Source organism: Benincasa hispida, chromosome 1, assembly GCF_027475165.1.
Source record: "Benincasa hispida cultivar pf3 chromosome 1, pf3_genome.v1.1, whole genome shotgun sequence".
NCBI lineage: Eukaryota > Viridiplantae > Streptophyta > Magnoliopsida > Cucurbitales > Cucurbitaceae > Benincasa > Benincasa hispida.
The window spans coordinates 91,937,783-92,007,112 of NC_143478.1; the positions used below are offsets into that span (position 1 = coordinate 91,937,783).

General features: G+C 35.0%; 1 protein-coding gene and 1 non-coding gene across 2 annotated transcripts; both read left to right on the forward strand.

The window, feature by feature from the left end:
* The first annotated feature begins 28,889 nt into the window (after positions 1-28,889).
* Positions 28,890-28,996, forward strand: LOC120070367 (small nucleolar RNA R71). The gene has a single exon (XR_005479863.1). It is a non-coding gene; the product is annotated as a small nucleolar RNA R71 (small nucleolar RNA).
* A 19,968-nt stretch (positions 28,997-48,964) lies between these two features.
* LOC120073940 (protein JINGUBANG-like) lies at positions 48,965-52,529 on the forward strand. The gene is made up of 3 exons (XM_039026865.1): positions 48,965-49,550; positions 49,838-50,183; positions 52,121-52,529. The coding sequence occupies exons 1-3, from the start codon at positions 48,965-48,967 to the stop codon at positions 52,527-52,529; spliced, it is 1,341 nt and encodes a 446-aa protein (XP_038882793.1).
* The last annotated feature ends 16,801 nt before the right edge of the window (positions 52,530-69,330 follow it).

Genomic DNA, 69,330 nt, shown 5'->3' on the forward strand with positions numbered 1-69,330 from the left:
CTGATCCATCTGTAGCATCTTTTCAAATCTCTTCCAATGCCAGTTTACTGCGTGGTTTATGATCTCGTATATGATCTTCCTCTAGGAATGTGGAGTTTTTCGATACAATTACCTTATCATTACGAGGATCATAAAACTAACCACCTTTTATTCCTTTAGGGTAACCCATAAACAAGGATAATTTTGAACGATGTTCTAATTTCTTAGGATTTTGCGCCAACATGTGTGTCGGGCAACCCCAGATCCGAAAATGATGTATTATACCCTGTCCATAACTCATAAGGTGTTTCTAAAACACACTTAAAGGGAATGTTATTCAAAATGTAAGCTATAGTCTCTATTGCATACACCAAGAATGAGTTAGATAACCGAGTATAACAAATCATGGATCGAACCATGTCTAACAAGGTTCTATTTCTTTATTCAGATACATCGTTCTATTGAGGCATTCCTGGTGCAGAGAGTTATGACTGAATTTCGTGTTCTATCATATAGTCTTGAAATTTCAAGTCCAAATACTCCCGACCTCAATCCGATCGAAGTGTCTTAATAGATTTACCTAATTGGTTCTTAACCTTAGTCGTACTTGAACTTTTCAAGAGCTTTAAACTTATAATGAATTAGGTAAATGTAACCGTACCTTGAATAATCATCAATAAAGCTAATGAAATATTCATAACCTCCCCTTGCTTTAACATTCATCGGTCCATAGAGGTCCAAATGCACGAGGTCTAAGGTTTCTTTGGTTCGAAGACCTTTTCCAGAAAAATATCTTTTTGCCATTTTTCCTTCGAGACATGACTCACACGATGGCAAAGAGTTATCTTCTAACTGAAGGAACTCTTAAACAAGAGAATCCATGAGCGGAAGGCATTGTAACACTGATTATAGGCATGCTTTAACAAATAAAGTACAAAAGACCGAATAAACGTACCAATTGAAGACAATCTTTGCTCGAACTCAGTCTAATGGATGCAGACTTCTCTACGCTTTTTATTGCCCAATAAACAGTCGCCTAACAGCACCACGATCGTCTACACGATCGGCAGCGCACAAATCAACAACAATCTGAGATGACATCACCACTCGAAGCCTTCGATATTCTCGGAATGAGAATCTAAAGGGTAGACTTTGATGGAATTGGTAGAGGGAGGAGGAAAAGCCGATCATGTAGTATGAACAAGCAAGTGGGAGATAGTAGAAGACTATCATGTCGGGTGTTTGTCATTTAGAAAAAGATACACGATCGTGTAGGTTTTGCTAAGCAATCGTCTAGTAAATGGTAAGCGATCTTTTAGGTCTGTTCGGCACGCTAAGCGATTGTTTAGAAATCATGGGCAATCGTTTAGTGCGTGGGTGTACAATCGTTTAGGATGATGGGTGCTATCGCATAGGTTCTCAACGCTAAGTGATCGTAAACTTTTCGCACAATGAGCAAATTTTCGAATATCTTACAAAATGAAAACAATTTTCATTTTATTCTTCAGTTACAAGAACTGAATTCGATCTTTCTACTTTCGCACGATTCTGGAGAAATTCTCGGCCAATTATCTCATAACCGCCTAATTAATTAAATAATAAATATAATCATATTATATTCTTAACCTATAGTTTGATATCATATATCTACTATAGTATTTTCTCCTCTGCATGATATAAATCATATTTATATCTAATTTCCTCCAAAATATTGTATCTCATACATTTAGTCAATCATATCCTATATAATTAACCAGTTCAATTATATCATAGATAATGGAAACCCCTCTTGTCAATTTGAACATTTCAAACTGACCCAAAAACTGATTCTTAACTTTATCCAAGCTACCAAAGGGACCTTATGGACCTATGGCTCGAAGCTCCAACAGTATGTGAATAGCTGACTAAACTCTTTAGCCACGAGATCCACCATCTGTTAACTGCCAAACATTCCACTAAAGGCCAACAACTGAACTCTTTTTACCACATATATATTTCTGTGTCCATTGAATATAACCAATCATGAGTACGATGACCCTTCACAGATGCTCGTAAGTATAGTTGGGCCAATTTACCGTTTTGCTCCTATAGTTACATCTCACTCCTTAAGTACCACTGATCCCTTTAATGAAAAATTCAACATAGTCCAACTATGTGTGAACACTACTCGGGCCAAGAGAAGGTGTGTGATGCCACATCATTCAAGCCCTGGAATCAGCCTTTAAGGGAGCTATCTATCTACTTGCCCTCGGGTAAGAAGTGCATTTCATCTTATGTAGCTGAGTTCCCAGCTCTCGAATCAGACGAATCCCCAAAGTGGTAGGTTTGAGTCAGCGACCTGGCCACTCGCACCCATGCAAATCAAAGGACCGCCCTCAATGGCAGGAGTTCCCAACTCACTCAGGATTGAAGTCTTGTTACCTATGGTCATCCTAGTAAAGTGTCATGAACGGTGTTATATAACGAGACATTAACACTTCGTGGTCAGGTCTTACACAAACTCTTTGTATAGGACGCCCCCGTTCACATGTCCCCTACACGAATGATCCAGCTCAGACCATCTGTGACAAGTCACAACACTTGTGACCATTCCACAAAGCGAGCCGCATCCGTAGCGTTACCAGGATAAGGTTTCCCTCCTATATCTATATACTACAGACCATTTTGGTTATCATTTAAAACATGATTCACTTGTATGTCACCACATACATGCTTAAATTACATACAAATAACCAGGGATTTTAGGTAAATTTATTGGTTTGTGGTAAAGCAAATAAAACATTCAACTGAGCAAAATCAAGAAGTAAAGTAAAATATCATATATTAAACATCACAAGCGTTCGTACAAACAGTTTATAAACTACAGAACACGAGACTTTAGGGCATCAACCCCAACACTAACTTATTTAGAAGTCCACTTTTAACCAATCTCTCAATCCTATTGAGAGTAATGTGGCTAAGTCTCAAGTGCCAAAGATAGGTACTTTGAGAAATGTATTGCCTTTTTCTTTGAGTTTCAGTTGTTTTAAACATTTCTATGTTATATACAACTTCAAATTTAGATGGTTTTAACTTGTATAAGTTACTTTCTAAGTTTGCGAAACATATTTGTACACCTATTTTTGTAATGAACGATTCGTTATGACCAAAATTTACATTGTACAAACGTTCCAAAAAATGGAAATAGATATCAAATTTATGTTACAAGAAGATACATAAAGAACATTTTTCTAAATACAGATATCTATTTCCAAAAGTTAACTTAACTATTCCCATTGCTTTCACTGAATTACGTTCCCCTGATCTAACCTGGAGAGTAATCTCATCTTTTTCAAGCTACCTCTAGGAACTAGTTTCCTGAGAAGAAAAATAAACATGATTAGTGGCCCCTGAATCCAATATCCAGGTAAAATCTTCATTCTCCATTATACATGTCTCAATAACTAGTAAATCTAATTTACCTTGTTTTTCTTTTTCAGCTTTTTGTGCAGTTGGAGTCTTCCCCTTCCCAGTTTTCTTCTTTTTCTTTTGAATACCTTTATTCTTGGAGCTTTACTCCCAGAAGATGATTCTTTCTGGGGTTTTCTCTTTGAGGTGGAAGCAACATTTTTTTCTGCCTCTAAACCTTTATTTTTCAATAAAGATTCGTAAATCTAAAGTTCGTTAACAGATGACGGTTGTCTAAATAGGCCCTGCAAAGTGTCCATGATCTCTCTTGCAGTAGCTAACTTCTCGTGTTTGTTAGACAGTACATCAGATATACTAGCTAAAAAATAAACCCAAGTCTTCTCATTAGCTTTGACCCATCTGTCATACGCATCCTGAACTGTTTAGTTTGTGTTGGGACTAGGGGTTGGAGGACATTCCTCCATTAAAACAAATCGGAGATCATCTATTACTAGTATCGTGTTGATATTAAATTTCCAAGCTTTGTAATTATTACCATTAAGTTTTTCTGAAGCTAGCAGATGTATAAATGTCATTGCTGAAAAGTAAACAATTTATTAGTAAAAAGATTAACTCTAATTTTTAAACCAATTTACTAAGCAAATAATAATGTACCCATACTCATTATTCTTTTGCTATGATACTTTAGTGAGTCAGAATAGCCCCCACCGAAAGGCAGTCAACTACTCCTTCACTGAATCAAGACATTCTTGACTAAGACTAATACCAGAATAACTCATATCCTTATAGTACTTAGTTACCGTTTATTTGGTCAAGAACTTTAGTAACACTTAATAAGCCTGGTAAGTGTATACCCGCCTTTTTCGAATTATAGAGATTGGAATCAAGCAAGCCTTCGAAGGAGAAACAATTTTTTTTTGAAAATGGACCTAAGTAACTCTATCCATGAGTTCACGGTGTTCCGAATCCTATGCTACAAACCTCCAAAGGAATTGTCGCGGTTAACGATTAGCTAGTGTCGCCTCTGAACGACAGCAGACGCAATATAGAAATCTCACGGTGTGACCTAATAAAAGAGACTGTAGGATGTGTTGACACGCACCCTTCACCCACTTACTATGAACAACTTCCCTATTTACCTTGTTATTGACCCATGCAAATACTTTCCAAAGAGAGGTTGCCACAAATAGCAACTCGAAGCCGAGCATGGATCTCACGGTGTGAATTCTTAGAGATATGAGAGCCAGAAATAATATATCTCATATATTATTAATCTCCCACCGAAGTATTCTATTTTATAAAATTGAGTACTAACTTGGTTATTAACCAACTAATTTTATACAACCTAAGTCTAGGTAATTTTTCCTAGTATAACTCTTATACCAGGAATTAACCTATGATGTCTAGGTGATAAACCAATTTTATTACCTTGCACCACATGCTCATAAACTAGTGTTAATGACTTAGATGCCAGTTTGATCTCGAGGTAGGAGGTGTATGGTGACGGAAAATTAGAAATCAAATTATTCAACAACTAAAATCCCTTGGATGCAATATGCGATGCATGTTCTTAAGATATGCGTTGATAGTCATGCGTCGATGGTCATGCGTTGGAATGATTATGCGTTAACAAATGTATGTGATTACCATGCATCCTATCACAAGTTTTCTTGCGTTCACGCCAAGTATAACGCGAACGCAAGTTTCTTAGGTGATCCGAGGTCGAACAAAGGGACTTGTAGCAAAGTGAATGCGGTAATGTGCATGCGGCGGTTTAAATAAAGAATGTTGGAGGGGTTGCTAAACTAATCCTACTCCTACTTCTAACTAACAGACAACGCAATGAGAATATGCATGAGAGGTAGAGACACGACAACTCTTGACATGAAACAAATGAATGGGAAAGATAGATAAAATGCGGAGATGTTTTCATTGCAATACTTAAGAGTGACCGCAAGGGCAACCTTAGTCAACGCAAGCCATGCAATCATGCTACACACATGTGAACCTAACTCTAGGACGTATGCGGTGGATTTGCGATAATGTTGAGAAGCCTATGCCTGCCTAGACCTCTATAACCCACTCACTAGCTCTCGCCGCATGAGCGTGCTAGCCGCATACCATCTTATCCTACTTCTTGGACACATGCAATATCCTATATGTAGGGCGCATACGCTGTGTGATAGCAAACAAAGCTTATCTTTAAGTTCCCCGTTCTTGCCTATGTGTTCCAATCCACTCTCTCGAGTCTTAGATTTGGGTTTTAGACTACTCTCTCAAGTATGCCTAAATGATGAATGATGTGCTCATAAGACAAGGTAACTGCATGAACTTGGCTGACCTAAGATTATTCCTATCTCTAGTGAAAAATGCATACATTGCTTAATGCGACCAACCACTTACCCTTCCGGGTAGTTGATTGTTGCTGACTTTACTCCTAAACAAGCATTGCATTAGCCTGTAGACAGACGTTGCTGCAGCTTCACACTAATCAAATAAGGTTACTCTCACACTCACACAATGCACACCTCTCGGTGGGTTGCTACATGCTTCATATCCCTAATCCACATGACTAAGTATGCGATACCCAAGCAATCTCACTAAGTGTTGCAATGAAAGTAAAGATGCTAAGCAAAGAAGATAGGCATGGAATCGAAGGAAACATAGAAATGTATTGAACACAAAATGTATTAATTCCTTAATCACAAAATTTATACAATGCATTATAAGAAAAGAAAGGAAAATGAAATGACTTGGAATGGATGGGTGGTGGAGCTGACTCTCTCGAGATCTAGCTCCGGTCGTCACTTGGAATGGATGAAGGAGGTGAAGAAATCTTAAACGTCTTTTCACGCATTTTGTCTAGATCGTAGGGAAAACCCTGGGTTGCAGGGATAATCCCCGGACAAGTTGGAATTTTGCTCAGCGGCTTCTATTTATAGAGCTTGGATCACCGAGAGCATTAATGGACTATTCTGATTCTGAAATTCGGCGCGTTAGTCCTTTTCTGAACCTCTGCCGCTAACGGCGTGGTAGGTGAAATGTCAGCATCAGCTTATGATTTTCTCGAGGTAGATGTGTTGATGCGTTCATTCCACCAACCTTGCGTTGATCCTATTATAGCCGCAATCACTCGGTGTCCACATTCACTTAATACCGCAACTTTACATGATGATTGCAATTGCTTGACGAGCACAACTCCCATGCGATGGATGCATGCGACTGATTACCGCAACTTCCATATGTTGATCGAATGCGTTCAGCTTTGCGATGGAGTGTTTCTTCACATGCAGTCGTCTATGTGGTGGTCCGGTTTTCGCATTTGCGTTCACTTCCTGTATTAGTTACAAAAATAGAACTTTAATGCATAATAACGGGTTAGCCGAGATTCATCATACTGATCGACGCAAGCTCACTTTCTCATGAATTCCTAGCATAATTTTCGCATATTCTGTTTAACAACCTTCCTAATTCTAAGTAAAAGGCTTAAGATGACATGCATTTCTGCATGTCATTAGTGTACTGTAAATCGTCAACTTAAGTACCCCCAACCTTAGACAAGATCTCCCTGGGTAAGTAAACAACTCTTGTTTTACAAGTAATTGACCTATTTTAACTCTTAAAAAACGATTGAATTGCATTGGTTAACCCTAGATGAGCATGCAATTTATCTTTGTTATAGATTTTAAAAGTCTTGGTTACTTTACAATAATTATAAAACAATTATAACAATTATAACCCTAGAACATTCTTCTATAACATGCTTCCTTAAAGAAAATCATGCTTTAATATAATACTTATATTAAATTATGAAAATCTATGTATGCATACTATATACATTATAACACTTATAACATATAACAAATGCATGCCATATATATATCCTACGTTGAGATTTTTAAAAACTATATGACATACTTTATGCACACATATTAAAAACAATATCATACATCACATGCATAATACCTAAACAACACTAAAGTGGACCGGTTTTGGCATTAAAACAAACAAACAAACTAGATTATTACATAATTCAACAAGCAGCTCTCCGAACCAGCCTCAAACTAAAAAAAAAATAGGTTGAACCGGTCAAACCAACTCAACCAAGTCGAACTGGACCGGCCAACCCTTACAGGTCAGGTAAACCGCGTGCGGGTTGGAGAATCGAGTTGCATAACGGGTCGGACGAACAAAGACTAACGTGCGCACGCCAAACCAGATAGGATCCTTCGCTATAGGTCGGGTTGAAAATGGGTTAGAGTTGGGTCTGGATGGGGCGCGCGCATGAGAACTCAACAAACTAGGTCGGATATGGACAGCGGGTCCAATTTCTGGGTCTAGGAGGCTATTTCCGGGTCTGTGAGCCATTTCTTCTCAAAATCTCTCGGCCAACTTGAGTAATACCATTTCTTTTAAACAATTGAAGGCCTAATTGGACTCTACTGACTCCATAAAAATTACAGACCCTTTGCAACACATAAAAGCTCATATACATGTGAGCAATTACAATTTCGTCGACAAATTAACGAGAAAACAAATGTTAAAACTGTAATGTATCCACTTTAGTCCAGAAAGCATTCATCACATGAATAACACCCATCAAATGTAATAAAATGCTATAAGCATGCTCTGATACCAATTGATGGAAATAAAAGAAGCATGCACAACGAAAGCAATAGATTATAACACTCTAATTACAAATAACTAACTAGGGATTAAGCATGCAAAGAGAGTTATAGATACAACCTTTGTAGTTTCACGATAAACTTTGTCTCCGTGAGTAATCGACACCACCAACGATAAATCCTTGCTATTCTCTGATTGAAGAACACGATTGTGGGACCAAATTATTGATGAAAGACAGGGAATCGCACTAATTAATTTGGAGAGTCAAAGAGAATTTGTGGAAAAAAAGGTTTAAAAAACAAGGAAGCATTAGTTTTTTTTCATTTGGAAATCAAAACCTATTTATAAACAAAACATATGCAAAAACCCTTCTTGCATGGCTTCCACCTCAAACTCCATTAGCATGAAAAAGATAGGTGTCATGCTTAGCATGAAACACTTCATGATCCACTTAGTTAGTGGAAAAATCCTGTTGCGGTTGATGCCCTAAATCTCGTAGGGTCCTATAGTTTGTAAATGTATTGAACAAACTCATTGTTTGTTTAATAAAATATATGATATTTTATTCAAACTCATTGTCTATTTAATAAAATATATGATATTTTAGTTGCATTAACCACAAACCAATAAACTAACATCCAAGGTTATCTTGTAACTTAAACATGTATGTAAAGACATACGGGTGGATCATGTTTAAGTGATAACCTAAATGGTCTGTAGTAGATCGATAAGGTTGAGTACCTTATCCTAGTGACACTACAAGTATGGCCCGCTTTGTAGGTGTTACAATTATTGTAAAGTTCTGTAAATGATCTAATCCTGACCATTCATGCATAGACATGTGAGCGGGGATATTCTATACAAAGGAGTTTGTATAAGACTGAATTACAAAATGTTTAGTCTTATTATATAATACTGTTTATAACAGAGAGTTACATTTCACAAGGATGACCATAGGTAACATGACCTGAATCCTAAGTGAGTTGTGAACTCCTACCTATGACGGTGGTCCTTTAATTTGTATGGGTGAGAGTGGCTAGATCGCCGACTCAACAAGCCTACCATTTTGGGGATTCGTCTAATTGGGGAGCTGGGTGTTGGGTTTTATGTCTTAAAACTCGTGGTTTGTAAACAATAGAACTTATTTTGAAAATTCAATAAGTTGTTATTGAATATTTGTTTTTATAGAAATCTAATAAACTTAAAGTCCCTTGACTATTACATGAGTACTTGAACTTTATGTGGAGACATACAAGTGGATCAGGTTTGAGTAAATAGTAAAATGATCTATAGTATATGAATAAGGTTGGGTGCCTTATTCTGGTAACACTATTGGATGCGGCCTACTATGTAGTTGTTACAAAGAGTTGTAAAGTGCTACATACGAAGTGATCCTAATTCGTGCATGTTATGATATGAGGAGTGGGGGTGTCCTGTATAAATGAGTTTTGTGCAAGATCGGACCACAAAACCAGTCACCCTTATAACATTGTTTGCTGTTTAAGACTGACTATTTCAAAGCGATGACCTAGGTAACTTGATCTTAATCCCGATCTAACTATGAACTCATGTTTGTTCAGGAATATCCTTTGATCTACAAACGGTGAGAGCAGACCAAATGTCTCTGCTCAATAAGCCTCCCATTTTAGGGATAAGATCGGATGAATAGCTGGAGACATAAGGTGCAAGACAGAATTCACTCCTGCCCGATTAAGGTTAGTAGAGAGGTTGTTCCCTTCAAGTGTTGATTTTGGGTCTTAAACAAGAGGCCTCACCCTCTCATTGGGCCAAGAGGGATTCAATTTGTTGATTGGATCACAAATCAATTGTTCATTAGGGGATCAGTGGGACTTAAGGAACAAGAGATAATTTCGGGGGTAAAATAGATAGTCGACCCAGCCGTTATTACGAACAACCTGTGAAGGGTTAACTTACTAATCATGGTTATATCGAGTGAACATAATATATCTATAGTGAGGGGAGTTCAGCTATGGCCTTTAGTGGAATCACCCATGTCATCTTAGGCTTTTTACTTAGAATTATGAAGGTTGCTAGAAAGAATATATGTCAATCATGATAGAATTCACGAGAAAGTGAGCTTGCGTCGATCAGCATGTCGAATCTCAGCTAACCTGTTATTTTGTGTTAATTATGCGTTTGATGTTCTATTTTTGTAGCTAATGCAGGAAATGAACGCAAATGCGGAAACCAGACCACCGCATAGACGATCGCATATGGAGAAACTCTCCATCGCAAAGGCAAACACATCGATCAACGCATGGTTGTTGCGTAATAAGTTGTATGCGTCCATCGTATGGGAGTTGCGCTCGTAAAGCGATTGTGGTCATCAAGTAGAGATGCGGTATTAAGCGAATGCACTCATTGAATGATTGCGGCTATGCGAGAACGCAGACTAAGGGGATCAACGCAAGGTAGGTGGAATGAACGCATCAACGCATCTACCTCGAGAAAATCCAATGCTGATGCTGGCATTTCACCTACCACGCCGTTAGTGGTAGAGGTTCAGAAAGGACTAACGCACCGAACGTCAGAATCAGAGCAGTCCAATTAATGCTGTCAGAGACTCAAACTCTATAAATAGAAGCCGATGAGCTGAAATTCAAGTTATCTAGGGATGATCCTTGTGATCCGGGGATTTTTCCTGCGATCCGGACAAAATGCGTGAGAAGATGCTTGAGAGTTCTTCACCTCCTTCATCCATTTCGAGTGACAACTGGAGCCTTCGACCGGAGCTAGATCTCGAGAGAGTTAGTTCCTTCGCCCATCCATGGCACCACCAATAGCCTTGACGCACATCCGCTGGGAGCAAGTCTTTGCTTCCAGCCGGTCATTTCCTTTTTCTTTTTTTCTTATATTGTATTGTATGAAATTTTTTGATTAAGGAATTAATACAATTTTTTTTCAATGCATTTCTCTATCTCCTTAGACGCCATCTCCATCTTCTTTGCTTAGCATTTTTACTTTCATTGCAACACTTAGTGGGATTGCTTAGGTATCGCATACTTAGTCATGTGGATTAGGGATATGAAGCATGTAGCAACCCACCGAGAGGTGTGCGTTATTTGAGTGTGTGAGGAATCTTATTTGCTTAGTGTGAAGCTATTGTAACGCCTGTCTATAGGCTAACGCATTGCTTGTCTATAAGTAAAGTCAGCAACAATCAACTGCCCGGGAGGGTAAGAGATTGGTCGCATTAAGCAATGTATACATTGTTCAATAGAGTTAGGAATAATCTTGCATCAACCAAGTTCATGCGTTTGTCTTGTTTTATGTTGTGCCCAACACCCCTTTAGAGCTACTCAAGAGAGAGTCTAAAGAAAGAACCTAATGACTCGAGAGAGCTAGGATAGAATCTAGACTCGAGAGAGCGAGATTAGATCGACATAAGCTTGAGATAGAGACTTAGAGATAAGCTCTCTTGTCAACACTGCATCGCATGCACCCTAGGAATAGGTATGATATTATATGGTCGCCTTATTTGTGTGTGTGTGTCACTTTGTCATCACATAAATGAGAATAGAGGCTTATGTGTAGGTTCTATAGACTTATCACATATATCGCATGCGTTCTACATTAGAAGTCGTAGCATTCACACCGAGAGGTGGTTTACTATTGTATGTGTGTTGCATGATCGCATGACTTGCATTGACTAAGGTTTCCCTTGCGGTCACTCTTAAGGGTTGCAATGAAATCATCTCTGCATTTTATCTATTTTCCCATACATTTATTTCATGCCAAGGTTTGTCGTATCTCTACCTTTCATGCATATTCTTATTGCGTTGTCTGTTAGATAGGAGTAGGATTAGGATTAACTTAACAACCTCCCTTCCATTCTTTTATTTAAACCGCTGCATGCACATCACCATATACATATAGCTACAAGTCCCTGTGTTCGACCTCAGATTACCCGAGAAACTTGTGTTCGCGTTATACTTGGCGTGAACACAAGAAAACTTGTGGCAAGACGCATGGTCATCGCATACATTCGTTAACGCATTATCATTCCAATGCATGACCATCGACGAATGACTATCAATGCATATCTTAGAAACATGCATCGCATACCGCATCCAAGGGATTTTAGTTGTCGAGTAAAGTTGACTTCTAATTTCCCGTCATCAAGTTTTTGGCACCATTGCCAGGGAAATCTATTTCTTCAGGAACTAGGAGACTACTGCCGCATCACTTACGACGCATGCTATTGCCTCTACCCACTTGGGGACATAATCGACGGCTAATAAAATGTAATGTTTACCATTCGAAGAAAGGAATGGTCCCATCAAATCAATCCCCCATATGTCAAACAATTCAAGCTCTAAAATTGCGTTGTGCACTCAAGTTTCCTCAGCGGAATCCAAGCGTAAATTCCACTAAGTTTCTTGGTAAGTCCAGGGTCGAACACAGGGACTTGTGAAAATAAACTGCGTTGGTAATTTTTATGAAAGCCTTGTGGTAACCAAATAAATAAATTGTTGGTTTGTTGTTGATTGTGTTAATGAAGAAAAATAACAATTGCGGCGGAGTTTGAAAAGAGTTGCTAAATGGGAGATGCGATGAATATGTGATGAACGGGTTGAGAAGGGTTTCGGCTAACACTTCCTAGAATGCGTCCATGCTTTGCGACCATGTAACATGCATACAATAGTAAACCATCTCTCGATGCGAATGTTATGGCTTCTAATGCTAGAACGCATGCAATATATGTGATAAGTCTATAGGACCTACACATAAGCCTCTATTCTTATTTATGTGATGACAGGATAACACACACACAAATAAGGTGACCATATAATATCATTCCTGTTTCTAGGATGCCTGCGATGCAGGTTGACAAACAGAGCTTATCTCTAAGTCCCTATCTCTTGTTTATGCAGTTCTAATCTTGCTCTTTCGAGTCTAGATTCTAACCTAGCTCTCTCGAGTCTTAGGTTCTTTCTTTAGACTCTCTCTCGAGTAGCTTCAAAAGGGTGTTTTGCACAGCATAAAACAAGACAATCGCAAGCAATGAATTTCCTAGGTCATGTTAGCTTAGTTCTTCTCAACCCATTTGACTAGTTTAGCTACTCATGCGTATTAAGAGAGTGAACAAAGGTAGAAATAGAACTTCTATTGTATAAATATGAAGATGAAGTACAAAATAACAATGTAAGTATAGAATAAAGAGCCTGGTAGCAATCTCTTGCTGCCCAGGCATTTACACTGTTTTTCTACTTGTGCTCAAAAGATAATCTCACTCTCGCAAGAGTCAGTCCGCACTCTGCTTCTATGCCCCAAGGTTCTCTCTCGAGTTGCCTTGAACGATCTTCGGTGTCACCACTCTTCCCTTGCTCTGCCTTAAAACGAAAGAAAACTATGAACAAGAGCGTGCGAACTTGTGGAACAAAGAATAGCTGTACTCGAGAACCCCTTTTCTGAAGAATGCCCTTGGTATTTATAGAGCATCCATGGTGAAAGGCGGTTTCTCTCTCATGATTGTACAGATGGGATGACTTTAATTCCTGACTGATGCGTCGAATAATGGTCACCGAAAAGCTGAATGTACTTGTGATCGTTATCAGTTGTCAACTTAATTCGGATTCGACTGTCATCAGCTTTCTGTCCCATCGCGAATAATTAGCCTTTCACCCAGATGCGCCCACCATGTTGTGCTTGCCAAGTTGCGGCCATCCTTCTTGGGCGAATATTTGCAAACACGATCACCGCAAAGCCTTGCGGTAATGCTGCGCTCGACCAATGATTTCCTATGATCGCAATTCTTGTGTTGCGTCAATGCATATTCTGCATAAAAACACAAAAATCAACTGTTCCTATGTGATGAACGCATGCGACCGCAATATTATGAAATTGATGCTTGATGGATGCAATTTTAAAATGTTTTATCAACGCAATCCAACATTGTTTAATAACTTAGCACTATGATAACGTACATTTCTGCCCGTTATCACACCCCCAAATTTAAACAATGCTTGTCCTCAAGCATAAGCTAAAGATTTCTTTAGCAAGTCAACCGCAAAGTTTTTTTTCCTAGATTTCTCAAGGATACTTCGTTCAAATCCTATATACCAAAATTTCCTTAAATCTTATTCAAGTCTCTTCTTAAAATATTTCTAAGACCTAGGGACTGCAAGCTTAACCTTCAAAAGGACTTTACTAATTTCCATAACATCACATGATTTATTTCAAAAAGAAAATTTTCCACTAGGGTATCAAATGATTTTATCCTTGCATATTTCTTGTCATTGTTATTATTATTATTTTTTTCTTCTGACCTTGCGCTGATCCAAGTGCTTTGCCTTCATTTTGGCTTGCACCCACGGGTGTCATGCTGACATCCAACTACGAGCAATGCACTCTTTCTCAGACTAAACTCATACCTATTTGGCAGTGGAGTTGCAGTCATTTATTTTTGCGTTGATCTTGGTGACTTACTTTTATTTTGGCTTGACCCCACGTGTGTCATGCAGACATCCAACTACGGGTAAGTGCCTTTCACAACTTAACTCTTATCAACATGGGTTTCCCATTGTGTTGGCAGTGGAGTTGTTATTCTCAATTTTTTTTTTTCAAAATAGCAAGGTCGAAAATAAATACCTCACCCCCAAATTTAAAATGCGACAATGTCCCCATTCCCAAAAGATTGAAATGAATCATGCGATGTTCTTAGAATGCGTTGTAAAGAGAGTTTGAAAGAAAGCTAGCAAACCCCTAACTTTTAGAAGTATTTTATGAGGTGACTATCTTAAAGTTAAGTTGACTCTAGTATATATGAAAGACATAGAAGCATATTTTTCATCATTGAAATCATACTTGGCAAAGAACAGCATGCGGTAACTTATTAAATTTATCTATGTCAAATGATTGTGGTAATCAAAGAGGATGTGGTGATAAACTTTTAAAACTGACATGCAATGAAATAGTGCAAAATTTGAAATAAAGATAAGGAAGAATACACCCCCAAATTTGTGTTGTCGCCCGCATTTTGTATTGACGCATCCATCTTTGCGACGATCTATCTTCTTTAGTTTGCAGTGATGGAGTGAGATAAGTTGCTTCTTCGCGTAACATCTCCGCAATCCAGTGCCTCAATCATTGTAAACAAACAGAGAGAGGGTCAAATAATTTTTAAACAAAACAAAACTCGTTATCACATATTTTTTTCAGAAATAGTAAAATAAGGATAGATAAAGACTAAAAAGATATAGTGAAAATTCCGAATAGTAGAGAAGAATTAAAGAATTGATGTTTCCCAAAACTTGCGTCCCTGATGAATTGCGATCGTTTGATAATGCAGGGACTACCTATTTCCTTTTTTATTCAAATTTCTTTAGTTCCACGGATTCGACTTGGTGATGCCATCCTTCTCCATGATATGCCTTTACTCGCTACCCATTAACTTTGAATATGTTGGTTCCATCATCATTTAATAATTCCACCGTGCCATGTGGGAATACTTGTCTAACTATGGATGGTCTGAACCAACGTAACTTTAGTTTTCCCGGGAAGAGCCGCAGACGTGAGTTGAAGAGTAAGACCCTTTGCTCGACTTGGAGGTTCTTACCGCATATGTGTTTGCCATGCCAGCACTTGGTGCGCTCTTTATAAATCTTCGTATTTTCATATGCGTTAATCCTCCATTCTTCTAGCTCGACCAATTGCATTTTTCGTGCTTCTCTTGCCTTCTTCAATCAAAGTTCAGCTTCTTTACTGCCCACAATGCCTTATATTCCAGCTCCAAAGGCAAATGACACGCCTTACCAAATACCAATGCATATGGGGACATACCTATTGGTGTTTTAAATGCAGTCCGATATGCCCACAACGCATCGTCAAGCTTCGTTGCTTAATCTTTCCGTGAAGGCCTTACTATCTTCTCAAGTATTAGCTTAATTTCTCGATTGGACACTTCGACCTAACCATTCGTCTGCGGATGGTATGCGATGGCCACCTTGTGGAGAATGTTATATTTGTGCAGCAGCTCCTTGATATTATGGTTGACAAAGTGGGACCCTTCATCACTTATGATGGCACGGGGAGTGCCAAAACTAGGGAAAATCTGTTTTTTCAAGAACTGGGAGACTACCACCGTATCACTTGCAACACATGCTATTGCCTCTACCCACTTGGAGACATAATCGACGGCTAATAAAATGTAATGTTTACCATTCAAAGGAGGGAATGGTCCCATGAAATCAATCTCCCATACATCAAACAATTCAAGCTCCAAGATAGTGTTCATTGGCATTTCATGTTTCCATGAAAACAGGGACTTGGCAGCTTTGTTAAGTTTTGTGTCTCTGCGAGCAAACTTTTTATCTTGGGAGTATTGCAGCTTGTGCGACCAGGTTGCAAACAATATTGAAGTATAGGCGATGTGCTGAAAGCCAATGTTGACCCCAAGGTAGAAGGGCAACCAGTCGCAAGAGTTAAAGGCAGTTCTAAGCTCATGGTGGCCAACATGCACCCAACAATTGCCGGAAGTTCCAATGGTCAGAGCAACTTGACCCAAGCAGTTGAGAACCATCTCCTGCATGGAAGACTCCTTGCGGTGACAACACTCTTATTTTTCCAGGGACGTCATCTACTCTATCTTTACTTTGCTTTCTTAGTTTATGTTTTTTTTTTTTTTTTCATTGTTAATTTGGATATATGGCTGCTTCCTTGGTTGTGGTACGTTTGCTCTTATAGGTGCAACAATAAGTTTCCTCGGTTCGTAGTTCAACGAAAGAACTCCTTTCACTCTTCAATGCATGCCTTCAATCGCGTGGATTCCAATGCATGAGCGCACACGCTATTCCACCTAAGGTCTTTTCTTGTTATCTTGTATGCCTTATCCTTTTGAAATTCTCTTTTTCCTGATTGCGTTGTTTTGTGATGTTTCTATGATGGTACGTATAGTTCACCGCATTTTTTAATTAATCAACGCAAGGCATTCTTTACTTTTATTAGCTTCTTCAAATTTTGAAAGTCTTAAGTTTTATTTTGTGCAAACCTTTGTTCAAACATTTATTATCGCATTCTTGTAATTTTGTTTTTAGATTTGCGGTGAGAATGTTGTCAACCTCTAAGTTTGTGGGTGGCAGCGGTCTCGGAGAATTGCATTCATTGCATTGTGATCATTTGAAAAAAAAATAAATAAAAAAAAATGAAGTGAGATTTTGAGAATAATAACTCTACTGTCAATGCAATGGGGAAACCCATGTCCATAAGAGTTAAGCTGTGAAAGGCACTTGCTCGAAGTTAGATGTCCGTATGACACATGTGGAGGCAAGCCAAAAAGAAGGCAAGTCGTCAGGATCAGCACATATACGCAACTCCTCTGTCCGGCGCAAGCCAAATCAAACGAGACAAGAGTTGAGTTGAATATGGAATGCAACCGAAGTTGGATGCTCGCATGACACACGTGGGGGTAAGCCAAAACGAAGGCCATAACCAAGTTCAAAGCTGCATTTGAATAAGACATCGCAAAGTTTTGAAGTATTTTTGACGTACGCATTCTCAAAAGCTAAACGCAAAATTGCGGTGAATGAATAAAAGTTTTTGAGCTAAAGTTTGCCAGAACTAAACTTAGAAAAGATCTTTTTGAAGAAGCAGCCAAAGTGCAGGAGAGCATTGCGGTGATGGTCAAAGGTGTGTGTAAATTATATTCTGAGAAGCTGGTCATCGCAAAGGAAAGCATGAAGGTGAGTTAGAATTTCTTGAGTATAACACATACTTGAGGACAAGCATGATTTTAAGTTTGGGAGTTTGATGACATGCAGAAATGCATGTCATCTTAGGCCTTTTACTTAGAATTATGAAGGTTGTTAGGCAGAATATGCGTCAATCATGATAGGAATTCACGAGAAAGTGAGCTTGCGTCGATCAGCATGTCGAATCTTAGCTAACCTATTATTTTGCGTTAATTATGCATTTGATGTTCTATTTTTGTAGCTAATGCAGGAAATGAATGCAAACGCGGAAACCGGACCACCGCATATGGAGAAACTCTCCATCGCAAAGGCAAACGAATCGATCGATGCATGGATGTTGTGGTAATCAGCCGTATATGTCCATCGCATGGGAGTTGCGCTCGTCAAGCGATTGTGGTCATCATGTAGAGTTGCGATATTAAGCGAATGCGCTCATTGAATGATCGCGGCTATGCGACAATGCATACTAAAGGGGATCAACGCAAGGTAGGTGGAATGAACACATCAACGCATCTACCTCGAGAAAATCCAAAGCTGATGCTGACATTTCACCTACCACGCCGTTAGTGGCAGAGGTTCAGAAAGGACTAACGTGCCAAACGTCAGACTCAAAGCATTCCAATTAATGCCGTCAGTGACCCAAGCTCTATAAATAGAAGCCGATGAGCTAAAATTCAAGTTATCCGGGAATGATCCTTGTGATCCGGGGATTTTCCCTACGATACGAACAAAATGCGTGAGAAGACGCTTGAGAGTTCTTCACTTCCTTCATCCATTCCGAGTGACGAATGAAGCCTTTGACCGGAGCTAGATCTTGAGAGAGTCAGTTCCTCCGCCCATCCATGGCACCATCGGTAGTCTTAACGCACATCCGCTGGGAGCAAGTCTTTGCTTCCAGCTGGTCATTTCCTTTTCCTTTTTTTCTTATATTGTATTACATGGAATTTTGTGATTAAGAAATTAATACAATTTGATTTCAATGCATTTCTCTGTCTCCTTCGACGCCATCTCCATCTTCTTTGCTTAGCATGTTTACTTTCATTGCAATACTTAGTGGTATTGCTTGGGTATCGCATACTTAGTCATGTGGATTAGGGATATGAAGCATGTAGCAACCCACTAAGAGGTTTGCATTGTTTGAGTGTGTCAGTAATCTTATTTTCTTAGTGTGAAGTTGCTGCAACGTCTTTCTATAGGCTAACGCATTGCTTGTCTATAAGTAAAGTCAGCAATTATCAAATGGCCAAGAGGGTAAGTGGTTGGTCGCATTAAGAAATGTATGCATTGTTCACTAGAGTTAGGAATAATCTTGCATCAACCAAGTTCATGCGTTTGTCTTGTTTTATGTTGTGCCCAACACCCCTTTAGAGCTACTCGAGAGAGAGTCTAAAGAAAGAACCTAATGACTCGAGAGAGATAGGTTAGAATCTAGACTTGAGAGAGCGAGATTAGATCGGCATAAGCAAGAGATAGGGACTTAGAGATAAGCTCTATTGTCAACACTGCATCGCATGCACCCTAGGAATAGGTATGATATTATGTGGTCGCCTTATTTGTGTGTGTGTCACTTTTCATCGCATAAATGAGAATAGAGGCTTATGTGTAGGTTCTATAAACTTATCGCATATATCGCATGCGTTCTAGCATTAAAAGTCGTAGCATTCACACCGAGAGGTGGTTTATTATTGTATGTGTGTTGCATGATCGCATGACTTGCGTTGACTAAGGTTGCCCTTGCGATCACTCTTAAGAGTTGCAATGAAATCATCTCTGCATTTTATCTATTTTCCCATACATTTATTTCATGCCAAGGTTTATCGTATCTCTACCTTTCATGCATATTCTCATTGCGTTGTCTATTAGATAGGAGTGGGAGTAGGATTAACTTAGCAAACTCCCTTCCATTTTTTATTTAAACCACCGCATGCACATCACTGCATACATATAACTACAAGTCCCTATGTTCGACCTTGGATTAATTGAGAAACATGCGTTCGCGTTATACTTGGCGTGAGCACAAGAAAACTTGTGGCAGGACGCATGGTCATCGCATACATTCGTTAACGCATTATCATTCCAATGCATGACCATCGACGCATGACTATCAATGCATATCTTAGGAACATGCATCACATACCGCATCCAAGGGATTTTAGTTGTCGAGTAAAGTTGACTTCTAATTTTCCATCATCATGTTTTTAGTGCCGTTTTCGGGAAAATCTGTTTCTTCAGGAACTGGGAGACTACCGCCGCATCACATGCAGCGCATGCTAGACGATTGTTTAGTTCAACAAGCTTCATCGCTTAGTACCTGACTAAACGATCGTGGAGCAAATCGCACGGTAAATCGTTTACCACTTCACGTGTTAAACGATCATCTAGACGATCAGGCTTTGCAGCCTAGTTTTCGTTTAAGCGATCGTTTAGCTTTTTGCGCTATCGCCTAGTGTGCATTAATTGGTCATTTATCTGAGGCATTTACTAAATAATGGAGCTTCACCCAGTGGTTCAAGACTCGGTTCGCTTATGAACCGGTTTGCTGGATGAAAAATGTAATAGATAGAATTTTTTCATTCCAGTTTTGTAATGGTTCATCCTAGTCCATTAATCTTTGGTTTATACAAGAGATGTATGTTTATTATATGTCATATGGTATGCATATATAGAAAATCCCACCTTAGGTTATGCATTGGTCATGCATCATCTCTTTCTTATAAATGTTATAATTTAGAGAAGCATGATTTAATTACATAAGAGCATGCTCATGTATCATATAATATAAGGGTTATATTTATGCATGCATAAAAAGCATTCACATGCATCATCTTTATATTATAATTTTTATAGTATAAGGGTGTATGGAAAGCATGTTTTCTTGGTTATTAAATGTATATAAAAGTTATGTATAGTAATGACCGGACATTCCATGAAGCATGACACATAGGTTACTTTATAAGTGTTATAAACACCTAGTTATGTACAATGTATTTTAGTTGTTTCTTTTTAAAGGTTAAAGAGACATTAGAACTAAAAGCAATAAGAAAGACATGCATGCTCACTTAGGTTTAATTCATGGTTTTAAAATGTTTAAAACTTGGATGATATAGACCTAAGTTCACGGTTCTAATATATTAGCAATCTTTAGGTTTTAATATTTTAATTAGTTTAATAGGACTAAATTGACTAATAAAAGGTTAAAGTGCAGCAAATCTATCTATAAGGGACTTTTTGTCTAAGGCGGGTTCTGGCTAGGCTGGGGTATTTAAGTTGACCGAAAAGTAACACCCCTACCTGGGAACCTACCTGGAAAGGTGAATTACATAGATTTGATACATTCATGCAAGTTAAGGACAGTCCATTAAAGTGTTCAAATGTGACTACTTGAACTTGTTTATTTCATAGACAAACGTTGTTTATGAGCGGACTTAAAAAGATGACTTAGACTAAAATCAGTAGCCAGATTGTCTAGGTTAATGAACCCCAAGATAGAACATTCAATGGGAGGTACTTGGGGCATATGATGCTTCATTTAAATCTTTTATGTTTCTTCTATATAGTCCACACCATGAGATCTACCCTCAGCTTCGTGGCACCCTGGGAGTGTCCCCCTAAAGGATGGTGTTTGGGTAGGTGAATATGAAGGTGGATAGAGAGAGTGTTCAAAGTAAGTGGGAGTGGGGAGTGTGACAACATATCCCACGGTCTCCCTCATTGGATTGAATAAAGTTTTTGTGCATCGCCTCGAGGCACCTTGGGAGTGTCCCCCTATAGAATGGCAATTTTGCGCCTTTCTTTATTTGAGCTCCTGTAAGAGGATAGGGTTACTTAGTCTATTGTCCTAATCAGCTTCTTACCTACGGTGGGCTTATTAGGGCGGGACTCTGGCATCGAAAGCGAGGGATCACACTTACGCAGAATTGTTAAAGGTTAACAGTTCTGAACCAAATAAATGGTGGCTGTTAGGTTCAGTTCCAAGAGTTGGTTCTGCCTAATTGTTGAGAATGTCTCATCCCAGTGAAGGGGCATCTGATCACTCCACCGGTGACGTTTGTTCTGTCTCGCTAGGGCATCATTGCAAAATAGAAGTCCTACACTTAGGGCACTTGGAAACTATTTTGCAAAAGTAATTGATTAAAATGTGGTTTAGCAAAATCTTACAAAAGTTTGTTCATTTTTCAACAACAAGTTTTAAAATGGCAACGACCACTTTAGCTTTGCTTAGTGCCAAGAAACTAACTGCCAACAATTTTTCAACGTGGAAACACATGATCACGACTATTTTAATCAACGAGGATCTCATGTTTGCTCTTACGGAGGCCCGTCCTCCTATTCTAGCTCCAAATGTCGCTCAAAATGTTCGGTAGGCATACGAGCGATGGACACGAGAAAATGAGAAGGTTCGAGCCTATATCTTGTCAAGTCTTAATGATAACTTGGCCAAGAAGCATGAGGCCATGGTCTCAGCATGTGAGATCACGGAGTCCCTACGAGGGATGTTTGGAAGACCATCTGAACAGCTCAAGCACGAGGCTCTTAAGTATATATTCAACTCTAAAATGGAGGAAGGCACCTCTTTTCGTGAACATGTGCTTAACATGATGGTCCACTTCAATGTAGCGGAGTTGAATGGGTCTACTATCGATGAAGGCAGTCAGGTTAGCATAATCCTGCATTCTTTGCCAGAGAGCTTCCTGCATTTTGTTAGCAATGTGATTCTTAACAAAGTGAAATATAACTTTACAACTCTCCTCAATGAGTTGCAGACATACCAATCTTTACTGAAAAGTAAGAAGAGGAAGAGGGCTGAGGCAAATGTTGCTTCATTCTCTAAGACGTTCTATAGAGGTTCGACCTCAGGAACGAAGTCTGCACCTTTTACTTCTAACTTTGCAAAGGGAAAAAAGAAGAAGGGTGGTAAGGGCAAAGGGAAGGCGCTTGCTAACCTGCCACCTGTGGAAGGCATCAACCGTTGGTTGAAAAGGGAAAATGTTTCCACTGTAACCAGGATGGACACTGGAAAAGAAACTGTCCTCGCTGGCTGAAGAAAATGAAGGCCGCCAAGGCTAAGGCCAAGGCAGATAAAGGTAAATATGATTTACTTGTACTTGAAACATGTTTAGTGGAGAATGATGATTCTGCCTAGATAATTGATTCATGCGCCACTAATCACATTTGTTCTTCTTTTCAGGGGATTAGATCCTGACGATAGCTGCAGGCTGGTGAGATGACGTTGCATGTCGTCTCAGCTGTGGCAGTGGGAGGGATCCAACTATCTTTACATAATAGGTTTCTAGTTTTAAATGATGTATATGTTGTTCCTGAACTTAAGAGGAACCTTATTTCTGTAAAGTTTCTGTTGCAATGTAAATATACACTTTCTTTTAATGTGGATAAAGTGTTTATTCATAAAGATGGTGTTAATATTTGTACAACTTATCTGGAAAGTAACTTGTATGTGCTAAGACCGTTAGCTTTAAGTTCCCTCCATAACACATAATTGTTTAAACCTACCATTACTCAATCTAAACATCAACGAATTTATCCAAAAAAAATATGCACATCTTTGGCACCTTCAATTAGGGCACATTAATTTCAATAAAATTGAGAGATTGGTGAATAATGGCCTTCTAAGTGAGTTAGAAGAAAATTCTTTATCAGTGTGTGAATCTTGCCTTGAGGATAAGATGACTAAAAGACATTTTAGTGGAAAAGGTTATCGAGCCAAAGAGCCTCTTGAGTTAGTACATTCTGACCTTTGTAGTCCTATGAATGTACGAGCCCGAGGTGGCTATGAGTATTTTATCAATTTTACTGATGATTACTCTAGTATGGGTATGTTTATCTTATGCAACATAAGTCTGAATCCTCTGAAAAGTTCAAAGAGTTCAAGGCTAAAATTGAAAACGCATTGGATAGACGGATTAAAACACTTCGATCGGATTGAAGTGGAGAGTTTTTGGACTCGTCATTCCAAGACTATTTGATAGAACATGGAATCTTTTCCCAACTCTCAGCACTGGGTACACCTCAACAGAATGGTTTAGCAGAGAGGAGAAATAGAACCTTGTTAGACATGGTTCGTTCAATGATGAGTTACACTTCCTTACCGAACTTGTATTGGGGTTTCACAGTGGAGACTGCAGTTTATATACTTAACTGTATTCCTTTAAACAGTGTTGCGAGAACACCTCTGGAGTTGTGGAACGGGCGTAAATCTAGTTTACGTCATTTCTGCATTGGGGGTTTCCCTACACATGTGCTTGAGGAAAATCCAAAGAAGTTGGAACCACAGGCGAGGTTATGCCTCTTTATAGGCTTCCTCAAAGGTACACGAAAGGGTTAATTTTATGATCTATTGGAAAATATGGTGTTTGTTTCCACGAACACTACTTTCCTGGAGGAGGATCATATGAGGAAACACAGTCCATGTAGTAAAGTCGTGTTGCGTGAGCTTTCCAACGAAACTATTGAAATTTCAACAAGAGTTGTTGAAAAGCCTGCTTCATCAGCAAAGGTTGTTGATGGTAGTTCATCTAGTAGGTCGGTTCCACCTCAAGAGTTGAGGGAACCTCGACACAGTAGAAGGGTTGCAAACCCACCCGTTCGCTATCTAGGTTTAACAAAAATCCTTGCTATGGTAGTGATGCGTGGTTAGTGCGATGAAATAATGGTGCAAAATGCGATGGTGGAATATGCACTGTGCATGCAAGTTTTCTTAACAAGATCCAAGTATAAACCCTACTAAGTTGCTTGGTAAGCCCAGGGTCGAACACAGGGACTATGGAACAGTATGCGATGGTAGTTTTCGATTACTTTTCAGTAACAAATAAATCAATGTGTTGGTTGGTATGCTGTTTAAGGTATAGAGTTTATGCGGCGGAATTGAGAAAAGAGTTAATAATGCGAAAGATACAATGAGTATACGAGAGAACGGGTTGAGAAGGTCTTTAGCTAGTGCTTCCTGAGATTGCGTTCAAGCTATGCGATCATGCTACACACATGCGACAACAATTCATTTTCCAACGCAAATGCGATAGCTCCTAGTTTTAGGACACAAATGATATATGCGATGATGTTTATAGGACTTATTCCTAAGTCTCTATTTCTTGCCTATGCGATGATGAATGATGCACACTGGTACAAGGCGACCACATACTATCATATCCTATCTCTAGGGTGCATGCGATGCATTAATAGCAAACAAAACAATCCTAAGCTTCTATCTCTTGATTATGCAGTTCTAATCTGACTCTCCCGAGCCTAGATTCTAATCTGACTTTTCCAAGCCTAGATTCTATCCTTAGACTACCCTCTCGAGTATCTCTAAAGGACGAATGATGCATACATAATACAAGATGATCGCATAAAGTGAAGATCCCAGGTTATGCTAGCTAAGTGCTTCTCAACCCATTCGACAGTTTTAGCTACTCATGCGTAATGTAAAGAGAGTGGATAGATATAGAGATGCAAATTCCATTTTATAAATAAGTTCAAAATAAAAAATGACAATGGAAAATAAAGATAGAGAGTTTGGTAGCAATGTCTTGCTTCCCAAGGCTTTTACACTGAGTTCTCTCTACTTTGCCCAAAGAATGTTCTTGCTTCCGCAAGAGTCGACCCTCTCTCTAGTTTCGACGCTTCCCGGCACTCTTTTGAGTTAATCAGGACGATTTATCAGCATATTCTCCCTTCACTCACCTCCGCCTTCTAAGTATGTAAAATCTAAGTATTTAGTGAAGACAAACTCTAAAATCTGAATAGCGGAACCAAACTCTCCGAACTTCTTTAACGAAGGTGGCCTTCGGTATTTATAGAGCTTCAGGGTGAAGAGTTTTTTCTCTCGAATGATTGCACTGATGGGATGTCATTGATTCTTTGTCTGATGTGCCGAATAATTGTCACCAAAAAGTTGAGTGTACTTGCTACAGTGTGTCGTTATCTGCTTGTCAACTTAATTCGGAATCGATCGTCATCAGTTTTCCGTTGCATCATGATTTATTAAGCTTTCACTTAGATGCGCCGACTCTATACAGCCACCTTCTTGAGCAGATTTTCACGAATGCATATGATCGCATACCCTTGCGATCGCAATCTTTTAATGCGCTCGGACGCTAAATTCTTTGGATTGCAATTCTGTCTTGCGCCAACGCATTTTCTGCACAAAATACATAAGTTAGCTGTTTTTAATGCGATGGAACCATGCGATCGCAATGTTATAAACTTAATGCTTTTGGACGCAATTTTATATATTTTTACCATCGCAATCCTTCATTGCTTTATATCTTTGCGCTGTAATAACATACATTTCTACCTGTTATCACACCCTCAAATTTAAAACAATGTTTGTTCTCAAATATAGATTAAAGATTTTCTCTAGAAAGTCGACCGCCTTCTTCTTTCTTAGTTTTCTCAAGGTTGCCTTATTCAAATCCTATGTACCAAAATCTCCTTAATTCTTATCCAGGTCTCTTCTTAAAATATTTCTAAATTTTAAGGACCGTAAGTTTAACCTTCAAAAAGACTTTACTAGTTTCCAGGGCATCACATGATTTATTTCATTAAAAAATCTTTTTCAACTGGGGTGTTTTCAACAAATTTTTATCCTTGCGTAGTTTAGACATATATATTTTTTTCTATGACCTTGCGCTGATCCAAGTGCCTAGCCTTCGTTTTGGCTTGTCCCCACGTGTCCCATGCGAACATCCAATACGAGCAAGGCACTCTTTCTCAGTCTAAACTCATGCCCATTTGGCAACGGAGTTGCGATCATTTTCTTTATGTGTTGATCACGATTCCTACCTTCGTTTTGGCTTGCCCCCACGTAATCATGCGGACATCCAACTACGAGTAGGATCCGATCGCAACGTTATTATTTCTTTTTTTTTTTTTTGTAATGCCTAAAAATAGCAAGGTAGAAAATGAATACCGCACCCCCAAATTTAAATGCAGCAATGTCCTCATTGCTGAAAGATTGAAAGAAATCATGCGATGCTCTTAGGAAGTTTCGTAAAAGTCAATTTGAAAGAAAGCTGGTGGACCACTAACTTCTAGAAATATTTCATGAGTTGACTTTTCCTAAAATTAAGTTGACTCTAGTGCATGTGATGAAAAACAGAGGCATGTGTTTCATCATTGAAATCATAATTGGCAAAGAGAAATAATGCGGTGACTTACTAAATTAATCAGTGTAATGATTGCGACGACTAAAGAGGATGAGATGATAAAATTATCAAAGTTAAAATGCGATAGGAGAGTGCAAAATTTGGAATAGAAAAAGTCAAGGAAAGATACAACCCCCAAATTTGCTCTATCGCCCGCATTATTTGTGATCGCATCCTTCCTTGCAGCAAACTGCTTTCTTCGATTGCAGAGGTAGAATAAGCTGGTTGCGTCGTTCGTGTAGCTCTTCCGCAATCATTCACCGCGGTCGTTGTAAAGAAAACATTGAGAGGGTCAAATAAAAACAGAGTTAGCAAAATCGTTCACCACAATCGCGAGCCCTCCCTCCCCCCCTTTTTTTGTAAATGCAAAGAGTAAAAAGAATGTAAAGATGATAACAGATATAAGGAGGTAGAATTGAGTTCATGAAGATTTCAAAGGATACTTCAAAAAAGATTGCATCCTTGATAAATTTGAATTGCATAACAATCGTAGGGATCGCTTATTCCTTTCAATCAGGTCTTTTTTCGTCCAAGGCAGTTTTCTCTTCTTTTCTCGTTCTTCTGGGATCTTGATTGCCTCAATCTGAAGCTTTTTCCCGTTAACGTTCATCATGATTTCTCCCTTGTGTACATCAATTTAAGCGTGACTAGTTGATAGGAATGGTCGTCTTAATACGATGGGCGCATCTTCATCCTCTTTATGGTCCAGAATGATGAAGTCTGCCGGTAAAATGAACTCGTCAATTGATACCGAAACATCCTTCAATTATCCCTCGAGGTGTATTTGGGATCTATTCGCAGCAGGAGAGTCTCCATCGTGGGTGTTAGTTTTCCCATATTCAATTGTTTGAAAATGGACAGCGGCATTAAGTTTATACTCGCTCCGAGATCGCATAGTGCTTAACCAATGTAGACCCCTCAAATTGAGCAAGGTATCATGAAGCTTCCTAGGTCGCGCATTTTTGGTGGGATCATAATATTTTATGTTACTGCCACTGTAGTGATCTTTCCTTCATCATTTTGTTTCTTTCTCAATCCTTGCGGGAATGTTGGTAGTTGTACTTCTGTTTCGTGTTCTAGAGGCTTGAAGGTGGACGCAACTTCTGGGTTCATCTTCTCAGGCTCTTCTAAATCATATGTCAACGGGTTCTTGGTTGTTACCGCATTCGGGTTTGTCTTGGTGGGCTCTTCCCCTTCTTCCGCTGTCGTTTTTTCGCTTAGCAAGGAGACTGCTAGGCATTGTTCCTTTCTTGTACCCCCAGAGTTGCGAGGGAGCTCAGTTGAGCTCGGCAATGCTCCTTGCAGTCTACTTTTGAGTTCGCCCGCAATCTGTCCTATCTGAACTTCAAGATTGCGGATGGACGTCGCTTGATTCTGAAGCACTATTTCATTCATTTTAATATATTGCTTCAATAAACTCTCCAAAGATGAAGATTGTGGCGTCTGCGAACTGCTGGCTTGGTTTTGCGTTTGACCATTTGTTCACGGGAAAAATCCTGGTGGCCCTTTCTTTTGCGCCACTGGTTGAAAATTTTGTTTTTGATTTTTCCATGCGAAGTTAGGGTGGTTTCTCCACCTGGGGTTGTATGTATTAGAGAAAGGGTTATTCTTTATGAAGCATACTGACTGTGGATTCCTTAGACATTCTTCAATCAGATGTGCTTCTCCACAGATGACACAACTCGTGGTCGTTTGAGCAATTGCATTGACCTGCCCTTTATGCATTCTCGTGCTATTGATTAAGATGCCTTGTATTAGATTCATCATCGCGTTCATTTGGGTTTGTAGGGATGCGATGGCCCCATTATTTGTGTCATTATCTTTAATTCTCAGTCGTTGATCGCTTTCTCTCCAATCCTCATGATTTTTTGAGATGCAATCAAGTATATTTTTTGCCTCGTCATATGTCTTGTCGAGCAAACCACCAGCTGCTGCCCCATTGGCAGCCGTCTGCGATGCGGGATTCAAACCATGGTAGAAAATTTCCATCTGTAGACAACCTGGTAAGCCGTTATGCGGGCAATATCTTACCAGCCTCTTAAACCTCGCCCAGGCATCACTGGGCGATTCGTCAATATCCTGTTCAAAATTAGTGATCACCTTCCTCCTTATTGCGTTCACCGTCGGGGGGAAGTACTTCTTCATGAACTTCTCAACTACTTATTCCCATGATGTAATCTCCCCTGGTTCAAGAGAATAAGCACATTTTCGGGCTTGGTCACACAACGAAAATGGGAACAATGTTAATCGAACCTCCTCAGTAGAGATGTTTAGGAACACAAACGTATTACAGAATTTAATGAAACTCTAGAGGTGGGCGTGTGGATCCTTGCCATGCCTACTGCCAAACTGTCCGGCAGTTTGAATCATCTATAACATCACCGGTTCCATTTCGAACCTCGATCCGTCAAGAGCTGGCCTTATGATTCATGTTGAGAAATCATAAAGGTTGGGTGACGCATAGTCCCGGATGAGCCTATTGCGGTCGTTCGCCAATAGAATGGGGTTTGCCATGATATTTTTTTGCATTTGGTGCTCTATCTTCTGGTTGCTCTGCCATGTTTGGATCTTTTTCTCATTGTTGTTGTTGTCGGCTGTTTCTTCTTCTTCTTCTTCGGAAAGTTCTTTCAATCTCTGGGTCGTAAATGGGCTCAAGATTTTGTTCTTCGCTCATACGACGCCCGCTTCTTCCCTTACCTAAGAAGAAGCAGTGCACAAAGACGAAGAGTCTGCAAAGAAAATCAAAAAGTTACTGTTAGTACAATGTATTGTCGTAGTCCCCGGCAACGGCGCTAAAAACTTGATGCGTGGTTAATGCAATGAAATAATGGTGCAGAATGCGATGGTGGAATATGCATTGTACATGCAAGTTTTCTTAGCAAGATCCAAGTATAAACCCTACTAAGTTTCCTGGTAAGCCCAGGATCGAACACCGGAACTATGGAACATATGCGATGGTAATTTTCGATTACTTTGCGATAACAAATAAATCAATGTGTTGGTTGGTATGTTGTTTAAGGTATAGAGTTTATGCGGCAGAATTGAGAAAAGAGTTAATAATGTGACGCGGAATTGAGAAAAGAGTTAATAATGTGAAAGATACAATGAGTATACGGGGGAACGAGTTGAGAAGGTCTTTAGCTAGCGCTTCCTGAGATTGCGTTCAAGCTATGTGATCATGCTACACACATGCGACAGCAATTCATTTTCCAATGCAAATGCGATAGCTTCTAGTTTTAGGACGCATGCGATGTATGTGATGATGTCTATAGGACTTATTCCTAAGTCTCTATTTCTTGCCTATGCGATGATGAATGATGCACACAGGTACAAGGCGACCGCATACTATCATATCCTATCTCTAGGGTGCATGCAATGCGTTAATAGCAAATAGAACCTATTCTTAAGCTTCTATCTCTTGATTATGTGGTTCTAATCTAACTCTTCTGAGCCTAAATTCTAATCTGACTTTTCCAAGCCTAGATTTTATCCTTAGACTACCCTCCCGAGTATCTCTAAAAGACGAATGACGCATACATAATACAAGATGATCGCATAAAGTGAAGATCCCAGGTTATGCTAGCTAAGTGCTTCTCAACCCATTCGACAATTTTAGCTACTCATGCGTAATGTAAAGAGGGTGGACAGATATAGAGATGCAATTTCCTTTTCATAAATAAGTTCAGAATATAAAATGACAATGGAAAATAAGGATAGAGAGCCTAGTAGCAATGTCTTGCTTCCCAAGGCTTTTACACTGAGTTCTCTCTCCTCTGTCCAAAAAATTTTCTTGCTTCCGCAAGAGTCAGCCCTTTCTCTGTTTTTGACACTTCCCGACACTCTTCTGAGTTAACCAGGATGATCTATTAGTGTATTCTCCCGTCACTCGCCTCCGCCTTCTAAGTATGTAAAATCTAAGTATTTAGTGAAGACGAACTCTAAAATCTGAATAGTGGAACCGAACTCTCCAAACTTCTTTAACGAAGGTGGCCTTCGGTATATAAAGCTTCAGGGTAAAGAGCTTTTTCTCTCGAATGATTGCACTGATGGGATGTCATTAATTCTCTGTTTATGCGCCGAATAATTGTCACCCAAAAGTTGAGTGTACTTGCTACAGTGTGTCGTTAACTGCTTGTCAACTTAATTCGAAATCAACTGTCATCAGCTTTCTGTCCCATCGTGATTTATTAAGCTTTCACCTCAATGCGTCGGCTCTATACGGCCACCTTCTTGAGAAGATTTTCGCGAATGCATATGATCGCATAGTCTTACGTTCACAATCTCTTAATGTGCTTGGACACTAAATTCTTTGGATCGCAATTCCGTCTTGCTCTAATGCATTTTCTACACAAAATACATAAGTTAGTTGTTTTTAATGTGATGGACGCATGCAATCGCAATATTATAAAGTTAATGCTTTTGGATGCAATTTTATATATTTTTACCATCTCAATCGTTCATTGCTTTATATCTTTGCGCTATAATAACGTGCATTTCTGCCCGTTATCAGGTAGAAGATGGCGACGTTGAGGATCCGTTGTCTTATCAGAAGGCAATGAAGGATGTTGACCGAGATGAATGGATCAAGGCCATGGATCGAGATGGAGTCGATGTACTATAACTCAATATGGGATCTTGTAGATCAGCCTGAAGGGGTAAGATCTATAGGTTGTAAATGGATCTACAAGCACAAACGGGGTGCTGATGGAAAGGTGCAAACCTTCAAGGCTCGACTTATGGCAAAGGGTTATACCCAAATAGAGGAAGTTGATTACGAGGAGACTTTCTCATCTGTTGCCATGTTAAAGTCGATTTGCATCCTCCTGTCCATTGCAACTTATTATAATTATGAGATCTGGAAAATGGACGTGAAAACGGCCTTTCTAAATGGCAATCTTGAGGAGACCATTTACATGGTGCGACCCGAGAGATTCATTGCCCAAGGTCAAGAGCAAAAAGTTTGCAAGCTGAATCGGTCCATTTATGGGCTGAAACAGGCATCTAGATCTTGGAACATATGGTTTTATACTGCGATCAAATCGTATGGCTTTGACCAAAACGTTGATGAACCTTGTGTCTACATGAAGATCGTCAACACTTCAGTAGTTTTCTTTGTGTTAGATGTAGATGATATCCTACTCATTAGGAATGATGTAGGTCTACTGACTGTAGTTCAGAACTGGCTAGCAACCTAATTCCAAATGAAAGATTTGGGAGAGGCTCAGTTTGTTCTAGGTATACAGATCTTTTAGGATCATAAGAACAAAGTCCTAGCACTGTCTTAGGCATCGTATATTGACAAGATGTTGCTCAAGTACTCGATGCAGGTCTCCAAGAGGGGCCTACTGCCATTTAGGCATGGAGTCACATTGTCTAAGGACATGTGTCCTAAGATGCCTCAAGAGGTTGAGGAGATGAGATGGGTCCCACATGCGTCTGCCATTGGCAGTTTGATGTATGCAATGCTCTGTACTCAACCAGACATCTGCTACGCTGTGGGCATAGTTAGTAGGTGTCAGTCTAACCCAGGCTAGGGTCACTGGACCGCAGTGAAGAACATCCTCAGGTATCTTCGGAGAACGAGGGACTACATGCTCATGTATGGATCTAAGGATTTGATCCTTACTAGATACACAGATTCTGACTTTCAGACTGATAGAGACTCTCGTAAGTCCACTTTAGAGTCAGTCTTTACTTTTAACGGAGGAGCTATAGTATGGCGAAGTACTAAGCAGGGGTGCATCGCCGACTCCACTATGAAGGCGGAGTACGTAGCGACTTGTGAAGCTGCTAAGGAGGCCGTTTGACTCAAGAAGTTCTTGATAGAACTGAAAGTTGTTCCAGGTATGTCTAGGCCAATCACCCTTTATTGTGACAATAGTGGGGCTGTGGCAAACTCCAATGAGCCTAGGAGTCACAGGCGCAGTAAACACATAGAGCGAAAGTATCACCTGATCCGTAAGATAGTGCATTGAGGAGACGTGATCATCACGAAGATCGCTTCAGAGCACAATGTTGCTGACCCATTTACGAAGGCTCTCACAGCTACAGTTTTGTACGGATGGTAAGAAGAGTTCAGCTGTCGGTCTTTAGTGGAATGCCTGGCAGTTAACAGATGGTGGATCTCGTGGCTAAAGAGTTTAATCAGCTATTCACGTACCGTTGAAGCTTCGAGCCATAGGTCAATAAGGTCCCCTTGGTAGCTTGGATAAAGTAAAGAATCAATTTTTGGGTTAGTTTCAAATGTTCAAATTGACAAGAGGGAGTTCGATTACATATGATATAATTGAACTGGTTAATTATATATGATATGATTGACTAAATGTATAAGATAGATTATTTTGAAGGAAATTTGATATAAATATTATTTATATCAAGTAGAGGAGAAATTTGATATAAATATGATTTATATATGTGAGCGGGGATATTCTATGCAAAGGAGTTTGTATAAGACTGGACACGAACTGTTTAGTCTCATTATATAACACAGTTCATAATAGAGACTTACATTTCACCAGGATGACCACAGGTAACATGATTTGAATCCTGAGTGAGTTATGAACTCCTACCTATGAGGGTGATCCTTTGATTTGTATGAAAGAGAGTGGTCAGATTGCCGACTCAACAAGCCTACCATTTTGGGGATTCGTCTAATTGGGGAGTTAGGAACACAGCTATACAAGAAGGAATTCACTCCCTCCCGGAGGTCAGGATAAGTAGATAAATTATTTCCTTAAAGGCTGATTCCAGGGCTTGAACAATATGGCGTTACACCTTCTCTTGGTCTGAGAGGGGTTTAGTCATAGTTGGACTATGATCTATTGTTCTTTAGAGGAATCAATGGTACTTAAGGATTAGATGTAACTATAGGGGCAAAAGGGTAATTTTGGCCTAGCTGTACTTACGATCAATTTGTGAAGGGTCATCGTACTGTTGATTGGTTATATCTAATTGACATAGAAATATATTTGTAGTGTGAAGAGTGCAACTGTCAGTCTTTAGTGGAATGTGATGTGTGTGATTATGATGCGATATGGTGTGAGTTTGCGGTGATGTGTGTTTTGCGGTGATCATACAAGTTTTTCTAACAAGACCCAAGTATAACCATTATTAGGTTTCCTGGTAAGTCCAGGGTCGTACACAGGGACTACTAAGTAAATATGCAACAGTCACTTTGATTCTCTTGCGATAGCAAAACCCAATGAAGTGGATGATGTTTTGATTAAGAATTTTCCTATGCGACGGAGTTGAACGTAGAGTTGATAAAATCGAGAGTTACAATGAGTATACGATGAAGGGGTTGAGAAAGGGTTTAGCTAGCATTTCCTAAGATTGTGCACAAGTTATGTGATCATGCTACACACAAATAACATGTCATCTCTCAATGCAGAATGCCATCATTCATATTTTTAGGAGGCATGCGATGTATACGAAAAAGTCAATAGGACTTATGTCTAAGCCTCTATTCTTGTCAATACGAGGATGAATGATGCACACATAAAACAAGATGACCACATACAATCATATCCTATTTCTAAGGTGCATGCGATGTGTAAATAGCGATAGAACTTATGTCCAAGTTTCTATTTCTTGCTTATGCAGTTCTAATCAGACTCTCTCAAGCCTAGATTCTAACCTAACTCTCTCAAGTCTAGATTATATCTTTAGACTACTCTCTCAAGTATCTCTAAAGGGTGAATGGCGCATACATAAGACAAGATGATCGCATAAAATGTAAATCTTAAGTCATGCTAGCTAAGTACTTCTCAATCCATTCAGAAATTTAGCTACTCATGTGAAGTATGGAGAGAGTGAACATAAATTGAAATGAGATTTCCATTTTCTATAAATAAAGTACTGAATACAGAATAGCAAATGGAATTGAGAGATAAAAAGCCCGATCAGCAATGTCTTGCTTCCCGTGGCCTTTTACACTGATCTTTTTCACTCCAACTCTGTTCCAGATATATATTCTTGCACTCGCAAGTGTTGGTCATCTCTCCTTTGTAACGCTTTTCGACAGTCTCTCGATCTGTCTGGGAAAGATCTCTCGGCTTCCTCGTCTTCTTGCTCGTCTTCATCCTCTAAGTATAAGTATGAGTATGTACGTGAACAGACTAACGACTCTCTAACTTGTTCTTTCCTCCCTTGTTCTACACTGGTGGACTTCAGTATTTATAGAGCTCAAGGTGAAGCAGCCTTTCTTTTTAATGATTGCAATGATGGCCGGTATTAATTCTCTTACTCTGATGTGCCGATTAATGGTAACCGAAAGTTGAGTGTACTTGCTACAGTGTGGCTTTAACGACTTGTCAACTAAATTCGGATTCGACTGTGAATAGCTTTCCGTCCCATCATGATTTATTATGCCATCACCTTGATGTGCAGTCTTTATGTGGCCACTTTTTTAAGAAACTTCTCACGATCGCATGACTTTGCAATCGCAATCTTCAAGCGCATTGATGCCTAGTTCCTTTGGATCGTAATTTTACTTGTGCCATTGCATTTTTCCTGCATAGAATAAGTAAATTAATTGCTTTTATGCGATGGGTGCATGCGATCGCAATTCCTTTCAGTTTAGCGCTTTTGGATATGATATTGCTTATTTTACCATCACATTCTCTCATTGTTTTACTTATTTGAGCTGTAATAACTTGTATTTCTACCGTTATCTGAGTGCCCGACAGTTAACGGATGGTGAATAATTTAATTAAAGAATTTGATTAATTATTCATGTACTGTTGGAGTTTCAAGCTATAGGTCCATGAGGTCCTCTTGGTAGCTCAATAGGATTAAATGAGAATCAGTTTTTGTATTAATTTGAATTATCCAAATTAAAAGAGTTATTTAATTAAATATGTTATAATTAAGTTATTTTAATTATATGTGATATAATTATTATAATGTATTTGATACATTATAGCTTTAGTGAGAGGAAATAAATAATTGAATATGATTCAAATATTATTAATATGAATTAGATTCATAATTATTAAATTTAATATAAATGTTATTTATATTAAATACCATGTAAAAGAGAAAAGAAACTATATTTGATATAACATATGTATATATATATATATATATTAAATGTCATTTTTTTAAAAAAATGAGGGATCAACTCCCTCCCCCTTTTTTCTTTCCACCCACGTAAGTGGAAGGTTGGTGTATTTTGGCATTTTTAATTATAGATAGGAAAGAGTATCCTTCTTCTTCTTCAACTTCAACTTCGATTTTGAGTGTGGTAAGAAAGACAGACAGAGTTCTAAAAGTTTTAGATTGTTGGTGAACAATCTTCAATTCTTCCTCCTCTCTACTCAATTCCTCTATCCAAAATGGTTAGAGCCCGCAACTCCTAGGTTTTCTGCCTAAGAATACCGAGGAAACCGTTGTGGTTGTGTTTGTATCCTGATCGAATACCGAGAAAACCATTGTGGTTGTGTTCGTATTCTGATCAAGGGAATCTTGAAGATGGTCTTCAAAGGTATAAGTTTATGAAACTCTTAAGTTTTTCTTTTATTAAAGCATGTTGTAATTTATGTAAATGCATATCTTGTTCTTTATTTACTGTAAAAACCTACATTCAATGAAAAATGGAAATTTGGATGATCTTGCTTCCGCTCAAGGTTCCCTTCAATTTGGGATCCTTCAAATCCAACAATTGGATTTTTTCACTAACTAACTTTTTAATAAAATAAATTTATAATAAACAATTTTTTGACAAAATATGAAATGCTATTTTCATGTTTTAGAAATGATTTAATTAAAACAATCTTAATTAAATAAAATAAACAAATTTAATATCACATATTAAATTGACATTGACACCTAATTTTGATTAATCATATTAATCAATTTTTAAAAACACTTTCATGCTAATATAAAATATACTCTCTAAAATAATTAATTAATGATTTAATTGTAAATTATATCTCATATAAAATACAATTTTCCCTAAAGACCAAATTTGAACATTTCAAATTCTCATTTCACCCAGTTCTTCAATTTTGTCCCTAGTGAGCTAGCAAGGAGACCCTATGGATCTACAAATCATGGGCTCCAACGATCCGAGACTAACCGGTCAAATTCTTTAACCTAGTTAATCAACATTTGTTAACTAACAGGGTTGTCCGATATAGCCTGTAGTTGTACCCTCTCACTGTAGATATATTATATGTCCATTTGATATAACCGTCATCGATAAGTTGATCCTTCACAGGTTGTTTGTAACCTCAGCTAGGTCAATTACCATTTTACCTCTGAGTTACATCTTTTCTCCTTAAGTACCATTGTCCCTCTAATGAACAATTGATTTAGGATCTTAATCACTAAATCCATTCCCTCTCAGGCCAACGAGAGGATGTGCCCCTTGTTCAAGACTCGAGATCAGCCTTTAAGGGAACAACCTTTCTACTATCCCTAAAATGGGTATAAGTAAATTCCATTTTGCAAATTCTATGTCCCCAACTATCTACTCGGTCTTATTCCTGAAATGAGAGGCATGTTGAGTGCTATTGAGCTTACCCTCACCTATATAGACCAAGGGACAATTGTAAATAAACAGAAGTTCATAGACAGCTCAGGATTCAGATCAAGTTATCTAGGTCATCAAGAAGTGAAATTAATCAGTGTTAACAATAAACGGTGTTAATATGTAGCAATGATTATTTCGTGGTTAGTCTTACACAATCTCATCGTGTAGAACACCCTTGCTCACATGTCTCTACATGAATGAACTGATCATCTCGTTTATGACACTTTACAACATTTATAACAATCATAAAACAGATCATATTCAATAGTATCTCTAGAAATAGGTACACAACCTAATCCAAGTACTATAGACTATTTAGACTATTATACTCAAACTTGATCCAGTTTATGTCTCCACATAAAGTCCAAGTATTCATAACAATAGCCAAGGGTTCGTAGTTTATTAGATTTAGAGTTATCAATTCATTTTCATTCAACAACATTTATCTGAATAAACTTCATATATGTTTACTTTTATAAACTACGAGTTTTAGGACATACAACCCAACAGAACAAAATTCAGTAGTTGAGAGAAAGTATCAACATCTTCTAAATGTTGCTCGTGATATATTTTTTCAGTCCTAAGTTCATCTTCGTTTTGTGAATGAGTGTGTTCAGAGTGGATTTTATAACCTATTAACCGTATCCATTCAAAATTAATGTAATACTAGTAGCACAGATCGAACATGAGGAGCCCTCGGATTTATCAATTAAACTATTTTCTGTCCGAGGTAACCAATTGTGGGTTTTTTAAATTGATCGATTGCGAGAAAATTAAATTGCATAAAAATAAATAGAGTAGTTATGATAACAATGAGAAAAATGCCTAGCTTGGGTTATTACGAAAATTTCCTATTTAGTATACTTGCTCATTGAATTCTCATAACATGAGTTTCAATATTTGCTGTACACAACCGAATTAATTGGAAAAGCCAATTAATCATCCCAAGTATCTTATCAGCCCAAGTGGAATTAGATGAAAAACATACAAATCCAATTGGTCTAATAGTATTAAGTTAAGGGCAAAGTTAAGTCGAATATCTAACCGGGAAAGTCTTAATTAAATATTTGTTCGACTCAATCCCAGATTGATTAGAAAAATACTTGTCATCATCAACTCACAAGTCAAACTAACCTATTACTTCTTGTAGATTAAGATATAATTAAATTGTCATGTATCATACATTAATAAAAAAGCTAAAACCATATAATCCCCAAGCGTCCGATAATTTGATAAAATTCAATCAAAGCAAAATTAAGTCCAAGAAATATAAATAAATTCAAGTTCAAGTGCTCACAAAGTACACAAATAAGTAGAAAAATCCTAAAACCCAAGCTAGATTAAGTATCTTATCCCATTATCGACATGTCGATCAATGTGGTAGAGTTTGGATAAATCTACTGGCTAAAAGTGAAGAAAAGAGAAGAGAAATGGATGGAAATCAGTTGAAACCAACAAACCGGCAGATCCTTTAACCTAGGCGGCAGAAATTGCTATTTATAAAATAGTGATAACGTCGTGGGGTTGACGGAAATCCTCGCGCGTCTGGAGTTCAGAGCACCGCGGTGCTGCACTAAATTCGATGCTATTGGAAAAAGCATCATGCACTAGCGCCGCTGCGCTATGCACTACGCCTCCAAGGGTATTTTGATCATTTTGGTTTTCTCTTTTCCAGTTGATGCAATTAAGCTTTGTTATGGCCCATTTTAACTCCATTCTGTCGCAAACGACCCGTTTAACCCTTATTGTGCTCGAAACCTACAAAATAGCCCATTAAACATGTAAAATACAAGAATAATCCTGAATTAAGCGGAGTCAGTTACCATATTTTTGGTGCTATTAAGTGTATTTTGACAGCCACGTACCTCATAAATCGGACTCCTTTCCATGCTCTTCAACAGAAAAAACCCATATGATCACTCCTACATGGCACTCTTGTTGATTATTCATTACTAAAAGTTTTTTAGTGTCTTTATTATGCTTTTACATTACCTATTAATAGATCAAAGTTTTCTCCTTGTGCTATACAAGCTGTTATTGTTGAATATCCACCGAGTTGTTTGGTGTTAAGAAGAATTGTTTTTTTTCTCTAGGGATATAGTTTTTCATGAGCATCTTTTTCATTAAGTCGCCTCAATATTTCTCTTTTTCCCTCTCTGAAAAAGATGATTGGAATCCTTTTCTGTTGCCTTCTTGGTTCTGCTCGGCTTTTTGTAAGGAGGTTAGTGTTTCCAACTCGATTAAGTTTGTGTTTTGTAGTGTTTGTTTTTTTTATTAAAAAAAAAAGTCACCTCAATATTTGAGTAAACTTCCTCAATACCCAACTTTGTTTTTCCCGAGTCCTTCGATGTTCCCCTCAATTATCCTTTCATTAACCCTACTACCTATTCAAACTATCTCTAATCCTCAATCACCTATTCAGACTGACCTATCTATCCAACTCGTTTAACTCTATCTCATCTACTACACAATCAACTATTTATCAACAATCTATTTCACTTAGCTTTAGCCATCTAATCAATTAACCTTCTGATTTGCCCATCGACCCTTTGTCTTCCCCTATTTTACCCACTAGAAAATCCATATGATTGAGCAAACCACCAACATACCTAAGGGGCTGTTTAGGAACGGGAATGGAATGGGTTTGGAATAGAATGGGATAGGAAGACCATGTCTGTTTTACTTGTATTTGGGGTGGGTTTGTAGTTCTAAACCATTTTTCATTCCCACCATAATTCTCTTCGGCCCCAGTTTCCATTCTAGTGTTTCATCTCCTTACCCCTTGGTTTCCGACCCACTAAGCATTAATCACAATCTTTCCCATTTCCCACGGTTGCGGAGTATTCAGATCTCTCTCTCTCTCCCTTGTTTGTTCTTTTCTCCACTCACTTTCTCTTCTCCATCTTCTTCCATATTCTCCTCTTTGAAATCCTAATTGATCTTCCTTCTTCTTTCTCTCAAATCTACTGTGTACTTCTCTAAAACCCTAATCTATGGAACCCTCTAATACCAATGGAACGTTGAAGTTCTCCCTTGCCGCTCCAATGACAAAAAATCACATCTCTTGCCGTCGTCAAGAGCATGATAGGAGTGGGTCTTATGATGATTGGGAGCTTGGTAGGGGAAGGCTTCTCCCCACAAAAAGGTTAGTCGCTTTCCTTTGAGGCCGATGATGATGGCTCTTTTTTCATGCGATTTCAATCCTTATTTTTACTAGTTATGAATTGCTTTTGTTTTGCATGCTTCATATATGTTCTGATTTGGTCTTGGTTTGATGGTTCCAGTTTCATCTAATTTTTTTTGTGTTGCATGTTTCGAATCTATTCTGCTTTTGGTTCTGATTTGCATTTTTCAGATCTTTTTTCTTTGGTATTGCTTGCTTTGATTGTCTCAGATTTTGAACTTCTTTAAATAACTGATTTTTTTATTATACATTTTTTTTCTTCTTCTTGGTGGTCTGGTTTTGGGTTTATGTTCCTATTCTATTATACAGTCTATTATCAATACATTTTTTTCAACATGTTCTATTCTATTATAAATCTGTTTTTCCATTACTCTCTTGTTTCTTTGTTAAATCCGTATATGTTTTTCCTTTGAATAATTTTTATGATGAATTTATCCTTTGATCTGATTTGATACATGAGACCTCATTGTATTCGATTTAAAAAAGTATTACGTTCATTCAATTTTTTTCCATATATTTTTGTTATAAACAAATCAAAATTTCATACCTGAGGCCTATTATTCTATCCTTTGTATTTTATTATATATGCAAGTTTTATTGCCTTATGAATAATGTTCTTACTATTTCAATTTGTGACACTGCAGGCTGGGAAGTTTATAGCACTGGTCTTCGCATATCACATAATTTATTTGTACTTCTTATGATATATTTTTAATACTTTTTTTTTGTTCAAGGTTCTTTTGTATGTAATATACATTTTTAAAAATAGTGGACACTATATTTAGGTTATTCTTTACTTCATACTCTCCCTATAATTGAGATTATGTCGAAATGATTTGTTTATTAATAAAAAATATAGCATTATTAGTTGATTTTTAAGTAAATCAAAATATAGCATTACTTGATTTTTTTAAAACTTATTTGTGTAAATCTTTTAAATTTAGGATCATTAAAATGGTAATAAAAAATGGAGAGTTTAATGCAAATCAGAGAGGTAGTTTATTTAAATAATCAATTTTTAATTTATCTCTCATTTAAACAAATACAAATACTTAAACAGAAAGGTAGTTTATTTAAACAACAATTTCATTTAAATAAAAACTTTAAAAAAACAAAAAATGTATTTGAAAGTTTTTTTTTATAAAAATAGCAAGTTTATTTTTTAAAAAAAAACAATTTTTTTTTAACAAAAGTCATTTAAAAAACCAATAAGTTTGCAAATTGATTAAAAAAAAAAACAAAAAAACTAGCAAGTTTATTTGAAGAACAACACTTCTTTACTAACTACTAAAAAAAGAAAGAAAAGAAAGGGAAAAAAAAAAAAACTTTGCAACTTTCATTTTTATTTTTATTTTTTATTAAAAAAAACAGTAAGTTTATTTTTTAAAAAAAATAACAATATCATTAAAAAAAAATAGAAACCGAATAAAAGGAGTACTCAAACTTAGGTAGCATGTTGTATTTTAAAGTTCATGAAATTATGATATAGTAGTAATAGTAGAAAACAAACTGTAAAATTAAAATAATATTGTAGTTTTAAAATCTATTTATAAAAATATTGTACTTTTGAAACTATTTAGAAAAATATTGTTGTTTTTTTTTTTAATGGGTCGAATTTTGAACCCTCGACCTTTGCCTTTTTTTTTTCTTTTTGATAATTTAGACATTGTGTTTCTTTTCTTTCTTTTTTTTTAAAAAAAAATCATTTTATAAAAAAAATTCAAAAAAAAATTATTTTTTTATTTTTTATTTTTTTATTTAAACTCTAAAAAGAATAAATTAAAAAAAATATATTTCATAAAAAAAGTATAAATTATAATATCTCATTTATATAAAAATAATTACAAAAATCAATATGTCCCACAAGACAGACGTCATCGATTTCGAGCTGGTTGTCGTCGTCGACTTCAAATTTGAAGTTGCTCTGGTCCTTTTTGATGTTGCTCTGGTTCTTCTTGACGTTGCTCTAGTACCTCTGCAGACGCTTCATGATATAAATATTCATTATGCTCTCCACGACCCCGACCATGTCCATGCACGTATGAAGACGAAGGACCAGCTTCTGAGTCATACTGTCCTGAACCAAATGTTGGCATCATCATCATCGGACTAACATAATCAGTTTGACTCTGCATTTGCATCACAGGGCCAACTCTTCTACATTATGGCAACCTCATCAAACTCATCCTCTTCCCGTACAGGTCCTCTACGTCTAGGAGCTGGTGGAGAAACAATAGGTATAACGTACATATAATGTATCTCCTCTATATAGCTTTGGTTGTCACTACATATAGCAAGAACTTAGTTCAGATCATTCGCAACATCACGGAGTCTACTGTTGTTCGATCTCTGTGAATTATAAAACAATTAGATAATATTTAAAATAAATTTGAATTAAAAATAATTAGATAATATTCATTCATTTACCAGATGACCCACAGCTGCTCCCGGACGAGTGACGTAGCCCTTGTAATATTATTATACCAATGAATGTAGTCTTGAGTGACATCCCTGTCAATCTGTTCAATAGAAACCCTCACTACAATAAACCTTGCATGATAGTGCCATCACACTACCAAATGTGCAACTTTTGGATCAATATACACTCCTTAAGTCAATATCATGCAGTAGAGGTTTAATATTACAAGGCGATGGGACATCCTGCTGAAAACCGAATTGTCTCATCACTCTGTCAAGAAGATGTCACTTACCAATGTGAAAACATATGAGATGACTCATCGCCCGCCATATGTTTTGACCATTCGTACAGAAATTGGGAAAATATACATAATAATTTTGTACGGCTCCCAAATAACCTGAAACACAAAATATTATATTGGAGAACATTAAAGACAAATACAATAAAAATGTGTATAAAATAATCAATTAGGTTCAGTGTAATGTACCTGATCAGGTTGAAGCAGATCAAACATGTATCTGTACTGGCTGACTACATGTGTGGCTGTCCTAGTCACACAAAATTCGTCTCTCCACCTAAATTTTTAAATTGATAATTTAGAATCTAAATTAACTAGATCAGTAATATAAAAATTAAATTGAATTAAAACAACATCCGAGAACCGTAGGCTCATCCAGCTAACTGAGTGTCATTAACATGTTGTAGCTGTGGAGTCATTGTTGGAAATCACTCCCAAGCCCATAGTAGCAAAAGTATGAGAGGTCCAGCTATCTCTCGAACTGAGTCTTGTTGCTTTGCATAGTTGTCTATACAAACATGCTCCACCCCACAAATATCACCCCGCATCATAGAGGTTAGCTAATAGTGACAGGAACATCAAGTAAACAAAATGACTTGATTTTTCAGAAAACACACTTCCATCCATCATTTGTAGTATACATGCTCGCGCATATCTTATGACAGTTTCCTGTCTGCATCATCTGTGAGCTCACGGAATTATGTTTCTAACCATATCAAACTTAACCTCAATTCTTTAATTTTGTTGGCAGGTGGGGTCACACCGAGGTATAGCTGATAAACTTGTGACCAGTCATCATACATCACTCTGGTGACCGGTTCACCGTCAATAGGTAACCCCAACAACACTTCTATATCTTGTAGAGTGATAGTGCACTCTCCATTAGACATATGAAATGTATGTGTCTCAAGCCTCCATCTCTCGACCAAGGCTGTGATCAGATGCCAGTCCAACTAAGTAAATCCCAATCTGGCAACTCCATAGATTGGCAACCCCATAGAATCCAGATGTGCGCAGTAGCGGTAGTATTCAAGGGTGGAGTAGGATAATGCGTTGGAGAACTGCCTCTCGACGCCTGCAAGATATTTCTCCAATAGTACGATCTCACCATACAACAGATGATCGATGAATGGACTGGTCGTACAAAACATCAGGATCAACAGGTCCTAGGTTTAAAGCCATGATCTAAAAGAAAAAAATATTTATTTATCAATTAAAAAAATATTTATTTCTCAATTAGAAGAATAATGTACAACTTAATTAACTTAATTAAATAATGTACAACTTAATTAAAAGAATAGTGTACAACTTAATTAAAAGAATAATGTACAACTTTATAAATTATAATAAAAAAAATTGAGTATACAATAAAAGTATCTACACTTAATTAAATATACATGATAAAAATATTATTTATTTCTCAATTAAATAATGTACAACTTAATTAAAAGAATAATGTACAACTTAATTAAAAGAATAATGTACAATTTTATAAATTATAATAAAAAAAATTGAATATACAATAAAAATATCTATACTTAATTAAAATATATATGATAAAAAGATTATTTTTTTCTCAATTAAATAATGTACAACTTAATTAAAAGAATAATCTATAACTTTATAGATTACAATAAAAAAAATTGAATATACAATATAATCTTCATCCACTAAAAATGTTAAACTTTTTAAAAAAATCACAATACTTTTATATTATACTTTTTATAAGAAGTATATTAAAAAATCACAATAATTTTGTATTAAACTCAAAATATTAAACTTTTTAATTTATAAACATCAACTTTTTAAGTTTTATTAATATCAACTTTTTAAACATAACAATAAATTAAATTTTTTATAACTATTTTTAAACATAACAACAAATTAAACTTTTCCAATTACAATGAGATAAACTTTTTTAAACTATTTTTTCAAATTTAATACAAAATAAAAATTAAATTAAATTAAACTTTTTCAAACTATTTTAAACTATATTTTCAAAGTTAATACTAGAAAAATCAAATATCATAAGAAATATATTTCAAAAAATCATAATAATTCTGTATTAAACGAAAAATATTAAAGTTTTTAAGCTATAAACATCAATTTTTTAAACATTACAATGAGGTAAACTTTTTTAAATTATTTTTTCAAATTTAATACAATAAAAAATAAAATAAAATAAAACTTTTTCAAACTATTTTAAACTATATTTTCAAAGTTAATACTAGAAAATTCAAATATCACAAGAAAATCAACTATTTTAAACTATAGTTTATTTAAGTATATTTCTGACAATAAACTATACTTAAATATAAACAAAAACAAACAAAATATAAATAAGATTAACATGTTGGTATAACATCCCAACTATAAGACTAACACTAATAACAACTATTAAGATTAACATTAATAAAGAAAAAACTACTAACATCAATATGTAAATATTATTGAATTCAACATGATAGATCTACTAAATATAATAAAACTAGTAATAAATAACTAGTAAACTCACAAATTTAACTTACCTTTTTTGTTTTGTTTCCCAATCAGCAACAAAAACTATAAAAAAAAATATAATAGTATGAGAATAGAAACAAAATGTATAGGATTTGAGAAGGCCATCGTCTATTTGTAATAGGTAAGCGATCGTGTAGGAGTTTGTGGGTGATCGTATAATGAGGAAAGAGAGCTCTCGAAAGGCCATCGCAGCGTGCCCTCATCGTGTACTTCCACTATGCGATCATATAGTAAAACTTAGCGATCGTGTAGCATTTGGTATACGATCGTATAGCAAAAGGTAAGCGATCATATAGGTTTTGAGAAGATGATCGTCTAATTGTAATAGCTAAGCGATCGTGTAGGAGTTTGTGGGCGATCGTGTAGTAGGGAAAAAGAGCTCTCAAGAGGCCATCATAGCGTGCCGCTCATCATGTACTTCCACTATGCAATCATATAGTAAAGCTTAGCGATCGTGTAGCATTTGGTATACGATTATATAGTAAAAGGTAGGCAATCATATAGGTTTTAAGAAGGCGATCGTCTAATTGTAATAACTAAGCAATCATGTAGAAGTTTGTGGGCGATCGTGTAGTAGGAAAAAAGAGCTCTCGAAAGGCCATCACAGCATGCCGCTCATCGTGTACTTCCACTATGCGATCGTATAGTAAAGCTTAGCGATCGTGTAGCATTTAGTATACGATCGTATAGTAAAAGGTAGGTGATCATATAGGTTTTGAGAAGGTGGTCGTCTAATTGTAATAGCTAAGCGATCGTGTAAGAATTTGTAGGCGATCATGTAGTAGGGAAAGAGAGCTCTTGAGAGGCCATCGCAGCGTGCCACTCATCCTGTACTTCCACTATGCGATCGTATAGTAAAGCTTAGCGATCATGTAGCATTTGGTACACGATCGTCTACGATCGTATAGTAAAAGGTAGACGATCGTATAGGTTTTGAGAAGGCGATCGTCTAATTGTAATAGCTAAGCGATCGTGTAGGAGTTTGTAGGTGATCATGTAGTAGGGAAAGAGAGCTCTCGAGAGGCCATCGCAACATGCCACTCATCGTGTACTTCCATTATGCGATCGTATAGTAAAGTTTAGTGATCGTGTAGCATTTGGTATACGATCGTATAGTAAAAGGTAGGCGATTGTATAGGTTTTGAGAAGACGATCGTCTAATTATAATAGCTAAGCGATCGTGTAGGAGTTTATGGGCGATCATATAGTGAGGAAAGAGAGCTCTTGAGGGGCCATCGCAGTGTGTCGCTCATCATGTACTTCCACTAGGTGAGCATGTAGTAGCTCAGCAATCATGTAATAAAGCTTAACGATCGTGTAACACTTAGTACACAATCGTATAGTAAAAGGTAGGCGATCGTATAGGTTTTGAGAAGGCGATCATCTAATTGTAATTGCTAAGCGATCGTGTAGGAGTTTGCGGGCGATCATGTAGTGAGGAAAGAAAGCTCTCGAGAGTGGGAGTTTGGAAGACGCTATTGCGGAGAGGCCATCGCAGTGTGCCACTCATCGTCTATTTCCACTAGGTGATCGTGTAGTAAAGCTCAGCGATCTTGTAGCATTTGGTATATGATCATATAGTATAAGATATGCAGTCGTATAGGTTCTGAGAAGGCGATCGTGTAATAGTAATAGTTAAGCGATCATGTAAGCGTTTGTAGCCGATCGTAGAGGATTTAGTAAGCGATTGTTTAGTCATACTGAGCGATCGTGGAGAGATTGTAAACGATCATTTAGCTTTTAATAAAGAAGTTGTTCAACATTCACTTGTTCTTTACGGAAGTTTGCACCTATTGTTACGTTAATAAAGAATTACTAAACGACCGCATAGTAATTTTACTAAATGATTGTGTGCGATCGTGTATATAATTACTAAACAATTCTTTAATTTCCTTTAGGTTGAGGGTTTGCTCTATAAATTTCCAGAGGTCGAGGGTGACCCTCGACCTCTTTCAAAATTTCTCTTCTTCCCTTACAGATCTTCTTTAGTTTTCGATAGGTCGAGGGTTGAACCCTCGTCCTCTTCTCAATTTCCTTTAGGTCGAGGGTCAAACCCCGATCTTTTCTTTAATTTTCAACAGGTCGAAGGTTGAATCCTCGTCCTCTTCTTAGGTCGAGGGTTGAACCCTCGATAAAATATTTTAAACTAAATTCCCGCCTCGAAATCTCCAAAACAACCATAGATTTCTAAATAGTTTCAAAACCACTATATTTCCCTAAATAGTTTTCCTAATCACAATATTAAAAAAAAAAAATTTTAAAAAAAAAACTCCAAAACAAACATTAAAAAAGTCAAAATAATAATAACAAAAAAAATTCAAATCCAGCCTAATTCTAACACTGCAATCAAAACACAACATTCAAAAATATAGCAAATCCAACCTTGCAGTCTAAGTATTGTAATCAGATTCCCACTTATTCAGATTCCAGATAGCAAACCCACCATAATCTGATTCCCAATAATCTAATTATCTTTCAGTTCCCCAAACCGCCTCTACCATTGCCAACCTCATTTCCGCATTGGTTCTCCTTTAAATTCAACTAAGATAGACAAATTCAACTATTAATCCAACATATCACTCAATGAATAAAGTGTGATTACCATGGTTAATTTCCACCTATAATGGTTGAATAAGGGTGGGTTTGACTTAATTTTTCAAATGTTTAATTTTAAAAATAAGTTTTGGAAAAGAAATTGAAATGTTTGACAACCACTCAAAATAGTTTTTGAAATACTAGGTTTTTTTTAAAATATTTTTTTTTCTTTAGTCAATCCAAACAGTCCTAGAGAATCAAACAAATTAAACTTCCTTAAAAAAAAACAAAAAAAAACAAAAAACAAAAAAACTAGATTTTAAATACACATCAACCAATAATTCAATCTCGCCCGTTCATCCTTACTAACATTTAATACATTGATTACGTCCCAAATTGATCATATGTATCCCTCGGGACATAGAGACATGGTGGCTTGTTTGATAATTGAATTGAATAATAATTTCTTTTCTTCTCTTTTTCTTTTAAAAAAAAAACCACAAACATAGAGTTGTAGAGGGAAAAAAAAGGGTAAATTAGAAGTTTTGTTCATAACATTTGAAGTTCATACTCTTCCTTCCCAATCCACCATGGAATTCCATCTCCAACAAACCGACCTCTGGACTTCAATGGAAGAACAAACAAAAAGCATCGACTTACCCCAAGACGCCGCCGTATTGCCTGACCCCATTCACTTCCCTAATTCTCCATCCAGACCCTCCGCCGCATCCGTCCCAACTCCATGGGCCATGTCGCCGGCACCAACAAACCAGCAACCTTTTGTTTACCACTGCATAGCCTCGCTCCACCGGCCGGACGGCAACATACTGTCGATTGCAATGACAAAGGAGTTTATATTCGTGGGGTCGGAGAGTGGGCGGATTCAGTCGTGGAAGCTGCCGGAATGCCCCGGAGTTGGGTTCATAAAGGCTAGCTCCGGCCGAGTAGGGGCAATGTTTGGGTGTGGGAGGATGCTGTTTAGTTGTCATGGGGATTATAGAGTTCGGATTTGGGATGTGAAAATGGGAAATAAGAGATTGAAACCCAAAAAGATTTCGACTTTGCCACCAAAACGCTCGTTTTTGGTGGTGAGAAAGAGCAGCCGCCAGATGCAATATCATACAGATTTTATTTCTTGTTTGGCTTACAATGATGCCGATAAGCTTCTCTATACAGGTGAATTTCTTCAATTTTTATTTTTAAACTTTAGAATTAGAGATGTTTATTTTAGTCAATTTTACTTCTTTTTTTTTTTTTTTTATTTAACAAGAACAATTAACATGAGTATACATGCATACTACAATGTAACAACGACCGATTGAATTGTTATTATTGGAAGTTTGAAGATTAAGATGGACTAAAATGGTTATATATATCAACTGCCCTAAGAAAGAACTTAGGTTCGACTCATGTTTAGAAGCAAGAAAAGAGAAATTTAGGGTGGTTTTTATTTATTGATGAAGGTTCGTGGGATAGCACGGTGAAAGCTTGGAACATCTCAGAAAATCGATGTGTAGATTCATTTGTTGCTCATGAAGGCCATGTTAATGCAATCGTCATAAATCAAGAAGATGGCTGCGTTTTCACTTGCTCTTCTGATGGCTCTGTCAAGATCTGGAGAAGGGTTTTTGGAGAAAGCTCCCATATTTTAACAATGATTCTCAAGTTCCAGCTCTCTCCTGTCAATGCCCTCGCTCTAAGCCTCACTTCGTCGCCATCTCCTCCGTCGCTGAAACCCTACAACTTTCTTTATTCTGGTTCTTCCGACGGCCTCATCAACTTTTGGGAGAAGGAGAGCTCCTCGAGTAGGTACTGCTAAATCACCACTCAACTACCTCATATTTAAGGCATATGTTTGATAGCTTTTTTTTTTTCAAAATTAAACCTACAAGTACGACTTCCAACTCACTTTTGAAATATGTTTTTTTTAATACAAGTCAAATTTGAAAAATTAAAAAAGAGAAAAATCCTGTATGTGTGTGTTTTGTTTTTAAATTTGACTAAGAATTTAAAACGTGTTTCAAAGTAAATATGAAAATATGCCAAAAATATTTTGTAAAAATTATCAAACCTGACTTTTAAAAACATAAATAACTAGAGGCAACAATTATCCCACGAGGTCTGAGTTAGATAAGAAAGATGCTTTGGTGTATCTAAAGTTGTATTTGTTTTTGTGCATCACACCAAATTATCCAATCATAATTTTTCATACGTGACAAATAATATTTTTGCTTACTTTTTGAAATATTGTAATTCTTTTTGGTATGTGTGATAAGAATGTGATACATAGAAATATAATTGCAACTTCAGGATGTACCCAAGTATAGCTCATAAAAATAATTTATAGTAGAGAAATACTTTGATACAACCTAGGCTATATCTATCTCCATGCATCGTCCCCTAAATTACATAATAAGAAAAGTTTGAAATATTTTGTTTAATTTTAATATAAATAAATTTGTCATGGGATGAATATTGATCGAATAAATTAGGTGAATTCTATAAAGATAGGTAGATCATGAAAAATTATAATATGCCTAGAGCTTTTAATTTTAATGGCTAGTAACTCAAACTCACAATGATTTTTTTTATTAAGAAATGACAAGAAAATAAATAAATAGACCAATCAAAAACAAAATTGAAAGTTCAACCATTTATTTAGATACTATTAAAAATTTATGGATTTATTAGACACACAAAAGTTTGGACCGGACTTGATAAGGATACCATGGGGTATCAACCTAATTATGATGTTCAGATGTAACTACTGATTCTTCAACCTCTAATAGTTTTGTTAAAAAAAAATGGACACACGTAATTAAAAAGTTGAAAAACCTAGGCTCTACACAATAACCATCTCATTTTTTGTTTATTGTTTTTAAAAATTAAGCATTTTTTAGGTATTAAAAATTAAGTATTTAAATACTACTTTCATCTATCAACTTTTATGTTTTACTGTCTATATTTTAAGAGTGTATTGAAAATTGAAAATTAAGACAAATTTAGAAAATTACAAAAAAAAAAAAGAAAAAGTGTTATTAAAAACTTATTTCTACTTTTAGAATTTGGTTAAAAATTCAAATGTTTATTTAGAAAATTTTAAATTCATGATTAAGAAATTGTGCAAAAGAAGCACAATTTAAAAAAAACTAAAGCCTCATTTGATAATAACTTTTCGGTTTTACTATGAAATTTAAGTTTTTTCCTCTCAATTTTTCAATTATGATTTTCATGTTTATTAAATTAAACACTTGAATTACTAATCAAATTCTAAATATATATATATATATATAAAATAAAAAAAAACTTTAAAAGACAATTTTTTCAAATTTTTTCAATTTGGTTTGATTACTAAATACATGAGTCGGAAGTGAATAACAAAACAAAAAAATTTACAAGTAAAAAAAAAATAATCAAAATGATTACCCAATGGAGTTTAATAATAAACACATTAATTTATGCCTCATTTGGTAATCATTTTTTTTTTTTTTAAATTAAGTCTATGGACACTATTTTCACTTTCAAATTTCTTCTTTCGTTATTTACTTTTCATCAATGATTTAAAAAAAAAAAACCAAATTTTGAGAATTAAGAAAATTAGTTTTAAAAAGCTGTTTTTGTTTTGGAAATTTAGTTAAAAATTTAACCATTCTAGTAAGTTGAGAGAGAATAATTAAATCAAAAGAGGAAATTAAACCCAATATCCTCTCGTTGAATCAGTCATTATTCATATAGTCTTGACTCAGGTACAACCATGGAGGGTTCTTACAGGGCCATCATTTCGGAGTTCTTTGTTTAGTAACAGTAAAAAATTTGATTCTGAGTGGATCTGAAGACACAGCCATAAGGATTTGGAGAAGAGAAGAAATAGGGAATGGGTTTGTTCATTCATGCGTTTCAGTGATAGAGGGCCACCATGGGCCAGTCAGGTGCTTGGCGGCGGCCATGGAGGTGGATAATATGGGGAATATGTTGGTTTGCAGTGCTAGTTTGGATCAGACTTTTAAGATCTGGAGAGTCAAGCTGAATGTGGAGCACTTGAAGAAGGAGATTGTTAGATGTGAGAATAATAATAATCACAATCCTGTTCTTTCACCTTCTTGGGTGGAGAAGAGGAAGCAGCTTCAAGGGGATGATTATTATTATTGTATCTAATTATAACAATCTCTTTTCATTACTTCAATTCTATGCAGGAAAATATTTGAGACAGTGTTTTGAACATTATCCCCTACCTACCTTTGTCCTGAAATAATCAATTACATCTTTTGGATTTTGGTTTTGTTGATACCAAATTTTGGATACGGAAGATCGCACTTAATCTTCACGTGACAATAGGAAATTTGAAGAAGAGATGACCTGCAAAATAAAGAAAATTGACGACTCTGATACTTGAGTTAGTATGAGAATTATGGAATGGAAAAGAAACAGAACTTTGAAGTTACCTCCTCATCCTCCAATTCTATTTGGAATCAGAAACACCTTCATGCTCCAAAATCTGTCGAAATTCTGTCGAAATGCTAGGATGTCCTTGGGCTCGGCCTCGGTGGTTTGGGCTTAGCCTGTGTCACTTTTCTTTTTTGAAGCGCTTTAGATCTGGTTATCGCTCCTTTTGGTCTTAAACTTAATATTTCATATCAGAAAGTCTATTTTTGTCCTCAGTCCAAATTAGCCAATAACAGGGTTTTATTATTTAGGTTCATTTCAATTCTGAAAGTTTTACATGGGATGCATGTGAGAGCTAAATTGAGTATAGCAGCATGGCAAAAATTTGATATGTGTATGTTTTGTCTTTCAAATATAGTTTGGTAGCTAAAAAGGAATTATTATGAGAAGATTCTGTAAACGAGAAAAACAAAATGGGGGTAGAGGCATAGAGCCAGAAAATTTCAAAGGGTTTAGCTAATTTTTTATATTTTTATTAACTTTATATATATATATATAGTATTGATCATTCGTGTAGAGTTGTATTATTTCATAAATGAACACGTTTTTATGTAATTAATCAATTTGAAGAAGAGACATGAATATTCGAATGACCACGAACAGTCTATAAATATGCCCCTTCTTCAAATTGCAAAAAAGATTTTTTTCACCATTCCTTTTCTCCCATAAAAACATTTCTTCCTTCTTGTAAGTTTGGTCCAAGTTCACTTTATTTCCACATTGTATAGTTCGTTAGATCCTATGGACAAGGTGCTGCTTCCATAAGAAAGTTAATCTGGTCTATTATGTGAGACAATTACTCAAGAAACTCAAGCACTAGAGTAAGTAAATTGTCTTAAGGAAACAACATAAAGTCATTGGACTCAGACTTTCTTACATTTACAAGGTTATATATTTTCTTATATTTTTGTTGAAATTATTCATATAACAATCTTAAGACAATTTTAGAGCATCCAATTTGTATGTACAAATTTTTTCTTTCTTCATGCATCTGGTTTCTTCATCGTCATGATATTTTACTTTGGTTTCTTATGTTGATTTCAATTTAGTAAGGATGCAACAGTATGTATGTATTCAATTTTAGAATTTTGTTTTATAAAAATAATTTCATATTATATAGAATACTTGAAATTCTTGAAATATATATAGAAAAATATTTATATTTTGTTTCTTTTCTATTATGATATAGATTTATATATTTACTACAAGAAATCGCACTTCTTCCGACATCCCAAATCGTATTTTATGTCATTTTCATTATGCAACATTCTGTGTCTTTTTATGCTGTTTTCCGCACCATTGGCATCGGAAAAAATTGTATATATATTTGATTTTGTGTTCGGATATATTTTTTTTAGAAACAAAATAATGTTCCTAGAATTATACCTATTGAAATTTCATATTGTATTTTATGTCATTTTCATTATGCATCATTTTGTGTATAGTTTTATGCTTCTTCTATGTGTTTCAGGTTGGTTTTAGGTTGGCACATTATTTGATGTCTTTTCATCAACATTTGAGTGGTAACCACTTTGTTATGAAAGAAAAGCGCTCATATGGATTTTGGTCCTGTGTATTTGAGTTTTGTTCAGTAATTGAAGGAGATTTTTCACCAATTTTCTAGTGTCGGATTTAAATTATGTTGGGTAAGGAAATGAAATTTTGTTGGAAGTGAATTTTATTTTCTATAAAACCGAATTGAAAAATGATAATATGTATATTATAAGTTATATGTACGACAAAAATGATTTAAGTCATGAAGTATTGCAATATTTATGTAATTTTTTTTAATTGGTTTATTTCAGTCCATTGTTACTATTATGTATAATGGATATAAAGCATAATATTTTCATAGCGTTTTATGTTTCAAGCCTAATGAATAATGTCCCAAGTTTATTTGATGTCTTATTGGATTTATTTTGTGAGAACTTGTTTAGTAAAATTATTTACTTTGTTTCACAATATTTGGTGATTGATATCACATAAATGTCATCAACAATATCAAATTGTCATACCACATTTTGGTAGAAATCATCAAAAAAAATTATGAGAAATTTAATAGTAATGATTTCAAATGATAACAAGAGAAATTCCATTCTCCCTCACAACTTGAAAAATGTCAAATTTTTTGGAAAAAAAATGTCATTGTAATGTTGAAGGAGAAGCCAATAAAGCAAAGTTACTTGCTTTTGAAGCTTAGAAAAAAAAAAAACCCTGCAAAATATTTATGCAAGAAGTACATTTTGAATGGACTAGATAACACGCTATATAATGACCACAGTGATGGATTTAGCGAAATCTTATGAGAATTATTAGAGAAAAATAATATATATATAAGATATAATATGTCATAATAATGAAGTTTATAGTAAGAAATGATTGATTCCAAATTCGAAATAAGACACATTCTGTGAATATGTCTCACCGTTTAAAGGTTAATTATAAATTTGTATGACATTGTTGGGGTTGATGTCTTAAATCTCATAGGTCCTGTAATTTGTAATTGTAATACACAAATAGTTTATTTATTTAATAAAATCTGAGGTATTTTATTCGACATTTAGTAGCATTAACCCACAAAATCAATAAACTAACATCCAAGGTTATCTTTTGTAGCTTAAACATGTATGTAGAGACATACAGGTGGATCATGTTTAAATGATAACCTAAATGACGACCTATAGTAGATGGATAAGACTGGATACCTTATCTTGGTGACACTATGAATAGGACCCGCTTTGTACATGTTACAATTATTGTAAAGTTCTACAAATGATCTGATCCTAATCATTCATGTAGAGACATGTGAGAAGGGGTGTTCTATACAAAAGAGTTTGTATAAGACCGAACCACGAATAAATAGTCTCGTTATATAACACCATTAATAATAGAGACTTACATTTCACCACGATGACCATAGATGACATGACCTAAATCCTGAATGAGTTGGGAACTCTTGCCTATGAAGGCAATCCTTTGATTTGTATGGGTGAGAGTGGCTAGATCGCCAACTTAAGATATCTACCATTTTGGAGATTTTTCTGATTGGGGAGTTAGGAACACAACTACACAAGGCGGAATTCACTCATTCACTAATGTCGGGGTAAGTAGATAAATTGCTCTCTAAAAGACTGATTCCGGGCTTGAGCCACACCCTCTCTTGGCCTGAGAGGGGTTTGGTCATAGTTAGACCATGACTTATTGTTCATTAGAGGGATCAGTGGTACTTAAAGAGCTATATGTAACTACAGGGGCAAAACGATAATTTTAGCCTAGCTATACTTACGAGAAATTTGTGAATGGTCATAAAACTATTGACTGGTTATATCTAATGGACACATAAATATATTTGTAGTGCGAAGAGTGCAGCTGTTGATCTTCAGTGGAGTGACCGACAGTTAATGGATGTTGAGTAATTTAATTAAAGAAGTTTAATTAATTATTCAATTACCATTGAAGCTTCAATCTACAGGTCTATAAGGTCCCATCTATAGCTCAACTGGGATTATTGAGAATTAATTTTAATTTGAATTGATCAAATTTTGAGTCGATTATATATGATATAATTAATTTAAATTAATTATATGTGATATAATTAATAGAATGTACTTGATACATTATAATAAAAAGTTTATTTTGAGATGAATTAAATATTTGAATATGATTCAAATACTAATTATATGGATTAGATTCATATAATTAAATTTAATTTTGATTTATAGCATGATTGATTGAGAGAATTTAAATTATAGATTATATTGTATTTGATACATTATAAAACTTTTATTCGATATAACATCATATCATATCATTGTAGAGATATCATATCATGGTAGAGGGATAAAAAAAAATTAATTTTGATTTAAACTATATTCGATATAACATATAGTTTAAAATATAATATATGATAAGTTGGATATTATATATATATATATATATATTAAACTTTCATAAATTAAAATTTGAATTTAATTTAAAAGGGAGTTATAATTCTCTTCCCCTATTTTCTCTCCTCACTCAATCGTGGAAATGGGAGTTGGGTTTTTATGTTTTCTCATCTTATTCACAGAAGATTACAAATAGTCTGTGTGTAAAAAATCTCTCCCAACGTAATTCTCCCTGAAAATTCTCCCCTTAGAAAAATTCTTCCTCCCTCATCCAAAATCAACAGAGTCCACAACTCCTATAATTCTTAATCCCTAAGGAGAATACAGAAGGCTCACTAGTGTTGGTGTCCAACCAAATAGTGATTTGTTTTGCTGTGGTTTTTTGTTTTGTTCGTTTTTGAAGAGTTCGTGGGCAGATCAAGGAGGATTATCGTGAAGAATTGGTTCTTTAAAAGTTAGTATAAATCTAAACCATAATCTCTCAATTTAATTCTAAAAGCTTGCTGTAAAATTTCTTTGATATGCATAATGTTCTTCTATAATTTTAATTCTTTGTGAAATTTAAAATTGGGACACAATCCACACTTCCGCATCGGACCTCACAGCTCTTCAATTTTATGTATGGAAACATAGTAAATTCATTGTGAATTATGGAAAGGTTGAAGCCTTCTTAAAACCTTATGTTATTGTGGAGTATTTGTGAAAAGTAACTATTCCCAATTGATAATCCAAGTTTGAGAATATTGGATAACAATTTAAAAAAAAATGATTGGGATATGTTTGAGTTGGCTACAAAATTTTTGTATGGTATTCCTAAAGTGTGAATACAACCTATACCTCTTTAGTGGATAATAATAAGTCTCGACATATATGATGAAGTCTTAATACAATTAGACAACTACTTTCTAGCGGAATTACTACAATTGGTTTTGTAAGATCGAAAGATAATATTGCGGATCCACTTGTAAAAGGCCTAACTAGAGAGTCGGTTGAAAGTTCATGAAGGAGAATGAGATTAAAGCCTTTAATTTTAAAAAGTTAACCAAAGAAGCAATCTAACCTAATTGACTGGAGATCTGAAGATCTAGGTTCAACAAGCAAACTGACCTCTGGATAACTTAGTGAAAGTTGCGTTGGATTTTTTTTTTCTTCTTACCCATTCTAAGGATGATGAGACAATGCAAGTGTGGTTTTAGGGTAAGTATTGTGCTTTTAATGATTTCTATAAGTTGTTGAATAATTATTTATGAAAAGAGCATATACGACGTTCTTTATAGAAATCACCTATATGAGTGTAAAGGGGTCGTTCCTATGAGAATTTTAGGCGAATTCTCTAGAATACTCATGAGATCAAACGGTATTCAAGGCCAAAATGAACACAGTTATGAGAATAAACTTTGTTATAATGAGAAACGGTGTGACTTCAATTGTCTTAGATTACTCTAGAACAACTAACAGTTCAAGGCATCAAGTCCACTGATTAGCTAAGTAAACTCGATTGATGTTCACTAGGAAAAGTTCAAAGTGTTTACTACTTATCTCGATGCAGATTCTTCATTGGAAAATATCGAACGTTTTTTTTCTTTTATCTTAAATTGTCAACTTACTATTTATAGGGGAGGGGCGGACTGTTGGAATAATGTTAGTGATCATTCGTGTAGAGTTGTATCGTTTCATAAATGAACATATCTAAAGAGACATGACTATTCAAATGGCCATGAATAATCTATAAATAATGTCTCTTCTTCAAATTGCAAAAAATAAATTTTCACCATCACTTTTCTCCCCTAAAAACATTTCTTCCTTTCTGTAAATTGATTCAAGTTCGGTTATTTCCATAAAATATAGTTTATCGGATCTTGTGGACGAGGTGTTGCTTCCATAAGAAAGTTAATATGTTCTATCTTGGGAGAAAATTACTCAAGAAACTCAGGCACTAGAGTGAGTAAAATTTTCATAAGGAGATAATGTGAAGTCGTTGAGCTCAAATTCACTATATATGTTAAAAAATATTTTTTGGGTTGTTTTCAGATATAGAAAAATAAACCAACTTATTTATAAATATAACAATATGTCTTTGTCTATTAGTCATAGACAATGATAGCACTGATAGATCATGACACTGATAGATGTCTATCAATACCTATTTATATATATCAATGATAAATATTCATATTTTACTATATTTAAAAATATTTTCAATATTACTTTAAAATAATTACCATATTTTATAAACGAGAAAAACAAAATGGGATAGAGGCATAGAGCAAGAAATTTTCAAAGAGTTCGGCTAAACTTTTGTATTTTAATTAGCTACATGTGTGTGTTAAAAAATTCGTCTCTCAATTTTTGTGAAAGTAACAAACTAGTTCTAAACTTTAACCTCTATCAAATTTAGTCTCTTTTTATTTTTAAATTTGTAATGATTTAATTCTTAAACTTTAGTCAATTATGTATAACTATTCATATTCGAACTTTCAAATTTGTAATAATTTAATCTATTCTATATAAAATTTAAAAAAAAAAAACCATTTTAAGTATCATTTATGCATAACAATTTAATATCTTGTATTCATAATTTATACTATTTGATTTCAAATCTATCAAATACATATTTATTTAAACTCAATGAATAAGAAAATATAAAATAGAATCTAGATTGTCTATGAAAGCAGTTTTTAATTTACTTATAATTAAATACACATACTAATTATTATTAGGGGCAATGATCCCTCCAACATATCTCTACAATGATATGATATTGTCTATTTTAGACATAAATCTAATGGCTTTATTTTTTGTTTCAGCTAAAAAATCTGATACATTTGGACATAGTTGTTCTCATTTATATATCATAGATCTTTCTTACTTACCTAAATAATGTGAAACTTTAATCGGACTCCATAAACTCCCGATGAAACTTTAATTTCCCTATAGTTCAAAGAATATAATAGAGGGGATTCAAATCTGGGTGGAGAATGTATAATTTAATTATGAGAGCTATATTCTGGTTGAGGGAAGAGATGAGAACTTAAAAATAAAGCTTGGTAGTTTCAAACATTAAAGTCGAGGTTCTCTTCATTCTTTCCTTCATTACTTATGAAAAGACACAACAGAAAAGTTAATACCTTCGTGCGTACACTCTTCAAGTTTCTCCAATGTTTCCTGGTAAATACAAGAGCTATAATGACCAATGGCCAATGTAGAATTTAAGTCATAGACCCATTTACTTATAATGACAACGTTAGTGAAGAAAACAAAAAAGAGATTTGGCTCAACTGAGTATTATTAATTTCAAAGTTAAAAGTTTGATTTTCCCCGACATACTTAAATGAAAAAGAATTGAAATATTAATAATAATAAAGCAATCAAAATCAGTAATATAACTAGTTTTTAAATGGTTTCTCTTTGGGTGAGATCTTCCATTTTAGTTAGAATTGATATACATAGTTTTTTTTTTCAAAGGTATTGTAATCAGACCTCGAGATTGATAGTACAAACACTATGTTAGTTGAGCTACGCTTTTGTTGGCAATTGATATACATAGTTGGAATCTCATTAATCACTCAAATTAAATAATGCAACGTTCAAACTTACCACTTTTTAAATAGTCACTTACAATATTGCGTCCCTCAGTATATAATAATGATATTAAATTTTCGATGACATATTGTTATTTCCATCAATATTTTTACATTTTTATAGATTTTACACAACATCGGGGTGAATCAATATTTTCATTATATAGTAAAAAATCGGTGAAGCATAAAAAAAGTGTAAAATAATTTAATTTTTGTACATAATTTTTTATAAATAATCATCATTTGTCGTTTGTTGATTTTTTTTAGAATTGTAGCTTTGAGTTCGACATTATTGTGAAGGTAGGTGTTCTCTGGATGCACCTATTTATGTGCAATCGAACGAGCTGTCAGTAAAAAATTGTCACATGGTAGTTTGGGTTTTTTTTTTTCAAAGAAAAGATTTGTTATTATTATTTTTTATTAGAAAAAGAAAATATGGATTAAGAGCATCTCATTGCCCTATTTTAAAGCTTGAATAGAGGATTCCCTCTAATGTTGACAGTGCATTTTCCAAATATATAATTGCCATTCAATTCCTTTTTGTTTCTTTTAGCAATTTTTGATTTGACACTTCAATTTGGAGAAATTTTTATTAAAAAAAAAGTCAAACTATTTACATAAATAACAAAAAAAAAATTAGAGATGCTGATAGACTTCTATTCGTAACTATCACATAATACCAATGGTCGACTTCTATCAATTCCTATCATTGATAGACTTCTATAAACCTTCGTCAAATAATATTAAATTTTATTATTTTGTATAAATAATTTTCTTATTTTCTATTTTTTAAAATCTTTCATCAATTTATTGATAAAGTTATGCTGACTAGTCAAAATCAAATCACTGCTATAGGTGGGGACAACATGAAAGTGTTGATTTGGACGTTAACTTTAAAACCAAAATTGCTTTTAAAATCAAAGTTCCTATAATTTTAAATTTATTAATTTTAGTATAGTTAACCTAAACTAACAAAATTACGGTCAAATGGACAAATTTTAGTCTGCAACTTTGAATTTTTTGTTTTTTTAACCTTTTCAACATTCAAAATTATAAAGTTGGCCAAATTTACGAACCTATTAACAAAAAAAAATTAAAAAACAAAAATAAAATTCTATGGTTCTATTAGATATAATGTTTAAATTTACGTATAATGATAAATCTACGTGGGAGGTAAGAGATTCAAAGCTTTTTTCCTTTAAATATAGGGAGGGAACCTTTGATTTTGAGGTTTAATAGTACATACTTGATGTCAGTCAAGTTTTGCTTGCTTATTTTGGCAAGAGATTTAAAGTTTTCGCTGCATATAAATATTTGAGATGTGAATTTAATTAAATAAAAATATATTTTATAATTTTTACATAAAAATATTCCATTTCATGTAGCCAAAATACTGTTATTTATATATTTAACAGCCCTACAACATATGCTTTAATGGTCGTGGAAAGTATGAGTAGAACATGCACAAAATATAGGGTTGTCATTAGGGGTCTATTTACATGTTCTTATATATATATATATATAGCCAATAATGAGCCAATTTCATGCATACAAAAAAATATTCTTCATTAAGATAGTTGAGCTAGTACTATGTAGATGTAAGCAATACATCTTCTTAGACTGTGTTGCGATTTCTAACAATCAATCAATCATCTAAATGTTCGTGACATGTAGGTCTATAAGGATGAACAGATCACTTATAGAGACAATCTTTTAATATCAAATTACTATAAAAGACGACTATTAAACACTATAAACTAATAATTTCAAATGCGTATTTAAAACTACTTCTGTTGACAAAGTTTATATATATATATTATTGGTCGAGTTAGTCATTGGAGATGAACGACAAAGTTGGTAGTTGGAGTTGGTTGTCCGAGGTGATTGTCGGAGTCCGCTGCAAGTGGTGGTCGGCGTTGTCGAAGTTGGTTGTTAGAGATGGTCTTCATTGGAGTTGGTCGCCTGAAGTGAATGTTGGTGTTAGTCATTAGAGGTTGTTGTCATTGGAGTTGATCATCAAAGATAGTTTTCATTGGAGTTTGTAGTCAAAGGTGGTTGCAGCCTGGAATTGATCGTCAGAGTTGGTCGCTCGAATTAAGATGATCGTCAGAGTTGGTCACTCGAATTAAGGTGACCGGAGTTGTCATTGAAGGTAGTTGTCAAAGCTCAGGGTTGGTCATCGAAGTCGACCATGTTGGACCTATATGACAACCCTAGCAGTTGGTGAATAGGGTTTAAGTATATCCTAACTATGCTCAACTTAAACTAATCAAATACTTCTTAAGTTAAATTAATAACAACTCTAATTCATACTAAAGGACAAGATTGATAAAAAGTATGGAATGATAAATTCAATTAATCTCAACCAATAAGATAATAATCTATAGCATGTAACTAAAATTGATTGCAAAAATAAGTAGGAAAGAGTTAGAGAAGAAGACAACATAATTTTTATAGTAGTTTGGTTCGGTCAAACTCGACCTATATCTACATTTACAAGCATTTTGTAGGATCTTGAATAAAAATCTCCTTATATGGTTTAGAGTCAAACCGCTACCTTGTTCCTTTTATGGGTTCAAGAGTAAACTTGATCCTCTCTACGGATTAGGACCAAATCATTAGAATATTTGAAGCTTTGAATAACATACAATAAACTCTCTAAAAAGAGGATATATAATTTTGAGCTCACAACATTTAATCCTCACAATACAACGAGAATTTTTCTCTAAAATAAAATGAAAAGAACTGAAATTGAAAGCTTGGAGAGAGGAGCAACAATGGTGGCCCTTTTGCAAATTTTAAGAAGTATAAAATTGGATAAAGTTGAATTCTTTTTTTTTTTTTTTTTTTTTGGAGAAGATGAAGTTTAAAAAGAGAAGAAAGTGGGGTAAAAATTAGATTTTAATTTGGGTCATTGGATTGATAAAAAGTAAAATGAAAGATGGAGATTAAAAGTGAAGAAGAATTTTCAATTTTTTTAATCAATTTTGATCATTGAACAGTCAATTTTTTTTAAAACAAAATCATTATATATATATATAAATATAATTTTAAAGAAAAGCTAAAATCCACCAATTATAAATTTAATGTCTCATATGTCACTCACTTTATAGTTCTAAGTGGCATTCACTAATTGGTCCAATTTGATGATTTGGCTGTCACTTCACCACCTCAGTTATTTTTTCGTTAAGCTTGTTTTGGCTATATTTGAAGGGAATTGAATCCCGACGGAAGCGTGTGATCACTGTTGGGTTTTATGCCCTATAACTTGTGGATAGTAAATGTAATTAATTGACCGTCATCACTAAAGATTTGTCGATGTTATTTCAATAAATGTTATTGATTGTGTTGTATTTTGTTTTACCTTAATAACCCTAAATCCAATAAACTAACATTCAAGGCTATCATGTGAGTCTTGAACAATATGTGGAGACATACCGGGATCAATGTTCAAGATACAATTTAAAGGGACTATAATATAGGGATAAGGTTAGGTACCTTATCCTAGTGACATTATGGATACGACCCACTTTGTATTTGATACAAATGTAATGATCCAACATATTCGTGTAGGTGTCATTTGAGTGGGGTATCCTATGCAATGAATTTGCATAAGACCGAACTACAAAATAGTAAGCACTAGATGTAATATTGTTGACTGATTAGATTTCTATTTTAATAAGATGACCTAGGCAACTTAGTCTTAATCCTGAGTATATTATGAACTTCTGTTCATGAAGGATTGTTCTTTGATTTATATGGGTGAGAGTGGCCAGTTTTTCGACTCAATAGGCCTATCATTTTAGGGAAAAGATTGAGTGGGTGTTGGCTTTTTTGCCCTTAACCTCAAAATAATTAATTTTAATTAATTAATTAATATTTTGATGGTAATAAACTGCTTTTATTTATTGACAAATTGAGTTTTTTGAATTGTCTATTACGTAGAGCTCTAAACGAAAATTTCAACGTAATTTAAATCGTCCAAATCAAAGCTCAAACGAAGAAGATATATGTGAAACAAGCGTAACGAAAAAATCCAAGCTGATGACATGACATAGTTTTTTTTTCATCAAAATGGATCAATTGAAAGATGTCACTTGGAGCATTGGAGGAACGACACATGGTGGGCTCTTGATTTTTGGATTGGTTGAAAATGAAAATGAATTTAAAAAGAAAATAAATTTAATATTATTTTATGTATGTGTCCAACGGTTTGTTTGACACATGATAAACTTTTACTTTTTGTTGGGTTTTAAAAGAAAATGATTTAATATATATATATATATATATATATTATGTTTGTGTCTAATAGTTAGGTTTAAATCTTCACCGTTCAATTTTTTTTTCCAAGATCCAATAGCCCAAATTAAATGTGATTTCCAACAATTTTTCCTCTTTATTTAAACTCATATTATTCTCCAAATGTTTATAATAATTTTTATAATTTTCAATCCTCTCTAAAAATACAAAGCTTCCATTGTTTCTCTCTCTAAACTTTAATTTTTGTTCGTTTCATCTTATTCTTGAGAGAGATTTATGTATTGTAAGAATTGATTTGTTATATGTTACAATTTGTAAATCAACTCTTTTAGAGAATTTTTCTCATCTTGTTCTTCATTTCTAAATCTTTGTAAAAGATTACTCTTGAACTCATAACAAGAGTTTTGTAACGGTTTTATCCTCAACCGTTGAAAGGATCGGGTTTATTCTTGGACCCGTAAGAGTAACATTGTAGTGATTCGACTTTAAATCGTAGAAAAAGTCAAGTTCGTAGTGACATACCCAAGAGGAGCTTGGGGAGTGGATGTAGACCGGTTGTGTCAAACTACTATAAAATTACCGGCGTCAATTTGTCTATCCTTATATTACTTTAATTTTGCAATAAATGTGTTATTATTGTTTATTACATTAAACTAGTTGCAATATTTGTTCTTTAGATTAATTGTTCATTTTGATTTGTTTTGATTGGTAGTTTAAGTTTTCTATATTCATTACCGATCTTTTTGTTATAATTAAATAGAGTAATTTAAATTGTGATTCTTATTTTCATGCTTAATTCAAAGTGATGTTATTTCCATGAATTTATTGTTTAAATTACTTATTACTTAAAATTGTATTCGTTTGCTTAATTGGGCTCACATTAGTAAAAAGTTTTCATTAGTTTTAATAGGCCCTATTCACCCCTCTAGAGTTGTCATACCGATCCTAGAGTAGGGAGTTGGGATCATAATAATACAAGATATAATTTACTCATTTCCGACTCTAGGATAAGTAGATGAGTGTTCACTTAAGTGGTATCTCCGAGACTTGAACAAAAGGCCCTACCCCTATACCCTCTCACTGGCTCGATAAGGGTTTCTGTTTAACGATTGGACCATAAACAGGTTGTTCACTAGAGAAACACTAGTACTTATATAGAGGGAACCCAAGGGTAAAACGGTAATTTGGCCCAGGTAAAATGGCAATTTGACCTAGTTGGTGTTATGAACCTTCATGAAGGACTAACTTGTTGTTATTAGTCTATATCTGTGGACACAGAAATATATCTACCGTGAGAAGAGTGCAGTTGTGGGTCTTAAGTGGAGTGTATCCATAGTTAACGAATATTAATTAATTTGGTTAATGAGTTTAGCCAATTAATCTTATATCATTGGAGTTTCTAATCTGAAGGTCCATCAGGTACCCTTGTTAGTTCACTAAATGATATGAATGAGAAATTATTTGAATTGTTCAAATCAATTAAGGAAATTGTATATGATGTGAAAAATATATAATTAATTATAGATGTGACCTATAATTCAAATTATATAAGAGAGATATATTTGAATGAGAGAATCAAATATTAGAGTTATATGAATTGGATTCCTGAGGAGATGTATACATATAAATACATGATATTTATATGTTAATTAACTCTATATTAAATATGATTTAATATAGTTACTTAATCGATTAATTAATGGTTAATCGATTGATTAAGAAATGATAGAGAGATGGAAGAATATAAACATGTGATGTTTATATATATTAACAAATTAACCATATATATTAAATTAGATTTAATATATGGTTATTTAATAGATGTGCCAATTAATTAAATAAGGGTTATTTAGTTAATTGACATTAAGGGTAAAAAGGGAATTACCTGGAGAAGGGGTAAACCTTTTTTTCATATAAATTTATCTTATTAGCTCATTTAGGGCAAGCTTTTGATTTTGTGAAAATCATATCCTAGCTACCAAATTATTTCCTCCCTACACTCTCTCTACAATCTCTCTACCTCTTCCTCTTCCAAGGATTGGAGACCACTCATTCAACTCTTAAAATCCTAGGGAATAACAAGGTTATTCTCATGGAAGTGTCGAAGATCATCGAGGAGACGTTCGTGTGAAGAACAAGAAGAATTTCGAGGAGCTTGGGAGTTTACAAAGGTAAGAATTGTTCATCCCTTTGTTTCTCCCTTTATAAAGCATGCTAAGTATGTTGTTTATCCTTTTATCCACTTTTAACTTGTTTTTATTTCTTATAAAATGGAAAAATCGAATGCAAGACGATCCTAATGCTTTTGCTCGAGATTCGATCCCTACAATTGCATTATTTGAGTTTTTAAAATAATTAAAAAAAATACACAAAAACTAGAAGAAGGTTAAGGACCTTTGCCGATCCACAAATGCAGCAAATTCTTCTTCTCGAATCAGTAATCTCTTCCTCGAAATCTTCCTTTCCACGAGGCCTTCCTTGTTATGACTTTGGTAAAAATCTAGTTTCTGGGAACCGCTTCTTGAAAGAATAGATAGAATGGGAAGAAGAATTTTCTTATAACTTTCCTAAGAAAATTTGGAGAAATATTAGAGGGAGAGTTTTAGAATAATCATAGAGATTAAAGTTTTATGAATGCTCCCATTTATAGAAATAGAACTCTATGGATTACTCCTAATCCTATTGAGATAATCTTTGCCGAGATATTTAATTTGAATATTTAATAATATCTTCCAAATAATATCTCATATTAAATTGTTTAAACTATTTGAACAATATTTAAATATTTATTAAATATTTATTTAATTTAAATTTGCAGAATCTTTAATTTGAATCTTATTCAAATTAAATAATTAATTATTTGAATCCAATTCAAATTAATGGATTCTTCCTCCAATTATTTAATTCAAATCTTATTTAAATTAAATAACTTAATTATATGGATCACATCCAAATAATTAATTATTTGAATCATATTCAAATAAATTAATTATCTCATTGCATTTTTTATTCGAATATTATTCAAATTAAATAATTTATTTATTTATATGGATCTCACAAAATAAATAATTAATTGTTTGAATCATATTCAAATAAATTGATTTTTCATATTATAAAATTATAATTTGAATTTCATTCAAATAAATTTTATAATAAATCATGTAATTAATTGTATTAAATACAATTAATATTTCCCTCCTAAATTTGAACATTTCAAATTTCTCTTTTAGCATAGTTGATCCTCGTTGGTCTGCAGTGAACTAACAAAAGATTTTATGGACCTACAGATTATAAACTCCAATTATGCAACATTAATTAGTTAAACTTTTTAATTAAATTAACTTTCATTCATTAACCATAAGGCAAACCACTATAGACCCGTAGTTAAACTCTTATGCACTGCAAGACAAATTGTGTCTATGAATATAATCAATATAAGCAAATCGATCCTTCACGAGTTGTTCTTAATTACAGCTAGGTCAAATATCCGTTTTATCCCTGTAATTACATATTTTCCTTAAGTACCACTGATTCCTCTAATGAACAATTTGTTTATGGTCCAATCATAAATTAAGTTTCACTCGTGCTAGTGAGAGGGTGAGATCTCTTGTTCAAGATATGAAATTAGAACTTAAGAGAACCTACTTACCCTATGCGGGAAGGGATGAAGTACATTTTATGAAATTATGTTCCCAACTCCCTATTTAGCCAATTCTTCAAATTGGTAGGTTGTTTGAGTTGGCAACTTAGGTCACTCTCACCCATGTAAATCAAAGGACCAACCTCACAAGAGTTCATAAATTAGGATTAAGATGGAGTCGCACATAATCATAATATGAAATATTAATCTCATTGATTAACGGATTTACAAAGAGATATTAAATATTTCTCAGTCTGATCTTATACGAACTCTTTGTATAGGATACCTCCGCTCACATGTTTCCACATGAACGGTTAAAGTGGATCATATCCATAATGTCACATTATCTATATACTATAGACATTTTAGGTTATTTCTTGAATATGATCCATCTATATGACAACTACATGCATGCTCAAGACTTCATGTAATAACCTTGCATTTTTTCGGTTAATGAAATTTAATATTGCATAATTAATAATTTAATTAATCAACTAATAATTATGAGGCTTTAGGGCATAAATCCCAACAGTATCTTATTTGTTTGAACTTTAATTTGGGTAATTCAATAGGCGTCAGAATTGTTGCTCTGAGCTCTACGCTATGAACTATTCAAAATATTAAAATTATTAGAAAACAAAATTAAGTTTGTTATAATCAAAATATTAATTAATTAATTAAAATCAATTAATTTGAGATTAAAGGCCAAAATGCCAACTAACCATTGTGAAAGTGGTCATCAAAGTTAGTCATCAGAGTGTGGCAACGAGAGTTTCCGATGGCGGCCAATGAGTGAAGCCATTGAACATATTGGAAGGAAAAAGAGTTGGGTGAGTTTGAGTGAGTTGGTTAAAATAACCAACTCAACTCCACTAACATTTAAACTTGGTAGACCAAACATTGAGTTAGTAATTTTTACCAACCCAACCCAACTCGTGTTAGTGAGCAAACACCATATAGATAATTAAGTTATATTTCTTTTTTCTTTGAAAAAAGTAATATAAATTTATACATTAAAGTTGTATGTTAGATGATATATAAATCTACCTTCACTTATTAACCTTTGGATCAATAGTTGATTTAAGATGATATCTGCATAGGCTGATTCACTGATTGACTCATTTCTATTATTGCATGGCTTTACA

Bases quoted from the DNA above. Each gene is read 5' to 3' on its own strand.
- LOC120073940 (XM_039026865.1), top strand. From the start codon at position 48,965: ATGGAATTCCATCTCCAACAAACCGACCTCTGGACTTCAATGGAAGAA. The intron at 49,551-49,837 runs GTGAATTTCTTC...TTATTGATGAAG, and splicing joins CGATAAGCTTCTCTATACAG to GTTCGTGGGATAGCACGGTG. The intron at 50,184-52,120 runs GTACTGCTAAAT...GTCTTGACTCAG, and splicing joins AAGGAGAGCTCCTCGAGTAG to GTACAACCATGGAGGGTTCT.